The 52,847-nt window shown below is 45.2% G+C and overlaps 1 protein-coding gene across 1 annotated transcript; it reads left to right on the top strand.

Annotated features, from left to right (window-relative positions):
• Positions 1–28,621: 28,621 nt before the first annotated feature.
• On the top strand, positions 28,622–48,055 carry RGS20 (regulator of G protein signaling 20). Its single transcript, XM_066625113.1, has 5 exons — positions 28,622–28,720; positions 40,162–40,310; positions 45,927–46,001; positions 46,910–47,144; positions 47,867–48,055. Exons 1-5 carry the CDS (start codon positions 28,622–28,624, stop codon positions 48,053–48,055), a joined length of 747 nt encoding a protein of 248 aa, XP_066481210.1.
• The last annotated feature ends 4,792 nt before the right edge of the window (positions 48,056–52,847 follow it).

Below are 52,847 nucleotides of genomic sequence, written 5' to 3'. Positions count from 1 at the left end.
CACCCTTGTTGTTAAGAGATAGGGATCACTTCTTACCTTAGCAATTCCTTACTTCAGCTAGCCTTAGGGTGGGACTCTGCAGGAGGGGAAGGAGTCCAGTCTATTCTCAGGGTCTGCAAAATTCTCATTCCGTGACTCCTTGGGCTCTGGGGGAGCATGCTCTTCAGTGGTTGTGATCCCCCTCTTCTCTGCTGCATGGTACAGTAGGCAATGGCAAGGGGAAAATGGGCAGTACACTGGCAGCCACACTAGCAGATGGCAGCATGCAAAAAAGAGCATGGGGTGTGCATGGATGTGGCTTGCTAGGTGGGCTGCTGCAATAGGTATTGTGTGTCACATGCCAGCCTGGTGATTGGCCCATGCAGTGATCCCTCAGTTATGTCCATGTGCTACAGCCTCCCAGTCAGATGTGTCGGTTTGTAGTGTTACATGCAAGACTAGGTACTCTTTGCCTGTCTCCTGTTGTAGCTCAATGGCTAAAGAACAACATTGGGCAGTGACCAATGTGGGTATCAGACCCACTTGCCTCCTATATTTTGTTCCTGCTTTTTGTCCGTCATACAAAAGGCAAGTGCTGTTAGCTGGGCTCAAACCTATCTTACCAGACTCCCCGTGTGCACCTTTTTACAGTGAGCCATCAGGACCCTGTTTGCCTGTGTGCTGTTGAGGCTCCCTTTGTCACTTGCCCTAGTCCCTCTCCTAGCAAAATGGTTTATTCCAGCTAATGAATACCCCCACAAAGACTCAAACCCTTGCTGTGTTGAGACTTCTGGGTTTGTTGCACATGGTTGCCTTGTCTGAGGCAACCCTTCCTGCACATGGTCATAAAGATATTCCTTGGATATGTATGTTTGTTTGGGTGGGATAAGTGGACTTGAACCCTGATTGCAGGAGTTCCTGGCACTTCTTTGCTTTTCCCCCTGCAGCTCCTGTAGGGGCTGGGGGTGGTGTGACATCCTTGTGTCATTGTGTGTGTGTGTTTGTTAGTGGTACCCTTAGGACACTTCCCCATGAAGGAGTGAAGGAGCCTTCTGAGGTGCTGCTCATTGCCAGTAGATGGCATAGGGTTTGACCACTCATTGGCCCTGCACCTGCCCCTGCCCCCTAGTCAGCGCTTCTCTGGTGGCCAGCATTGGAGCTGGGTGGATGCAGTGTTTGGCTCTTTGAACGTCACACTATGGTGCAAATGCTCAACACCAAGGATGCACAGATATCAGACTGACAATACACAAATGTTTTGTTGTGCCAATCACAATGCCACTCTGTGAATGATGGCTATGCTGGGATTTCCAAGGACACAGTCAGCATTGCTGGGAAGGCCTGCACCAGTGACATTGGAAGGGCTGTGCTGGCCTGACATTGCCTGGATGGCTTAGGATATGATGGACATGGTGCTGGCATCAGTATGACACCAGTACAGCATCAAAATAGGATTAGGCCTTTAGTGTACTTCAAACATTTGACCTTTTCAAGTTCTTTAAGCCAACTTGGCTTTATTACATTTTTAATACGGTATTCACACCTGTAAAAGAAACAGAATAGAAGCCCTCTGAAAGTAAAGAGTATGCAAAAGGTCAGGATAAAATGGTATGTTCATATAATTCACAGAATAAACTTGACATTAAAAAAGAAACCAAAAATGACAAAGCTCAAATCCATTCTAGACATAATTTAAGGGCAGCACAAGTTAGCTTAATTCTTCCCTGGTTAAATCTTATCATAATTCCTTGAACAGAATCCGAGGTGAATCAGAAGCTGATGGAGAAAAAGAGGACATCTCATCAGAAAGAATCTGATTTTCCTTCATTTTTCATTAACACTCTGTGGCCCAAATCCTAACTAACTTTCCAGTACTAGGATAGCTGTTGCCAGTGGGGCATCTGCTGCCTCCTGCAATTGGGTGGCAGTCATAGAGACCTCAAAGTAAGGGAATGTTTGTTTCTTTCCCTCGGAGCTGCACTGCCCTTATGTTGGTGCTGGAAACTGGGTTAGGATTGTGGTCTGTGCCGGGGCAGCCTAGGATTTCCTGGCAGATTCAGGTGCTACACCAAGTACCACCCCCACCCACCCAATTGTGTACCAGCCACCACCACTTCCAATTTCCTCTCTCTAGATCAGTGATTTTCAACCTTTTCCATCTCATGGCACACTGACAAGGCATTAAAATGGTCAAGGCACACCACCAGGCTTTTGACAATTGACAAGGCACACCATGCTGCCAGTGGAGACTCACATCTCCCATGGGCCGTATTAATAAATGACCTTCCCCCAAATTCCTGTGGCACACCTGTGGACCACTTGCAGCACACCAGTGTGCCATGGCACAGTGGTTGAAAATGGCTGCTCTAGATTTTAAAAAGGAAGAGAGGAATGAAATGAGAGATGAGAGACCAGCTAGAATGCATCTGACACTGGAGCTCACTACTCTCACATTTCTTCTTAACATAAGAACAGCCCCACTGTATCAGGCCATAGGCCCATCTAGTCCAGCTTCCTGTATCTCACAGCGGCCCACCAAATGCCCCAAGGAGCACACCAGATAACAAGAGACCTCATCCTGGTGCCCTCCCTTGCATCTGGCATTCTGACATAACCCATTTCTAAAATCAGGAGGTTGCGCATACACATCATGGCTTGTACCCCGTAATGGATTTTTCCTCCAGAAACATGTCCAATCCTCTTTTAAAGGTGTCCAGGCCAGTCGCCATCACCACATCCTGTGGCAAAGAGTTCCACAGACCAACCACACGCTGAGTAAAGAAATATTTCCTTTTGTCTGTTCTAACTCTCCCAACACTCAATTTTAGTGGATGTCCCATGGTTCTGGTGTTATGTGAGAGTGTAAAGAGCATCTCCCTATCCACTCTGTCCATCCCCTGCATAATTTTGAATGTCTCAATCACATCCCCTCTCAGGCGTCTCTTTTCTAGGCTGAAGAGGCCCAAACGCCATAGCCTTTCCTCATAAGGAAGGTGCCCCAGCCCCGTAATCATTTTAGTCGCTCTCTTTTGCACCTTTTCCATTTCCACTATGTCTTCCACTCCTTTTCCCTCTTCCTTCTTGAATCTGGGTGGTGGAAGAAGAATTAGTGGAGGTGGGCACTAGTACACCACCTGAAGTGGCCGTCATGGATAGGATGGTCTTGCCTGTATATTTTATTTATATATATATAATACCGCCTTTCTCTGGTCGTCAGATTTTTCCTCACACTTTAATCCAAGGCGGTTTACATAGGCAGACTGTTCTAAACCCCCGTAGGGATTTTTACAATTGAATAGTTCTAATCTTTCATAGAACTCCTTGTTCCAGCTGGATTCCTTCCTGGACTGCACTTAATGTACTGAAACACATTAACCCAGGGGTGTCAAACGCAAGGCCTGCAGGCTGGATACGGCTTGTGGAAGCTCTTTATCCAACCCACATGATAACTGGGCTCTCTCAGCACCAACCTTTCAACAGCACTGCTTCCGCCAAGGCTCTGGGAGGAACCGATGGAAGGATGCCACAGAAGTCTAGGAATCCTACAGGGGAAAAGCTCAGACCAAGAGGGGTGAGAGAAGGATACACAGCTGAGGTGCTAGGAGAGACCATTTTGTGGAACACCCTTTCAGCAGCACTGCTCCTGCCAAGACGCACACCACCTCTCTGCTGCTGAGCTGTAAAGCAGGGCCTAGGAGAGGGGGGTAAAGGGGGTAATTTGTACCTGGGCTCAGGGTCAAAAAGGCGGCCCAGGAGCCAAAAGAGGGGGCCCAGAAATTTCCCAGGATCTGACATTTTCCAATCTACTCAGACCTGTTGCCCACATGGGATGCTGGGGACATTACCATGAGCTTGTAGCTACAGCTACTGGCAAGCATATGTGCCAGGTTGAGGAATGTGTTTGTGACAATCCTTATGACAGTGTTAAATCTGGGAGGAAACTGGCCTGCTGCAGTAACTCTTTGGCTTGTGGATCTGCTTACCATGAAGGAGTGTAGTAGGAGCTTGGACACAGCTGCAAGAATATAGCTGGTGCAGAAGCACATTTTGGCACTTTTCATTCAAGTCTCAGCCTCAATACTATGATGCTAATTTCCTGCATGATTTTCTATATTTAAAAGATTTTAGAGAGACTCAGGAGAGTATTTGGTTTTCTGTATTACTGTATCTAGCTGCCAATGCCACATGAGTGGGTAGACCTGGGCTCTAAAGACTTTTCTAGTTGTCTTCACCCTTCCCCATCCTGTTCCCCCCCGCCCACATAGTGCTTGCCCATCACCACCCTCCCCTGCTCTGTTTCACCCCTCCCCCTTTGCAAGGAGCCCAAAAGAAACTTTGTACCCCCTGATAAAATTCTTCTCAGGGGCCCTGCTGTAAAGTGATACCTTGACAAAAGTGGCACTGCTGAAAGGGCAGCCTGCTTTATAATTGTGCTCTCTCATATCTTGAAAATATGATCAAGATTTGCACGTTTTTCTCTTCTGTCATTTGCAGCTAATGAGCTCCTCGTGAGAATAAAGTACTTATTTCTGGCCACCATCTGCTTAGGGACATCACTTCCTGCTTAATTGTGTCACTTCCAGCCCTCAGCAGGTGCCTTGAAGTCCACAATATGAAATGAGTTTGACACCCCTGCATTAGCTGTTATCCTAAGTTTTGTTTCAGGATTCCACCTCACAAACTCATACTGGTAAAGTGACATGTGGAAACATCAAACAAAGTTTAAGCTCTGCTTTTATTCTGGAAACCAGTGACATCCTATAACATTAGTTCATTCACAATGCAGGAAATCCAGGATCTTGAGAGTGTGAAATAATGTAAATGCTTTGTTCTGAACCCAAACCCAAGCTACTGTTAGACCTAACCTCCCTATGGTTTCTACCAGGGCCTCTGAGAGAAATTGTATCAGTGGGTACAAAGTTTCTTTTGGGGCCCTTTGCAAAGGGAGAGGGGTGAAAAAGTGGGGGAGGGTTGTGACGGGTGAGCAGAATAGGGGCAGAGAGGGGCGAAGCAGGGTGAGGGGAAGGTAGAGACAGCTGGAAAAGTCTTTGGAGCTCAGGTCTACCCACCCATGTGGCATCAGTAGTGTCCCCAGCATCCCCAGTCATGGTTGTGTTCCCAGCATCCGGGCAACAAGTCTGAGTAGATAGGAAAATGTCAGATACCAGGAAAATTCTGGGCCCCCTCCTTTGGTTCCTGGGCCCCCCTTTTGAACCTGGGCCCGGGTACAAATTACCCCCTTTACCCCCCTCTCCTAGGCCCTGGTTTCTGCTACCCAGCCATGAAGTACAATACGCCTAAGTTCTAATGTGCGCAAATTCTTGAGGCATCGGCCAAGAGGACATTTGTCACACAACAGTTACAAACAAAGCAACTTGGGATATCATATAGGAATACCAGTTGGGGAGGAACCAACAGTTCTGGTCTCTCATAAGTTACTGTGGAAACAGAATACATGGATGCAGGATCTGAGAGGCAAGACTGTTGACTCTTGAAAATAAGGCATTGGAATGATGCATACAGCCAGTTCCCTTTCTTGGGAAAGCAGGAAACAGTGTCCAAGTATATATCATATAAGTATATTTCTCAGTCTCAATCAGATGTGACTCTGCAAAGCAGAAAATCCATGAAAGATTCTGAACTGTAATTGGATTACAGAAAACACAGAACAGAAGGGCACCAATTTTTCACAAATATAATTATGAAAGTATTGCTGACAGTTGAAAGTGGCCATATCATTAGCAGGATTAAATGAATGGGTTTTGAATCTGTAATAACAATTTAGCCTCTAGTTTTTATTCTGTCATCTTCGGCTTCCACATTTATCTTAGAAGTCTGAATAAATTATTAATACTCGCAGTCTAAATGACATTGTTTAGTTAATTCTGAGAGAGAGAGAGAGAGAGAGAGAGAGAGAGAGATCTTGTTTTCTATTCAAGTTAAAAGCAAAGACCTGTTAATAATCTACCTGGAGACTCTGTAAATGGTCATTGCTACGGCTAGTATGGAATGTTTATTAAAATGGAAGGATTAGCTAAATACCATCTGTTCATTCAGTAGGCTACTTCAGGTCTGACAAAAACTACTGGTCTAAATTGGTCTCAGTATTTCAGAAGCATGTGACCAACAGAACTGTGTCATCCGGTGTCTAATCTTTTCTGTGCAAGCCTACATGTAAAATCCAGTTAATAACTGTCCAGTGCTAATTGGAAGCCCTTATTAATGGCAATATCTACAAGGAGCTAAGACATCCTCCCAGGTGTTTCATCATAGATTCAGTTTCATAGTTTCTTTTTCAGAACCTGTATCAACGTACCCTGAAATATAATGGAGATCTAATTGCTAAGCTGGAGCAAACAAATTATACTGTGTGGACTTGAAGAGGAACTGCTGCCCAAAGAACGGATAATCCTGCCCTCCCAGCTGTAAGCAGCACAGCAAAGATCAAACAAACTTCAGGAGACCCAGACATTTGCCCTGCAAGGAGAAGTTAATCTTCTGCTGCTTTCGTTTACTTCAGTTTCTAGGTTTGAGGTGCGTTTCCGAAAAGCAGTGTCATTTTACTAAACACACACAAAAAAACAGTGTGGAACTGGATTCAGAAACATGCCCTTTTATGATCTTTCTGTGTGGAGGCAATATCTACTGTCCTTTAGGACACAAAGCACACAGGCACAAGAGGAAAATGAAGATGCCACTACAAAAGCTCAACTGTTTCTCAAGGTAAGAAAAAGTCCATGATACTGAAGAGAGAAGGAGGAGGGATTCAAATAGCATTATGGCATTCCTGAGAAATCTCTAAGGAGAAGGTGAAATTATCTGTGTGCTTTCTGTGTTGCGTGGTAAATGCCACACAAGCTAAAATGATGGACTGCTGCGGAATCATAATGCATACTTTTTGCCAGACTTATCTAGTCTCCAGTTCAAATCTTGTCTCTGTCACAGACTGATCAGGGGGCACTAGCTAATCTCTAGTCTGCCCTCCCACTGATCTACCTTATAGGCCATTGTAAGTACTGTAGATGACAGGGAATATGCGTCTGCTGTCAACCACATCACCCTGATGACATCGAATATAAGAAACATGACATGTGCCATCATATGACACATTATCCCCATCCCTGAAAGCAGTGGCAAGTTAATTGGAGTGAGGGTGGGAAAATGTGGATACCGAAGACATTGTGTCATGCTTTTTTTTTTTTTTACTTGATCAAGGTACATAGAGAAAATATAGGTCCATGGCAACCCCTTAAATGTCTGCCCCTTAAATGTCTGCTTAAAGCCTGTCAAGTGCTCAAATATTATGTGATTATAAATATAGGTAGTAGAATGAATAGTGATACACCATCATTTGCTACATGTGGTGAAAGGGTCCATTTTTGACCTGCAGACATAAACTAGGAAGCTGCTGCTGCAGGGTTTCAACCTGAGAAGTCATAAAACTATGAAAGCTGCAACCATCAAGATAAAAATGTAATGAGGCAAATTTAGACCACTATGTGATCTCCCTGAGTAGTGGAATGTTTTAAGAGTAGTACTGTCTGGCAGAATTTCCTTGGTTTGGGCTTTTGGGTAGTATGTGGTTTGTGTACAAATATACAAACAGGACACAAGAATAAACAGCAGGCACTTCTACAAGGCAACAAATTTAGTGCCTTGCTTCAGTTCCCCAGAGAAAGACCCTGCACTCTCTGTATTCCGCTTGGAGTTCCTGATGATGTGGAGAATCTATAGACATACAACTGTACTCACGTGAACCTCTTTTCAATGTCCTGCTTAATGCACGGGATGGTGGTGGTGGTGGCAGGGCCAAGAGGCATGGTCCTGCTTCCTCCTCAATGTGTAAAGTAAATGCATGGGTGTGTGTGTGTGTGAACATCCCTATAGTCACAGCATGGATGGCGCCTATGTATAAATGAATAAGGCTAGTTTGCTCCAACTGTTCCTTAACATGTTACCATTGAAAGCAAGTTTCTGATTGTGGTTTCAAAGCAAACTATGATACCTTTCCACCATATATTGTCTGATTTGCCCATCACAGCATACAACGGTGAATGCAGCTAGTCAGCTCTGGAGAGAATTTATGAGCACACAGCAAGGACAGAGGGGTGGAGGAAGCACACAAGCCAGACATACATTGTTGATGGCCTTGCAGCCCAATCCTAATCAACTTTCCAGTGCCCATGCAGCCATGCCAATAGGGTGCACGCTACATACATTCTGTGGTGGGGGTATAGTCATGGAGGCCTCCTCAAGGGAAGCTAACATTTGCATTGGTGCCGGAACATTGGTTAGGATTGAGCTATAAGTAGAGATTAGCCATGATATCTGAACTAGATCATAGTAACAGGTCAGTGAACAACCCAAGGGATTTTGAAAGTTGAACTTAGGTCTGGAGCATCTGTGTAGTGGGTAGTCTGAACTAGAGCTTCCAATAGATTCCAGCTACCATGCTGAGAAAACCAGACCAGCTTTTGAACGTGATAGTTGCAGTAGCGTAGCTAGCAGGGGCGGGGGGCGGTTTGCCCCGGATACCACTCTTGTGGAGGTGTAACACCACAAATGCCCCAACATCGCTAACATCACGAAGGTTAGGAGTAACCCCATCACACCATATACCAGTGGTTCTTGAACTTTTACGGCTTGCGCCTCCCCTGATCTTCGTGGCCATTGGCTACGGCTCCCCATTACAACATCTCACCTCAGTTACCCCCAAAATAGGGATGAAGGTGTTCTAATTATACACTAGAAACAAAAAAAAACAGCTGCCAGCACTCAGCACTCTGAGGCTGCAATCCTAACCACACTTACCTGAGAGTAAGCCCCATTGAACAAAATAGGACTTACTTCTGAGTAGACCTGGTTAGGATCATGCCCTGAGTTTGTTAGCAGCACACCTGGAGGGTTTAGGAAAAGGAGGGGGAGTGATGAATTTGCTGGGGGAGGGGAAGACTTTGTGTGTATCTGCTAATTGCAAACTGATGAAAATTGAAACCTAGAGACTGTTTGGCTGCAATCCTAACCTCACTTTCCTGGGAGTAAGTCCCATTGAACACTATAGGACTCACTTCTGAGTAGACCTAGCTAGGATTGTGCCTTTTGTATTATAATAGCAGCCAACAGAGTACCCCCCCCCCCCCAAGGAGGCAGGAGGAAAAAGGGGATGGCTGAAAAGGAATGGGGATTTTTATTTTTAATCAATTTTTGGAGACAAGGGCTTTTTTTCTTTTTTTAAGGGGGAGGAAAAAGAGAAAGGTGAGGATCCTTGGTTAAGCTGACACAGACCCCAAGCATATGTAGGTCTGCTCAGAAGTAAGTTCCATTTGAGTCAATGGGGCTTACTCCCAGGAAAGTGTGGAAAGGATTACAGCCACACAGAGTAAGATTGCAACTCACCCCAAAGTAGATGGGGGCTGCTCACACACATACACCCCAGCAGATGCAGATGCCACCCCATTCCCCCCAGGCAAGACAGAGGAATGCAGACTGGGGCATTTGGACACCCCCCACTAAGAGCAGACTGGCTCCCTCCTTTGCTGAGCTGCTCTTCCCTCCCAGTTTGAAGCCTGTCAGGAGCTTCATCCTTCTTTATCCTTCCCATCCTTCCCATCCACTTTATCCTTCCCCTGCATAATTTTGTATGTCTCAATCATGTCCCCCCTCAGGCGTCTCTTTTCTAGGCTGAAGAGGCCCAAACGCCATAGCCTTTCCTCATAAGGAAGGTGCCCCAGCCCAGCAATTTATTAATAGGCTATTTTAGACTTCAATCCTATACATGCTTACTTGGGAGTATGTCTCACTGGCCTCCCAGTAGACATGCTTAGGATTGTCCTGTGCGACATTATTCATCATTTTGTGGTCTGGAACAATCTAGTCATCTGCATACCTTCAGGCATGGCTTCTTTCATGGAGGGGGATCATGGAAGGGCTACAGCTCAGTGGCAGCACACCTGCTTCACATGCAGAAGGTCCTAGATTCAATCTGACATCTCTAGACAGGGTGGGGGAAAGACCCCTGTCGGAAAGCCTGGACACCCTCCACCATTCCTCACATATAGTACTGAGCTACATGGACTTGCCTCAATATAAGGCACCTCCATATGCTTACCTTTTTCAGCCTGGGACCCACTTCTGAGAATGACAATCCGTCTGGGACCCACCGGAAGTGATGTCATCAACCTGGAAGTGATGTCATGGCAGGAAGTGACGACATCAGACAGGAAGTGACATCACTGTGATATCAGAGCCGAAAGTGATTTTATCAAACAGGAAGTGACATCACTGTTCTTACCTAGGAACTCAATCTGTAAATGACAAGAGAAAATATTCCAGCGCAGAAGCTTCTTCCAATTCTTCCTCCCCCTCCCTGCTAGCATTGTACCATACCAGAAGTAAGCCCTTCTTACTGCCCATTGTGTTAAGTTGGCAACATCATTTAATGTAGCTTTGTGATGTTCTCCAAAAGGAAAGGTCCTTAAATCTTATTACTCACTCCCTGGAACTAGCCTGGGTCATGGTGCTAAAATAGATCCCCAAGGGTCTGTTTGCCCTTTTTCAAAATGGTGTCGCCTGAGCCTATTTGCCCTTTTTAAAAATGGCTCCACCCTGGGTCTACTTGCCCTTTCTCAAAATGGCACTGCCTAGGTCACTTTGCCCTTTTTCAAAATGGCACCGCCAACTTCATTTTGCCCTTTTTCAAGATGGTGGCCACCATCTTATCGTGACCCACCAGAAATTCAATTGCGACCCACCAAGTGGGTTGCAACCCACATTTTGAGAACCTCTGCTGCAACAGATTCATGAGATTTGTTTCTTGGGGAGAAAAAAAATCTTGTTTCTAGTAATTATTATGGAGAACCACTAATACAAAAGTGGTGTCTGCAGGAGTTCAGAGTCCTGAAGTGCTGTCAGTGGGGCCAATCACATGTAGGTCAAACCTGAGAAGTAAATGTCATGCAGAACATTACTAGCAGCCAGAAGGCAGTTTGTGTGCCTCCCTGCCTCTGTGAAGCAGCTCCAAGCCAGTGCGAGTTCTATCCATTGGATTCCTATCCTAAAATAAAAATACACCCAAATTAAAATAAGCTAAGAAGCAATGAATGGTCACCTGCCACCTTCCGCATAAATGTATTCCCTTGAAGAATTTGATATATAGTTGCAGATGAGAACAGGGAAGCAGCACAGAATATGAGGGTTGTGTTGAGGTTTTTCACGTGGACATGTATTGGTCCACGACAGCATTTGATGTCTTAGCTTCAGCCTAACTGCAATCCAGCTGCAGATCCTGAAGTCTGACCCTATTGCTTTCTTAGATCCTATAGGACTTCTTAATGTCTTTTTTACCCTGATTCATTGCCTTAGCCTGGAGCCTTCATTTCAAATCCTTCTTTTGGATCTTACTCTGTGGAGCTTCTAACCTTTAATTCTAGTTTTATTTTTCTTGCCTGGTTCTTTTATTTTCTGACACCAACTTTACTCTGGTCATGATTTTTGTTTCCAGATTTTGTTGGGCTAGAAAGTGGGTTGCAGTTTCTGCCTCTAGCAACCGCTTTCTTCCTTCTACTCACATTTTCTCTAAAAAGTGGGTTGGCTAGTTAAGGGGGAAAGGGGAATAAAATTTGTCCCTATTCAATTCCCTTATGTCATCTGCATATGTGAGAAAATGCCTTTCCTTGTTTGGTGTGTGTGTGTGTGTGTGTGTGTGTGTGTGTGTGTGTGTGTGTGTATCACATGCTAGCAGAGTCAAGAGGCATTTTACGAATTTTTGATAAACTGAGTCCAAAAGGTTTGCCTTTTGGGTATCATGCATTATTCAAACCTATGCCCAAGTTTTCAGAGAAAGGGAAGGAAAATAAGCTGCTGGAGTGAGTGGCTTAAACAAAAGAGAAGGACTTGATATTTTTTTCTTTAAATGACAACAGAAGCCCCTTCTTTCTTTCATTCTTAACTGTAAATAGCACACAATGGAGCTCATGATTGAGACAGGAACCATGGCAAGGCCTAAGCACTAAAGCCCCCCACTGCTTCCAACTATGGTTTGTTTGCTTGTTTTACTAGACAGGGTCATGGGGGGAGAAGACTTCAGTTGGTACTGGAACATGGGCAGGGGGATTCTTTCCTTGCATGCTGTTTTGAAGCCCAAAGTTGTCCCCTGAAGCAGCTTTATTCTTAAATCACCACTTACCATGTCAGGGGTGAGTTTTTCATTTTAAAATGGCATGCGGAGAAAGGTTGAACCTCCCCATCCCAGCATATAACAACCATGTCCCCTAGATGACATGCATACCCCAATTGTTAGTTTTGTGCAAAAAAAAGGGGAGGCATTTCCCAGGAAAGTGTGCATAGGATCGCAAGCTAAGAGCCCAGTCCTATCCAACTTTCCAGCACGAATGCAGCTGCTCTAATGGGATGTGCACTGCATCTAGCAGTGGGGGGACAGTCAAGGAGGCCTCCTCAAGGAAACATTTGTTCCCTTAAATCAGGGCTGCACTGCAGCTGCATCAACACTGGAAAGTTGGATAGGACCCAGTTCTAACAGAAAGCTGCCCACAAGGCTCAGCAACATTGGCACAGGCTCCACTGTAGCCTGTGGGTGACCATAGACCATGCAGGAGTAGAGCTTTACATAAACATTTCATTTATTTAAGTATGCCACTCCTCCATGGCCCCAGTGGGTCTAATTAGACATGCGTCAGCTCTTTAGCTGTTGCTTGTTCAAGAAGAGGTGAAGGGGTGTTTCAGGATCAAAGCAGAGAAGAAGATATCAGCAGAGGCATTGTCACCAATACCTACATTCCAACTACCCCAGCACAGCCCCTGAGGCCCTGATCTGCACGCTGATCCCCTCATTGTGCCCACCCCCTGCCGCTGCCTTACTGGCTTCGGAGATGGGGTCCCACTGCTGTTGACCTCTCTTCAGTTGCCACTGGAAGTACTGGCCCATTGGTGGAATGTCACTTCTGCTGGTGGGCTGGTACTTAGGCCAATGGAACTTGTGTTCCATTTGTTGGGAATGGGCTGTCTATCTCAGGGGTGTCAAACATAAGGCCCGGGGGCTGGATGCGGCCCACGGAAGCTTTTTATCCGGCCCTCAGGCTCTCAACTGCTGAGCAGTGCTGAGGTGTTACTGCTAAAAGAGCAGCCCCCATGAAAATTGGGCTCTCCCATATCTTGAAATATGATAAAGATTTGCATGTTTTCTCTTCTGTCATTTGTAGTTAATGAATTCCTAAGTGAGAAAAAGTGCTTATTTTTGGTTATGAGTTGTTTGATGACATCACTTCCTGCCCAGTGACATCACTTCCGGCCCTCAGCAGGCATCATGAATGCCATTCGGCCCTTGATACGAAACGAGTTTGACACCCCTGGTCTATCTCATCCAAACCCCTCTTCACATTGCATTGTACATTCTTAAAGCGCTTGTTTCTCCCGGTGCTGCTTTTGCCACCAGAGTCTAAACAGAAAAGTTTACTTAATACTTCCTTGAGAAATAATGACTATGTTCACTGCCTCTCAATGAACGTATGAGTAGAGATTAAACTTTACTCAGGAGAATAATTTCAATGAGGAAACATTTATTTTAGTTTCTTTTTTTTAAAGAAGTTACACTGTAAGTGCAAAACCATTCCAAATTAAACTGTGACTCTTAGAGCCAGTCTCTCCAGCATTGCCTGAAATGGCTTTGGAAAGCAAACTGTATTCAATCTACAGTCAGGCCACAGAAGCTAATTTTGCGTATGACCAGTGTCCTCGATCCCTCCCAATTAACAGTTGGAATGTTTGCATCTGAATGAAATGTGAGTTGCCCAGTCATTAGGTTGAGTTTTGTGCAAATTTGCAGTCACATCAATGGTAGGGCTTGGTATGTGTGTATCATGTCTTGGAAGAAGCCCTTGAGCCCTTGAACAGGAGCTCTTCTGTTCATGTAGTGTGAAAATGTCAGATTGTTAAACCTCAGGTTAATTGAGAACCATACCTTCAGAAGTGAACTTTTCTTTCCCAAAGGTATATCTGTGAAACCAATTTTCATATCTAGGAGAGGCTTCTTGATTTCATAAACAACAACAACAAAAAGGAAAATATGAGGCCTACTATTAGGGGCTTCTTCTGTGAATGCCTCCTGCAACAGGACTGTAGCTTAGTGGTCAAGCATGTGCTTGCATGCAGAAGGTTCTGGCATTTCTAGGTAGGGCTGGGAAAACAGATGGGAACTCGAGCTAGGTGACTCAAGTCCAAGTCACAAAAACGCATGGTTTTTTTTGCTGACTTGTGTACACTCAAGTCACCTGTGTCAGTGACTCTGGCAGTGACTCGAGTCTAAGGCCACTGTCTCTGAAATGAGTCCCCATGTGTGCAGATTCAAGTCTGTCTGTGTCTGGACATGTTTGCTTACATTTTTTGGCACGTGAAACACCTTGTGGGGCCATAATTAAGACTGGGTAAGCCGTAGCAGAATGTTCCAGCCAGGAGACAGGTAGGGGTTCATGTTTTGCATCAAGCAGGAGGTGGAGGGAGGGAGGCAGGAACAGGCTCTCTTGTCTATCTCTGAATGAACCAGTGATCATTGGATGAAGGATGGGTGGTCTTTTATTTTTTCCTCTGGACATGGGAGGAGCCCAAAGGGTTCTTGCCTTAGGATTGGCTGGAGAGGGAAAAAGGAGACAGGGAAGCTAGGAAGCAGTTCCTCATGGCTCTGGCTGTTGTTACCTGGGAGGAAGAAGCTGCTTCATTGAATGACAGACAATGGGACTACTTCTGAGTAAAGCTGCAAAGGATTGGGTCATACTCTTAACATAAGCCTCCCAGCTGCCTTTCTCCCACTTGCTGCATCTATCCCTTTCCGCTGTCCATCCTGCCCCCTCCCGCCTTGCCAAGCTTGGACGTCTCCTAGTCCCGTTTGGTCTGTGCCCTGGCATGCCTGACCCAAAAGAAACTGACTTGAGTCAAAATGACTCAGGAATTTGGGGGGGGGGGTGAGTCAACACAGGCCACCCATTAAGACTCATGTACAAGTCTAATTGCAGGAAGGGTGGAGACTTGAGACTCGACTCAAGTCTTGCCACAGTGCCAAGTTCCCATCTCTGGAAAGTACCCTGTCTGAATCCTTGGAGAGCCACTGCCAGTCAGTATCCACAGTGCTGAACGAAATGGACCGACTTCATATGCACTTTTGCATAGCTTTATTGAAATGAATGTTCAGTACAACCAAGGAGCCTGCCTAGAACGATCATCCACTTTCTTTCTTCCCGGCTGCAGCTCTGTTTCTTGTAGAGCTGCAAGGCAGATAGATATCTAACAGGTGCAGTATTTCCTAATATGGTGGTGCATCTATAAGGAAAGCTGCTCTTGTGGAATTGTTGCCTGCCATGCAGCTGTGAGAGGCTTAGAGCCTCTGCTGGGGAAAAGTTGGCAATGCTCACAGTTTCCAGTACAGACTATTGTTTCACTTCCCTGTTCTAAATGGAACATGGACATGTGGAAAAGTTAAATCTCCCTCCCTCCTCCCATTGACAAGTTGGAAGCCAGGAAAACAAGTCTTGGAAAAGCAGGCAGGAAATTATACAGTTTCCTTGCTTGCCTTAGCTTTAATCCCTGGTACTCTCTGCAAAGATGTCCTTTTGGCAACTTCCATAGGACAGAATGGGGGACAACAAGACACATCTGTCCATCTGGTCAGAAACAAATACAATGTCAGAAATTTGTTATTGGAATGTCTCAGTTATAAAGCCACAAGTGAAATTGCCTCTGTACATTATACTTAAAGCATGCCCCAAAAATCATCTTACAAATTTGTAGGAGTAATTTAATATCCATTGGACTGCTGTGTTTCAGATCAGCTCCCATGCCCCATATAACCATCAAGCAAGTTGAGATAGAAAGCCACATGTTCCATTTCACACCTTTCTGATTTGTAAAGTGCTATGAGACAGGCACTCTGCACATACAGTGTTTGCAGATGCAGTGTTTCCTTAGGGTTGTATGAGGTCTTCTTCCATGAGCGGAAGAAACTCCATTTGTGCAAGTGGCAAGGGCAATGTCCACCAACTTCCCCTCTTACCCCCTGAAGATTTATTCCTGAGGGTTGTGAGAGCTTCAAGAGCAGATATTCACTGGGCACAGGGAGCTGCAGAGAAAAAGGGAAATCTGCTACAATCTCCCCCCTCCTCTTGTACAAAGCAGGCATCATTTGCTCATATTAGAAGACCACCTTGGGATACAGCCCTTTGTCTGGTCTGGAAAACAGAAGCTGCATTTCTTCTCAGATACTTTCCACATGCAGCCATTTTAAAGAATAAAACCTCATCTGGGTGCTGGGAGTGGAGAAAGCCAATTTTTTCCTCCATATTTAACAGATTTTTTGGGGGAGAGTCTTCATTTTCATAAACTCCCCCCCTTCCCAGGCATGTTCCCAATGCAATGATGCACGCTTATGACCCCTAATCTGTGCTGATGCAGTAGACTTTGTTGTCTCATCGCCAAGCTGTTGTGAAAATGCAAAATATTAGTGTGTATCCAGACCTGAGTTCCACTGGCTTCCCCCCCCCTCCTTTGTCATCATGACCTTAAAAAAATGAGCCTTTGGGAAGTTTTACCACTGGCCAGCTCTGTCACTAGCAAAGAGTCTGCAAAATTTTGGTTCTTGCCAACTATCAATTCCATGTAGAAGTCTGTGACCCCATAGGGCGGGCTTCATGCTTATTTTAAAGGAAGCAATTGACGGATGCATGTAGAGCCTTTCCCTTTCCTTTTCATTTTGCTTCTTTCCTGTCAACTTGCTACGTTAAGCAGTACAGCTAATGATTTTCAAAGGTCCAATTAGCAAGCTGTGCTTTCCTAGCATATTGGTTTGATCCTAACTGAGAGGCAAAACAACCCAGCTCATCTGTCTTACTTGATATCAAGCTCCTTGAGGGATTTCATATGGATTAACTTGGCTGGCTCCCCAGTACAGAGATCAATATGTGAGCTAGTCATGTGCCTGAATGCCCCCCCAAGTGTTCCTTGAAACTCAATTTCTAATCTGGATTTACTGGGTTATTCGATTCCACCTAAGTATCTGCTTCCGCTGTAACAGGCTGTCCTACAGCCACTGTGCAGAGTTCTTCACTGCATAAAACCTTTAAAAGTGAGTGCCAGTTTGTAAATTACCAGCAGTGAGTGTTTAGCCGTGTATTCCAGTATTTCATGCTTCTGTACTGTGGACTCACTATTTCAATCCTATACAAAAAAATATCCAGTGTTGGCGTCAGGCTGCTGAAGGGGCCTGGGGAAAAACATTCTTTCCCCGTGGCCCCACAAGCTTACTGGCAGCAGGTGATGGCACTGAGTGGTAGTTCTCCTCATTGACCAATGAGAGCATTCCTTGGATGTTCCATAATGATGCAGGGGTCTCTGGGGAACACTGCCATTAAAGACAGGGTGATATGTGCTGCTGCAGCATGAGTCTTAAGGGTGTAGACTTCTGATACCAATACTGGGGAGTTCAGGGGTCAGTCTGGTTGGGTGGAACCTCTGTTGGATGTGCCTGACCTGGTCAGCCCCTAGTACTGCATCTACAAATGCTCTCAGTCGATCATCAAACCTCCTGAATTCTTTCAACAGGTGGTTAAATGTATTATCCTTGAAGGTTCAATACATCCCACCTGTCCCAAGAAAGATCCACATTTCCCCACTACAGACCTTCAGGCTCTCTCCAAAGCTATGACTGAAACCAATGCAACTGAAAAGAGTGAACAAGCCTTGATTGATACCCATTTTGTATTTGTGAATAGCTCTCTCTCCCCCCCCCCCAAAGTGTGCAAGGGCATGGCCCCAAAGGTGCCCTCAATCCGATCCAACCCTTTACATGGGGAAGGCCATCAGGTAGGAGATGGCTTGCCCTTCCCAGGGCTGATCCCCTAATGAGAGTGTCTACTTGACCATCATCCAGCAGTGGAGAGACTTTGTGCTTTTTGTAGTTCTGTGTTGTGACTAATAAATTCATCATGGACTCAAGTAATTTCTTGGGTGCACCCTTTGCCCACACAGCCTTCCAGAAACAGAAAGAGGAGAACGGTGAGATGACAGATGCTTTCCCCTATGAGGCTAAGGCTGAAATCCAAGGAGGATTTGCTTCTGCGTGTACATCCCTAGGATTGCAGATCCTGTAAAATATGTTTTTGCTGAAAGCAATTTAAATGCAAAGTTTAACCCTTCATTAGCCAGTGTTTGTTTGCATTACAAATTATTCTCTCCTGCTTCCTCTTGTGCACGAAATTGATAAGAAATTCATAATAAATAGCCTGAGCATGACTGAAAGGCCTTTTAAATCTCACATGAAAATTCTCTAGGACTCAAAACTCAAAATGTGTAGACTTTAAGTCTACAGTGACACCTGCTGGAAGATTTTAATTTAGGAATACAAAATGTCACAGTATTCTTAACTGTCAAACTCAGATATATTTAGACCATAACTAAATTCTTAATATTACTTAATATCTTTGCTGGATGCATTAAATGCTTGCTGGTGACAAGCAACTAAAAGCTGTAGAAATGAACTACAGGAGTTTTTACTGGAAGATGGGTAGATGCAATAAACACATTTTAAACACAGTAAAGGCTACCTTTTACTTTTCAGTAAAAAGATACCCAGGGTGCTGGCATGAGCAATGCTGCCTGTTCTCTTGGGATATAGCCTTGCAAATGTGTACACTCATTTACAGGCATTCTCATCCCCATTATGCACTACCAGATTGGTGTGCACCACATATGGGTGGCATGTTGCTATTTGTGAGTAGTCTAAGATATGGCATAAGTGCAAGCACTTGTCCAAATGTACTCATTCCATTGTACTCTAATGTTCACTCAAGGGGATTGTTGGTTTCACTTGATGCTGGCTTCACCTCAAGTTGGCATCACCTCATGGGAGGGCTGATCTTTTATGCAAAGCACTAGGCAACATGCAAGGAGTATTGATTTAGTTGTTGGGGTCAATACGTGAGCTGTGCCCTTAGATCAGTGTTGGCCAACATGTTTGACTAGTGTGCCAAGTATCAACCTGAGACTGTTAAATAGTGCCAGGGCTGGGGCACGTTTGGTGAGCCCATCTCTTGGGATTCTCCTTAAGCAGAGCATTCAGATGATTAGGGAATTCCCCTCCCACAATCTCAGCAACATCGGGATTCACCAGATCGTATTCCCTCTTTCTTAAGCCATAGCACCCCTTTACTCTCCTCAGACCTAAACCAGCAAAATGGCTGGTACAGATACAAGGAGAGCCATAGGCAATCAGGCAGCCTAGCAGGGATTACATTTTTACTTACCTCCTGGTAGCTGCCCAATTGTCTCCCCACCACTAGATGCAGTGTACATTCCACCAGTACACCTGCATCAGTGTCAATGTGGCTGATAGGATTGGGCAGTTAAATTCATTGTGGTCAGAATTCCCCCTTTTCACACCACTGTGCAGAACTCTTCCATAGCTACTGCAGCTGCATGGTGCAATCTCTGGATGCTCAGTAATGTTGTCACACATCATCACTGACTTACAGACAGAGTGATATGTGCTGCTGCAGCATGAGTCTAAGGGTGTAGATTTCTGCTACCAATACTGGGGAGCTCAGGGGTCAGTCTGGTTGGGTGGAACCTCTGTTGGATGTGCCCGAACTGGCACATCCAAGCTGCCTGGAACTCAGCTTCAAGTTGCACAGCCACATGGCTGTGCACCTTTTCCCCAAAGTGGCAGTGAGCCTGATTAATCACTGGATTAATTTCATCTCCTTGTTTTGATAGAGTGAAGAATCTAGTAGATCATAAGAACATTGTGGGCATAGTATACCAAGATTTCAGCTTTTGACAAAGTCTCCCAAAATATCCTCAAGGATAAAATGGTAAAATATGGACCGGTTGGTACTACAGTCATATGTGTTCAAAGGTGGTTGAACAACCATTCCCAAGGAGTCATAATAAAAGGCTGCATGTCTATTCTATGAGAGTGAGAGACAGGTCCTAATCTCTATAAACAGCAAACCAAGCAATTCATGGCTATAGTCAATCAACCCAGAAACATCTACCTCAACTAAATTCAATGCCCCTTGACCCCGTAGTACACTGGGCAGCAGCCCTATGCAGTATTTGAAGCCTGAATTTCAGAGTAAACACACATGGAACTGGATAGCCAGCTGAATTTTCCCCTCACTCTTTCTTTCCCATTCTGGGTGAACCAGAAAATGCAAGTGTGGTAGGGATTGCATTGAGACTCTAATGCATACCTTTTTTCCACTGCCCGCTACATGATGCATCACGCAAGAAATATCTAGGCCCATTGTTAGCTAGGATGCAGGGCTGGGAGGATTCAGTCATGCTTCAGTCTCTCCTTTCCACACCTGATTCTGAGACCCTGGATAATGTCGCTTCCTTTTTAGCTGGGGTAGTAGCCAGGCAGAGCCCTGGGACTCTGGGCAGTGTGTGAGGAGAAGACTGATGTTTATGTTGTGTTGTCTTTGTATATTTTTGTTTTGTTTTGTTCTTTCTCTGTATTTTATGCCAATAAAGGTCTTACTGAGCTGGACTGAACATAAAAGAAAAATTCAGGAGTGGGATAAAATGCACTCCTGAATTAGTATGGATAGCATGGTGCCAATTGGCACTAAGCACCAAAATATGGCCAAATTTTATGACAATTCTACATTGTTACTTGAATTCAGAATTTTCTGTTAATTCATCAGGCAGCAGATGAAAATTCACTGAATAAAGTGATTCTTATTCTGAAAGATCTCACTGCCCACCAAAGGTTCTTACAGAGTTTTATCATTCGCTGTCATCCATGTCTCATCATGTCAATCCCTGGGAGCAAGGCATTTGGCATTCAAAAGAGGGAAGACAGACAGACAGACAGACAGACAGACGCATCTACTAAACCAAAGTGGCATTGACATCCAGTTAGAACTTTGGAGAGGCAACTTTGCAGTGATATACATTCAGTTCTTGTTATCTGCTAGGATAGCAAATTCGCAGATATTGATCCAATTCCTATTGGATGCCAGAGCATCCAATCCCTATTGGATCAATTGGGTTAGGTACAAGGTTTACTCTAGGGAAGAAGAGGTACCTTCCCTGCCATCAGAAGAAACAAGCAGAGACCCTCAGGAAGACAGCAGAGTGCAGCAGTAAATGCCAAAATATTTCTGGATGCTGCAAAGACCTTGCAGAGGCTGCAGGGACCTTCAGAATGGCACCTGCAACCAGCACAGACCCCTTTAAAATGACCAGTATAAGTTTCCGCCAGCCATTTTAAAGAGGACCATGCTGATCACAGGCACCATTCTGAAGATCCCTGCAGCCTCCAGAAGGTCTTTGCATAGCAGATAACAAGGTGTAGATAATGAGAGAAGGTATCGGTTCTGCCCCTCAAAGATAAAGAGAAGTGACTGCATACGTTTTTCCCTCTTCTCCTCATGTGTACACAGTATACATTTGCACTGTAGTTGGAGGTGGTCATCTGCATAGTCACAGAGTTTCTTTGATAGGGTTTTTTTCAGCAAGCATTGTCCCTCCAGTGCACATGTCCTTATGCCGTCAGATGATCCACCCATATGGAGAGATTGAAACAATGGTCAGACCTGTACAGGAAGTGCTTTCTCTATTATTCCTTTGCGTGGAACATCAGCTTAAAACTGGTCACACTGTACTTTCTCAGTCTACATACTCCTCTTGAACTTCTGATTTGTTGCTAGAATAATTGTCTGGAAGCATGTCAAACTGCCTCGCAGACTTGCTGTGGCAGTAATCAGGAAAAGTGTCAGCATTAGATATGCCCGACAAAATTCCTGTTTCAAAGACCATTTGTTTCGCTACCGTGGCATCTTGCTTTAACTGAAACAGGAGCCTGGTAGACCTACAGGACTTGCATAGCCTCTGTATACAAAGATCCTAATTTGGCTGTGCACTGACTATATTAATAGATTATTCTGCTTATGAAGAATACTGTATTTATATACTGCCTTTCAACAAAACAGCTAAATAAATATGAATTCTGCCCTGCTTCTGACTTGAAGGCATAACTGCCTAGATCTGGCTAGCTGGGCTTCTTTGTAATCTTTCTTTTGTGTTTTTCTCTCTTGCCTCCCCTGTTCCTCCATGCTTTTGCCCAACTCTCCAGATCCTCTCAGTCCTTCTTCCCAGCTGGCCTCTCTTCTCTAGGCCATGCTTTCAGCCTATCCCCTACCATCGACTCCTTCTGCCACCTCTGCCAGCTGCCCCTCTCTTTAACATCTCCGCTGTTCAAACAGGGACTCTGCTCTGGAGGGAAGCGGCAGCTCTGAGTCCACTCGATGCCTTACTAGGAGGCCTCTTGGCAGAGCTGGCCATGCGCAGCTGCATCTCCTCGAAGCCCCTAAGATGCCCTAAATGTAAAGAAGCAGCATTCAGGAAACCTGGAATTTCCCCCAAACAACCCACTGATGTGAGTACAACGTCCTCAGACAGGTTCTTTCCGGGGAAAACAAGAGCAGCTCATCCACTGATCTGCAGCAAACAGGTTGTGTTCAACAGCCCCTTTTCCAAAACAAAAGCACCAGGGCATAATGCTGCCTGGAAGTCATACTCTTATAAACATGTGCACTCTATCCAGTGGCATAGCTAGAGGAGGTGCAAAGCATTAAGTTCTGCAGGGAGCCTTACCACAGAATACGTGGCCCCTCCCTGGAGCCATTCCAGTGGGGGGGGGAGAAAAATGGTGAATACATTCACCTGTGTTTTGCTCCTCCCCACCTGAAATGGTTCCAAGGGAGATGGGGGAGGGGTCCCTTGCACACTATGCTGAGGCTCCCTGCAGAACTTAGTGCTTTGCAACCCCTCTAGCTATGCCACTGCCTCTATTGATTAGAACACTGGTCAGCATGAAGCAGTTTGGAAGTTAGCAGGACAAGAAACCAACAGTTCTCACTTGTTGTTTGTCACCAGCATCCAGGGCCAGCCCATCCATGAAGCCAACTGAAGCAGGTAGCAAATTGGCTGAAGTTGCCTACCTACTTGCATCCGCTGCTTTCTCCTACCACTTCCTGGGCTGGAAAAAAGGAAGACGGAGACTTAGAGGGAAAGGAAATATGAATGGAAAGAGAGAGCTGCGCTAGAACATTGGAGAGTGGGAGAAGCAGAGGCTGGCACATCATCTAGTGGGGAGGGGCAGCATTTGGTGTGTCACTTCAGGCATCAGGCAGTCTTCAGGCATCAGGCAGTCTATAGTCTTCAGTCTATTCAGAAATGTTCATGAAAGTGTTAACAGTTTTCTGAGAGAGGGAGGGGGAGAGAGAGAGAGATTATGCTCACATCTGCCTGTAATCCATGTCCTCTCTGACTCATTCAACTAACTATGTGGAGCTTGGCTGGAATAAATGTTTGCACATGGAGATCCCAACATATACTGTATGTTGTTTGCTCAAGGAGATGTAGTAATCCTCAGGTTTGCACCTTGAATGTGAGTTGGGTCTTATGCATGCCCATGAATCGGTCCTGCTCACACAATCCATCCACTAAACAAGAAACTAAACCAGGGGTGTCCAAACTTTTTGGCAGGATGGCCACAATATCTCTCTGACATTGCGTCGGGGGCTGGGGAAAAAAGAATTAATTTACATTTCAAATTTGAATAAATTTACATAAATGAATATATTAGAGATGGAACTAATAAGATGGAACTTCCTTTGCTGCCACTGCTGCATCACAGATGTGAAACAGCAAGCAGTGGAGGGAGCCCTCGTCCCACAGCTCACGCAAGAGGTCGAAGAGTTGACCGTCACACTGAGAGCAGTTGCATCGGGCCAGTACTGGCTCTAGCAAGTTTCCGGAGGGCCTGAAGCACATTGGAGACTGGGTGCTCCCCACGGGCCTGATTGGGAGTCCTTGAGGGCCACAAGTGGCCCCAGGGCTGGGGTTTGGGCACCCCTGAACTAAACAACCAAAAGCCTTAACTGTATGAGTGGGGTGGATAGATATTTATCTATATAAATCAAGGGTCTCCGAATCCCGGCCCAGGGACCAGATGCGGCCCGCGGTGAGCCTCTGTCCAGCCCATAGCCAGCCTCTTGTCCTCTGAAAGCCCCTGGCCCACTTTGCCAAACGTGACTGGAACTATGGTCTGGTTGCATCTGGAGGATGTTCTAAGGGCCAGAGAGGTTGAATGAATGAGCCCATTCATTCATTTATTCATACATCTAAGTTTCATCTCTAATTTATTTATATAAATTTTATATTTAAATTGTTTTTCTGGAGCTCAAAATCATGCCAGACATTTGATGCGGCCCTCTGGCCAAAATGTTTGGAGATCCCTGACATAAATGAATAAACTATTCCAAGTTATATTGACAAATATCAGGAGCACAAGAATTTCTCCTGTACATCTTGTTCTTGCCCCACCTGTATATAAATATGAGCCATCTGTCGGGAAATGAGAAGTGTACTCTGTGTATTGTCAGAGGCACATCACAAGTTTCAGGTTGGTTCATCTGTCATACTGAGAACAGGTGTTGGGACTGAGCCCTAAGAAGCCCAGGCTAAAATTCAGCCCTGTCTACTCAAAAGGTACCTCCAATTGTCCCTGGTGGGTTATTCAGTAGTGAGACAAAGACCTCTGCTCAAAAGTGCTCTCGTCATTGGCACTGACTCCAGGGCTGTCCTGTCCAAGAGGCCAACTGAAGTGGCTGCCTGAGGTGGCGGATTCAGGAGGGTCTTGCTGCCTTCCTCCACCTCCATCATGCCTCCTTCTCCCTCTTCCTAATTCAAAAAGAATGAGGGCAAAGGAACTAAAGAGAAAGTGTGATCCAAGGCAACTTGCTATCTATCCAATTCCCCCTCAAATTCTGCTGCCCACATCACTACCTCTGTCTTTGGCCTCCTTAGGTGGAGCTCACAGGTCCACTGCTGCAGCTTGTAAAGTTGAGGGTGAATGGAGGACAGTGTTGAGCTTCTATTCCGACCTTTCTGTCTGCTGGCCACTTTACAAGTAGCAATGGTAAAGTTGCAGGTTCTGCATAAGGAGATGAGCCCTCCCACCCCCATTCTCAGAGAGTGCAAGACAATGATGGTGCAGCTAATTGAAGCTGACAGGTGAGGTGGCAAGGTGGGAGAGGTGCAAGTAGGTGTTGGTACCCCTCCCTCCTAGCCACTCCCCCAGCCTGTTGCCAGAGGCAGCAGGTTCAACTGGCTTATGATAGAACCAGCAATATTGTGGAGTAGTGGTGGGCTTCTTCACCTGAGAAAGAACACAGTTTCTGAGAAAGGTCTTCAGCTGGTCCAGGCTGATTCACATAGCAAGTCCTGGTTTTGGAACTATGTCATAGGGACTTAAGCCTTGGCTGAGCTTGGCAGAATCAAGGCTGCTATTGAGTGACAGTTCAAAGGAAATCAGAGGATAGTGGTCAAAGGTGACAGTAGCGACAGCCTGGCACTTGGGTCCTTGATCTGCTTGCAAAGAAGTTCCTTTGACATCAACAGGATTTAACTTGCAAGCAAGATGGCTTCCACTAAAATTGAGTTTTGGGAGAGTTAGAACAGACCAAAGAAAACATTTCTTTACCCAGTGTGTAATTAGTAGTTGGAACTTCCTGCCACAGGTGGTGGTGTCTGACCTAGATGCCTTTAAAAGGGGAAATTTCTGGAGGAGGGGGGGGGGAGTCTATCACAGGTTACAAGCCATGATGTGTACGTGCAGCCTCCTGATTTTAGGGTACCTTAGAATGCCAGATGCAAAGGAGGGCACCAGGATGCAGTGTCTTGTGTGCTCCCTGGGGCATCTGGTGGGCCGCTGTGAGATGCAAGAAGCTGGACCAGATGGGCCCTGGGCGTGATCCAGCAGGGCTCTTCTGAAGTTCTCAAGTGACTTGTAAGAGCAGAGCCGCGAAGGGCAGGCTGAGCCCCTTGGGACTGGGTGTGCGAGCGGGGGGCACCGTTCCGTCCCTGGACTGGACCGGCGCGGAGGTGGGGTCGGGAGTGACGCCGCTCTGTTTTTCTCCTGCGCCTCTCGGGTTTCACAACAGGAAGCGCCCTGTCCCGATCGCTGCTTGCGAGCGCGCTCGCCTCTCCCGGTCACCAGGGAGCCCGGGCTGACTCAGGCTCCTGAAAAGCAGGGGAAGTGACGCGGCCAGGGCTATTTCTGTGGCTGATCAATTGCACTGGCGGGGGAACTCGTGCGTCTGCCGGCTCTCCCTCCCTGAGCGTGGGCCGAGGAGTGGCCCTTCCAAAGGCAAGTCTTCCAGCGGCGGGCTCCAGGCGGAGCTGGCGAGCGAGAGCGCTTCCAACGCGCAACGCTGGCGACAGGGACTGCTTTTGAACCGCTGGGGATGTATTGGCCTACCTTTGCTAGATTAGACAGCGTGGCCGGCTCCCGTTTGCCATAGACGGTACATCTAGGCTGTATAGGTGATCTACAGATGATCTTTACCACCGACACTACAGTTAGGCTGTATAAGTGATCTATAGATGATCTTTGCCATAGACAGTACATCTAGGCTGTATAGGTGATCTATAGATGATCTTTACCACAGACACTATATCTAGGCTGTATAAGTGATCTATAGATGACTTTTGCCATAGACAGAACATCTAGACCAGGGGTGTCCAAAGTTTTCAGCAGGAGGGCCACATCATCTCTCTGACACTGTGTGTGAGGGGGGCCGGTTAAAAGAATTAATTTACATTTCGAATTTGAATAAATTTACATAAGTTAACATAAATTAATATACTAGAGGTGGAACTTATGTAAATGAATGAAGGTCTTGTAATAGCTCAAGGCCTATAAAAGGCCTTCCACAAAGCAAGGCTGGCATTTTCTTAGCTGCTGCTACTGCATCACAGATGTGAAACAGCAAGCAGTGGCGGGAGCCTTCATCCCACAGCGAACATGAGGGGTCAAACGCCCTCACGGTGAGAGTAGTTGAGTCAGGCCAGTGCGGGCTCTAGCAAGTTTCCGGAGGGCCAGAGGCTCATTGGAGACTGGAGTGTCCCTGAGGGCCACATTGGGAGTCCTTGAGGGCCACAAGTGGCCCCAGGGCTGGGGTTTGGGCACCCCTGATCTAGACCAATAGTTCCTAACCTATAATCTGGGGACCACAGGTGGTCTGTGAGACCCTAAGAAGTGGTCCACAAGGTCTCAGGAAAAAAGGATGATCACCTTTGATCACTTTCAGTGTCTTGCCAAGTGAGCACTCCTCCAGGGACCAGTGAAGTGTCAGTTGTGGCTATAGGTATTCCGTTCTCCACCCTCTCTGATGGGCCAGTGCTTGCTGAAGTGCCAGCTGAAGGAGGGTTCATTCTCCACCCTTTCTAGTAGTCTGTGGAGGAGCGTTCACTTAGTGAGATGCTTCCCCATGGACCACTGGAGAGAATGGACCCCCCACAACTGACATTTTCAGTGTCTTGCTGAGCACTCCCCCATGGGCTACCAAATTGAATTGTATTTTGTGTGTGTGTGTGTGATGGGGATGGAGGGGGTTGCATGTGGTCCACGACAATTCCAATGTTTGCCTCAATGGTCCACAGGCTCCTAAAGGTTGGGAACCACTGACCTAGACTGCATATATGATCCATAGATGATCTATCTTTGCCATAGACATACATTTAGGCTGTATAGATGATCTATAGATGATCTTTGCCATAGACCAGTGATTTTCAACCTTTTTAATCTCATGGCACACTGACGTGGCACCAAAATTGTCAAGGCATATCATCAGTTTTTTGACAATTGACAAGGCATATCATCAGTTTTTTGACAATTTGACACACCGCATTGACAGCAGGGGCTCACATCCCCCAGTGCCCCTACTAACAAATGATCCTCCTCCAAACTCCTGAGGCACACCTGCAGACCATCTGTGGCACACCACTGTGCCACAGCACAGTGGTTGAAAATGGCTGCCATAGTCAGTACATCTAGGCTGTATAGGTGATCTATAGATGATCGGTTCGGTAGAGATGCAGTGACTCCTGTGCGCCCTGCCACTGTGTGTATCCAGCGTGGGGGGGGGGGTGAGACAGGCAAGGGAAGGCACTGCAGTCATTGATGCCTTCCAGTCCATCCACGTATAGGGACGATCCCGAGGCAAGGAGACGGAGGCGGGCAGGGAGAGCCAGGAAAGGGATCCTCCTCGCCAGGCTCCCGCACAGCAGCAGGGAGCGCGCGAGCCCCGTCCCCGCCCCGCCCCGCCCGCCTCCTACACAAACACGCTTGTTTGTGCCTCCTGGTCTCCTCCCTGCGGGGGACTCGGCGGCGCGGAGCCGCCCCTTCCCCTCCCTGCCTCCCATCTGTTTTCGCGATGTGTTTGCTGCAGATGTTCCCTCCAGATGTCCGGCGCCTGGGCCGGCCTCCGCGCGCGCGCACGTGCCCGTGCCTGCTCCCAGCCGCGGAGAGGGCTCGAGCCGGGCAGGGGAAGCGCGGAGCTGTCCGAGGTGCTGGAGCGCGGGCAGGAGGCGCGCTGCCTGCCGGGCTCCCGCGCTTCGCTTCTCCTGCTGCCTCGCCTGCGCCCGGCAAGAGTGGAGCAGCGGCCCGGCAGCGGCCGGAGGGAAGGGAAAGAAGGAAGGGAAGCCCAGTCCAGCCCAGCCCAGCACAGCCCGCGTGCGGCGGCTTGGCCGAACCCTCGCTGCCCAGCCCAGCCCAGCCCAGCGCATGCGCATGGCTGCCGAGCCGCCGTCCCCAGCCGAGGAGCTGGCTGCCAACGGATGCGAGCAATGCAAAGATTCCCACCCGGCGCCCGACCTCGAGGGGGAGAGCGTAAGTAGCGCCTGCCCGGCGTCCCTTCCCGCGGGGCGCCTCCGTGCCCAGACTCAGCCCGCCGGGCGCACGGAAGGGACTCCATTGTTCTCTGTGTGCCAGCACAGCAGTCAAGGCAAAGTGTGTGCGCCTAGTGTTGGCTGGGTGTGTGACCGCGACTGTGTTGGTGTGTGTGCCTGGTTGGTTGGAATGTGCCTGTGTGTGTGTGCGTGTGGTTGTTTAGTTGCTTGGGGTACTATCCGGGGTACTGAAGGGGTTACTACCCCTACCCTTTCCTGGGATGTTCAGCCAGGAAGATCAGAGAGTCGCTCCGCCCCAGATCTACATGTCTCTGGGGTTCTTCAAGGCCAAACAGATTGGGGGGGATGAGAGACTTGAAGGAGCTATTGTAGCGCAGGGCACTTTGCACGTGGATTCCGATGAGATCCATCGCAGGGCATGTCAGGTTTGCCAGATGCCTTGGCGAAGGATGGTCTATCTGTGTGTGGTCTATCTTAGGATCCCAGGCTGGTGGTACAGTTGAGCCAAGACGGGTCTCCTAGATGGGGTCTCCGTTAAGTATCTCCTGCTTGGGGGGGGGGGGTCTGAGCTAAAAAAAAGGGCCCTGGGGCCTCATTGTGCACGAGCTCCTTGCCCCCTCCAGCTCTTCCATCTCTGGTAGCAGGGGCAGAAATGAGAAGCTCAGAAGGTAACCCAGTTTGCTCCGGCAAAGTACAGGTGTGCCAGCCAGCTCCGACTCACCAGGAAGGCAAGGGATGCCCTTGGAGGAAGCCTCCGAGCGTGGCGGCATCCCGGCAATCCCATTGGCAGGTGCTCATTCTCCAAGCCAAGGAAGCCAGCCCAGCAAGCTCGCAAGGCTCGAGGTAGAAGGGGAGATGCTTGCCCACCATCGCGAGCTGAGGTGCGCTAGAAATAGCAATGGGATGTCCCAGTGAGGATGACCCAGTGGGGAAAAAGTTCTGATAATAGCCATAGACTGTATTAGCATATAATTACTCCAGATGTGGAAGGGGTTTTGTTAGAGGAGGAGACAAGGAATATTTCCCCCTCTTCGCCCATGTTCCCTTTGCCCATTTTCCCTCTTCTACAAGTTCTGTCCTCCTGTCACACTTGGTCTCCCCCCCCCCCACTTTTGCCTCACCTGCCAGCCTCATTCTCCTAATGCTATACTTTGTGCCCAAACTGGGGGTGTGTGGGTTTCATCTTGTCATGCTCTGCTTTTCATTGAGCAGGGATGGCATGCTTATAATCTGTTATCTTTTTTCCAAGAAGCTAGGAAAGATCTTAACTACACACACTTTTTGATAACCAAAATCAATTTCTTGGCTTCTCGGTGGACTTGACGTGAGACCACTTAGAAGTGGCCTTTAGGAGAGCACGCACTGAAATCCCTTTATCTGTGCAATGAGTTTAGCTGCCCACAAAGCATTTTGCCAGCTTGCCGAGCAAAAAATGCTGGGCAAGTTCAGCTGTGTGTAATTTGCAGTATTTACAACATTCGTATGCCTTTTTCCCATCAGAATTTTTCTCAATGTGGTTCATAATAATACAACCATTGTTTTAATACTAAAATCAGCAATTATTATTCTTTTAAAATGGCAACAATAGACAGAACAATCATCTAATATGGTTCAGTAAAATCAAACCATCCCGACCTATTATGATTTGTAAAAAATATTAATATAGCATTTTGCAAGGACAACAATAGAAGATCTTAAAGTATACAGTAGCAACAGATACTGGGAGTGATACTATGTTAAGGACACTTACGTTACCCCTGTTGAGAGGGTAAAGAATAACCTTTTAACCCATTTTTGTCCAGCCCTAAGATGTACATATTTGATCCCTGTTGCAGGTATGCATTGTTGAACAGAAATGGCTTATAGTAGTGCCCTCTTATATTTAGTAGGGTAAAAAGAAGTATCCCTCTTTAGCATATTTTTTCGCATCTTTAGATTATGGGTCCTTTTGAGGTGAGAACATTTATTTATTTATTTATTGTGCCACTTGATGAACTTTTTTGTTTAAAAGTCAGATGTAAAAACTCTTAATAAATAATGAATATGGACAGGTGCTTTCTCCATGCTAAATATAAGGGATCCACAACTTTAAACCACACCTCTTATTCAGTTAGTGAGGAGGGAATTCAACAGAGTCACCACCCAAAAAGCCATGCTACTCATCAGGACAATCTAGCCTCCTTAACTGATGGAAAATGGAGCAAGAACTGATGGGAGGATCTTAATTTTGGAGGGAGGGATTTCACATGGAATGAGGTGCTCCCTAAGATATTCAGGACCCATCTCTCTCTCTCTCTCTCTCTCTCTCTCTCTCTCTCTCTCACACACACACACACACACACACACAAACACACACACACACACAATTAGATAATCCAGTTTCTAAAATACCATCACACCCTTGGCATAACCGAAGATACAGAACTCGGGATGTGGTGCAGAAAGACACAGAGCTGATCTTCAATTGCAGGAGTCAAGGCAGGGAGAGGTTTAGTCCCCTCTACACACGCGCACACACACACACACACACACACACATATACCCTGCCAGCAGTCCTTTATTCAGAAAAAGGAAACATTTCCCGTTCACTATTGGGACAAGTCAAGCACTGCCATTCGTGGTCATGTCAGAGTGTGAGAAAATCTCAGGCTGCAACCCTATGCACACATTCCTGGGAGTATGCTCCATTGAACACAATGGGACTTACTTCTGAGTAGAAACCCATAGGATCATTCTGGCAGTCACCCATCTAGCTGACAGGACGTGACCCAGCTCTTCTTACACAGCACCCCACAAGGAAGTGCAAAAATCACGCAATATTCTCCACCCATTATAACAGTAGTGCATTCATTGTAACAATAGGGCTTTATCAAGTTTTGTTAAAGAAAATGTCTCTGCTATACAAAAATATGCAAACGCAACAAGAATTGACTTAATTAAAACCTCTTTAAGAGTTTTTTTTTTTCTAGTTTCAACTAGTGTCTCCTTAAGTCTGGATAGCAGCCCTGAGATGTATCCATAGATAAGAGTAACTATAATGATTATATTGCCCACTCTATAAAGATCTTCGTCTAGTACAGATATACTGAAAGGAACTCCTCAAAAAGAAGGAGGGTTGGGCTGATCAAGAAAAAATTTGGTTTCTCCTTGCTGGTGTAAATATTGAATTAACTGTGAAAGTGGCAACTTTTTTGAAATTAGTTATTAAGAGAAGGATGGTACGTTCCACTGCATCTGCTAATTCAAGGTAGTTGAGGACTTTAATCTTTTTTTTAAGTCATATTTTTGTATTTCTGTGCCAATAAAGGTATTCTGAATTTGAAATCTATGATGATCATTTGCAGCAGCAGTTTTTGTAAAAGCAAAATATGAAGGTTTGTACAGTCTACCAGAGGAATTTTCTTGCTGATTCTGCAGCTTTGGTTTGCTCACATATTATATTCCCCCAAAAAACTACAGGCAGGACCTTGGTATCCAAGGGGAAATCCATTCCCGGAATCCCTGCAGATTCCAAAACTCAAGGATAATGAAATTTGCAGACTCAGCCCACCTTTTCCTCCTGTATGTGACCAGAAGACCCTTCAGGTCATCTGGGAGGCTGTGCAAAGTCTCCCCATACGTTAGAAGGTCTCTGAAAGACCTCTGAAAAGCACTTCTGGTTTTCCAGCCCTCCTCATCCATGTTGGATCAAATCCATGGGTCCAAAACCCACGGATATGGAGGGCCGACCTGTATTTTATTTTGGCAACATTTTCTTGCCAGCTCAGGGCCCAATCCTATCCAATTTTCCAGTGCTGGTGCAGTTGTGCCAGTGGGGTGTGCACTGCATCCTGTGGTGAAGAGGCAGTCACTGGGGCCTCCTTAAGGTATGGGAACATTTGTTCCCTTACCTTGGGGCTGCATTGTGGCTACACTGCAGCTGGAAAGTTGGATAGGATTGGGCCCTCAACTAGGAATATTAGAGTTCAGCATGGACCTAGAACTGTTGACTGTTCTAGAACTGTTGCAAACCAGATGTGACATGGAGTATGTACGGTATTTTTCAAAGTTTTAATAGCCACAAAATGGAAGGGGAGTAAGATGAATTGGGACAGTAGAACTATGATTTGACTTCTTCCCCCATTTCATTTTTCAAAACAAAATTTGAAGATATAAATCTAGAGGTAGTCTGTAGGAGGGGAGTTTGCTCTCTGGGAGAAAAACTACAGATACAGAGTCTCTCCTCCATTTTAAATTTACATGATCTTAAATGGTAACACGCATATAGTCTCAATACTGCTATTGACATTGTAATACTCCATGACATCATGGTATACTACTTAAACAGGAAAATTTATTTACTTAGAGCCCAATCCTATTTAACTCCCCCTGCACCAATTGAGCCATGCCATCAGGGTGCTCACTGCATCCTGTGGTGGGGTGACAGTAACAGAGGCTTCAATTTGCTCCCTTACCTTGGGGTAAGCCTCCACTTCCCCATTGGGTGTTCCCTGATCAGCACAAATTATTTTGCTAGCATAAGTCTGAGAGTAAGGTAGAGAGAAAGGGACAGAATGGGGATAGGATTCCAGCAAAATCACTGCCACTGGAATCCACTCTCTCCCTTCCCCATTCCACCATTTGCCCTCCCCCTTCCCACCCAGAAACTCCCCCATTCCTCCCCTCCTTGCCCCATTCCTCCCACTTCCTGCCCTCTCCATCAGTTTACCTGTTCTTCCATGGGTAGCCAGTAGTGGCAGTGGGCCACTGCCACTGCCACCATTTTCAGTGGTGGCTTCAAAATGGTCACCAGCAGTGCGCACAGCATGCTGCCATATGGGCATTTATGAGAGTGGAACCTCTCTTCTATGGTTGTAACTTAGTTAGGATTAGGTTGTTCATCCTATTTAGCCACCCCATTTTTGCCCCAGCAATAACTAGCATTTTCAAATGTCTCCGCTTTGGGCAGCAAGACTTTTCAAAGGTATTTTATTTGCAACATGACCAACTTGGGGACTCTGATAAATAATTCCTTCTATTAAACAGTACATCTAAAAATGAAGTATAAAATAAAATCTAAACATCTAAAGATGAAGTATAAAATAAAAAAAAACCACCAGGGTTCCCCACAAAAAATCAGTGGACGCAATAGAATGGGTCTTTGCACTTTTTTTGCAGAATTGCCAGTAACTCCAGGTCTGGCTTGATGACATCATAGCAAATCTGCAGATTGACAGAGCTTAAAGCAATCTATTTACTATTATTATTATTATTAATTATTATTATTATTAAGTACTGCATTTTTTCAATTCTACAATAAATTTAAACTTGCATACCTGATTATCTAATCCCCATTTTATCTTCACAACAAGCCCATGAGGTTGGTAAGGCTGAGTGGAAATGTCTTGTTTTGACTTGTGCAGGTTAGATTGGAGACAGGCTACCCATTGGCCAGTGCAGCCAAATATGCACCTGCAAATGTTTGGAGCATAGCAGTATGAAGATCCTAACAGTGGCACCCAAAAGGGAAAGGGCTATGAATCAGTGCTTAATGCACACACCATGGTGAGTCACCCTGATGGCGACTCCAGGGTGAAGACCAGCACTATGTCAGTTGATTTCTAACACTTCCAGCTCTATGATCTGAGTCAGATTTCAGCGTTTCATAGAACACCATGTGAGTCATATAGTACCACATGGTTCAAGTACTCACTCTAAGCTGTCAAGGCCTTTTCAGGGATGTGAATCACTTCACGCTTCAGTCAGTTTGACTTTGTGGAGACTGTTCACAATGAAGCCGGTGGCAAGAGGACACTCACTACCCTACACTCCGATGGGGCTCAGCAGACATCAGCTGCTGTCTCTTCAGCTCCCCTGTTCACACTGTCAGTTGTGAAACTGACAGAAGTATTCATCTATTACTATGCTGCATTTTTTCCTATGATAAATACACACAGCCTGTTGAACTAAAACATTTCAGTCAAATACAATTATTGACAGAGACCAAGATTCTACAACCATTTTTAATGACATTATTTTGAGAGCTTCATTTTCCTTTTCCAGTGCAACCCAGAAAACATTAACATATAGTTAGTCCCAGGGAAACTCCCAGGACTTGCAGGAGCACAGTGTCGCAAAAAAGCAGCCTTAATTTGAGCTGTTTAAATTTGAGCTGTAATAATTGTCCCTGTTTAAACTCTTCATGCTGTTAGAGTCACGCAAAATCTGACAGCAATCAAATACAGGCTTTAGAGTATTTGTGAAAAGGGATCTATACCGCTCTTTGTCACTGTGTGGGTGTGTTCCAGTTCCAAGCAATGTCATGAGACGCTTTGATGTGTGAAGAAGAACAAAGCTCTGCACAGTTACTGTCCTAATGAGGTGGTGAAAGAGAAGACAGACGGAGGAGTAGGCAGCCTTGTTTCGAGTTCTATACATAGTTCTTAAATATTAGGCTTCCATGTTTGTACTGATTAGAAGAGGGCTTTCTCATTGTATTTTTCAATTAGTTGGATGCCCCATTACCTGGACTGGCATCAAAGGGTTGGTATCCTTGAGACCATGTTGCAACCCCAGTGCCCCAGAAGTGCCTGGAGCCCCCAGCAGCTGCTCATCACGGTCACCACTGGCTGGCTGGCTTGCCTGCTCACCTGTGGCAAGGAGCAGCAACCAATGTTATTCTCTTGCTCTTTCCTTCTGAAGTGAGTGCCCTTCCTTTTGCCTGTCCCCAGCCATTTTGTTCACCTGCTGTCTGATTCTCTGTTCAACAGCAGCAATGATGATTGTGAGGAGAAGTTGCTGGTGTGCAAGGGAAGGAAGGCCTACTGCTGGAAGTGCCTTCACGGACATCTTGCCAGAGGGTCCTATCTCAAAGGTGGAACTAGCAGCATCTACTACTTTGCCTGAGGTGCCTAGCTTTCAGAAGGCAGCATTGTAAGCTTTGAGGTACCCCAAACACTGGTGGGAGCAGCTGTGTGAGGGTACCTCAGAGCTGAAGGCTCATTGCCAAATAACTTCATCCCTCTCCAGCCAGTGTCCTAGGACAAGCAGGACACAGTTAAGGAAAGTATCTTGGAAACACACAGGGCCTATTGTTACCGTGTTTCAAACACAGCTTTTTGAAGGATAATTGTTGAACATGTTTCACTGCAGCCAAAAAACAGTGAGATGTTTTAAAGAGAAGAATAAGGGTCTTAAAGAGGGGCCTTCACATAAGATAGCTTCAGTCTGCCACACCCAAGAGCCATACTGAATGGCTCTCAAAGTCCACCCCCTGCCTCAGGAAATAAATGAGCACCGTACATGTAGATTCCAATCCAGCAAAAATATTAAGCACATCCTTCATTTTAATTAACAAGGAGTCTCAAATGTCGGCAATTAAGCTATTCACATTTTTCCGATGTAGCATGTGCCCCTGTGATTTGCTGATTTGGGCTTTAGGGAATAGAAGGATAGTGTGAACTTTGCAAGCGGAATAAACAAGTGCTGCTGAAACGATGTAGCATTCCTAAGTTCTCTGTTTACAGTTTATGAATGTATGAGTTACCAGAGACTCGTCTCCCTTTTTAAAAATTTCTTGATCCAGGAAGAATAGTGTATCTGCACAGAGAATGACATTTTCATGCAAATCCCCTTGTTGGATTTTTATGTACAACAAGTTGCTATGTGTGTGGATCTGCTATCTGAATGCCCAAACACTATGTGCAATTCTTCATGACAGCCTGGAAACCCCATATCTTCACGTGTGCATCAGGACATGGGCTTTACTGGCATGTGTGCATTGTGCAGAGGGATGTACACTTGGCTTCAGGTGGCGAGACACTGCTTGCAGCCCCCATTAGCAGTATATATTGCGCTTAGAGATATGTGTTCCATCTCTTTTGGTATACGTATGGGAATGCATCTGGGACCATTGTGCACCGTTATCCATGGTGCACATCTCCTATTGGCTATGACCATCTCCGAATTGCAGACTAAGCCAAAGTGCACATCTGCCCTTTTTCAGGCTATGCTCAAAGTAAATTATTCAATGAGAAATATGTTATCGACTTACTTCAGCTTGCAGCCTTCCTAATCCCGAATGTTCCATCTGGGTGAAATAAAAAGAAGGCAGAAAATATAAAAGAAAAATAACAGAAGAATAATTCGTTCAAAAGAACTGCTTAGTGGCTTAAACCTCAACCACCACTGGCAGTGAGCCCACGTGCCAACATCTGTCTCTAACAAAAGCTTAAGGTTCCATTGAGCATTTGCAATGTTTACTCTCCACAACAAATGCAACAGACCAGATGGCCTTAACCATCAAGAGGAAAATGCCAGCACTCCCATTGGACTGAGGGGAAGGGCCGTGGTTCAGTGGGACAATACATGCTTGGTATGCAGAAGATTCCAGCCTCTATCCCTGAATGCTTCTGATGGTGTAGGGAAACATTCCTGCCTGAAACCCTGGAGAGCCACTCCCAGTTTGTGCTGAGAATTCTGACTTAGGTACTCAGTATAACTTAGATTTCTGTGATTCAGTATGCTACACTCACAACAGGGGTATCTATATGCCAAAACACTTGCATTTAAACCAGCTCAATTTCTTAGACTTCAGCTCCAGAGTTACTGATGTTGTTCACAGGCATGCTATCATGTCCACTGCCTTGTCCCAGGGGAGCGCTTTACCTCCAGAGGACTCATGAAGCTGATTGACACAGCAGCTGGGACACAGGCTGTGCTGTTCTAGATTGTTTATTGGGCTCAACAGTAGGCAAACAGAAAAGGACTAGGGGTTGGCCCTTAGGTTAACTTCACTCCTTTCTTCAGCCCTGGCCAAAGCCCAAAGCCAAAGCTTTGCTTGCCTGATGTCCTATGCAGAGGCCCTCTGTCTGTCGTACAGCATGTCCTCCTGGGATACCTCAGAGTAGGGTTGCCAAATATAAATGGGGACACAGTGCCTGTACCTTTAACCATTGTATAGAAGCAATTTTGGCAGGTGCACCTCAATATGGAAGGGTTTAGAAAGCTGCCCCTGCCAAAATTCCCTCAGCTATACAATGGTTAAAGGTATAGGCACTCGGTTCCACTTTGTATCCGGTATCCCTACCTCAGACCCCAAGCCATCTGCTGCAAAACCAACTCCACCAGATCCCTCTTAGGGTCATACTCTGGGTCCCTTGGAGACCTTCTTCAGCCTCTCCAGTGGGTTGATGCCTACTCCTAGGGCTTCTGACTGGAGGCCCCCAAAAGGACTGTCTCTGCTTCACTGGCTTCCTACCCACTTCTCATTTTCCCAGACTTCTGAGGCCCCGGTGGCCATGTCCCCCCACCCCCAACCTGGTCCAGTCTTCTTCAGGGGATTTTAGATCTTAGCCAGCCCTTAGCTTCTTTCCAGGCCCAGAAGACATTCTCCCATTCTGTGCCCTTTGCCCTGCCTTCCTTTCCTGTTCAGCGCTCCTCCTCTTCACCTTTGACTCTTTCCTCCTTGTTACCTGCTCTCCCTTCACTGTCTGCCCTCTCTTTGCATCTCTCCTCATTCTTTTGCTGCTGGGAAAGCCCTTTATAGTGCCACTGTTCTGTGCTGTTCTGTCCTGTCCATCTGTTAGCCTGTGAAATTAACTGATTGATGTGTGTTCTAGTTTGCCATATTAAAGTTCAAACTTAAGCAGAGAATGAATCTCATGGACCACATGTCCAAGCTGGGAAAGTTGGACATTTGAATTTCTTCTTTGCATGCAGTTGTTATAAGCTCAGAGCCTGTGTCTTAAAACATTAAATAATAACATTCATTACAAGGAAGTTATGTGGATATGGTGTATCTAAGACAAAAAGATCTCTGTAACAAGAACAAACCACGTCTTTCCTCCCCCGTCCTTAAACCTCTGCTCCCTGCATATTCATTCAAGATCAATTCTGCCTAATTTTAGGAACCAAAAGTAAGATGAAATGAAGTACCATACAACAATACGTCATCTGCTTTATTATAGCTCTCGCTCACTGTGTGAACCAAAGTACTATTGAAAATAAAGCCCAGGCCCAATCATCTTGTCAGGCCTATACATACACAGTCCTTTTCAGCTCCAGCAGGTGCTTCATGTGCACCAGGCCCAGAGTTCTCCCTAAACAAAGGGGCTGCCAGGCAGCACCAACACAAAGGAGAAAGCCAGGAGGGAAATTTTGGCTTTCACTCGTTCCCACATTGATTTCTTTTCTTTCATATTATTTCAGGTTATTTTAGAAACCGGCATTCTCTGTTAATTGCATTTTTTAAAAAGTGGAAGGGGTTAGGGATCTCTACAGTTCCCAACACCCTCTCCCAATTACAGGGAATAATCGTTATAGCTCTCGCTACCATATGTCAGGCTGATGTCGGCAACCCTCTTTCCAATGGTTTAACAGATACTATCAAGCGTAGCAGGCTACACTGAGAGCATATTGCATCTTTGCTTCATCAGCTGCACTAGCGGCAGATCTATTTCAAGGTGCCATTCAAAGCACTTGTTTTGACCTTTCTAGCCCTCAATAGATTGGGGCAAGAGCATTTGGACTGAAGGACTGTGTCCTCTTGCATGACACTGTCCATCCCAGTCAACTGGGTGGACCTTGTTCCATTTCCTGCTATTGGCAGAGATGCCTGAGAGGGCCTTCTCCACAGGGGCATTCAGTCTGGGGAACTCCTTGCCCCTAGATGCATAGCTGCTGTTGGGTTAATCGTTCAGGCATTTTGTTTGTGTGTGTGTGTTTTTACTTCCAAGTGGCTGCTTATTTGCTGCTCTTTTCTGTCCCCTTGAGTATATTTTTATCATATTGTTCTACAGTGCTGCTAATCATCTTGACCATAGCTCTAGTAAAGGGGGAAAAGTGGGCTATAAATAAATAATAAGGGAAATGATTTCTTCAGTAGCAGACCGATGCCTCTAGAAAAGACTCCAGAGAAATCCGTGTTCATGATAGTTTATAGGAAAAGGAATAAACCCATAGTGGCATCTGTCTGTAGCAAAATATCTTCTGGCAAGCAGCAAGTGGTCTTTCTCTGGCCTTGTCTCCCTTGCCCAGCTCAATTTCTGGGGTCAAGGAAAAGTTCACATATCCTTCTGATACTAATGTTACTATCCTTCTGATGGAGAATACCTGGCAAGTCTTGCCCAACTTCCTGCCTTTTCAAAATCTTTGCAACAAACTTGTACGTGTATGAACAGGATTGTAAAATAGGGTGCAAACTAGTATAATAAAATAGTCAAAGAGGTATTAAAGGCATTGCCATCTCAGACGCCTCATCCAGTTAGGAACCTGCATTAAATGAGAAGCTTTGACTGCTCAAGAGGCCGCGCCTCCCTTTAACAACCAGAAGAAAAGCCACTCTGTGCAGATCTTGTGGATGAAGCACAGTTTCTTACTGAAACCCAGGGTCGAATTTATCCCAACCAAGTTTAATATGCTTCCAAATTTTCCCTCTTGCAGCCCATGGGATCGGAGCGGATGGAGACGCGCAAGCGGCAGACATCTGCAGCCCCAGAGACCTCAGGCGCCATACAGACACAGCCTGGGGTAGGGAATCGAGGCTCCAATGCCTGCTGCTTCTGTTGGTGCTGTTGTTGCAGCTGCTCTTGGTAGGCCTTTTTCAACAGTATTCAAATGTCAGGGGAAAGGGGTGGGGAGAGGACAGCTAGTCATCATGGGAATAGAAACACTTGCCCCTTGGGTAATCAGATGACAGTTGCAATGAGGAGAGGAACCTATGAAGCAAGTTTCTTAGCTTTCTTGTGTCCTGACTCCCAAGGTGACAAAGGACAACACAGTATTGCTGAAAAAACAATTAAATTCACTGAAATATAGAACAATTCAGATCCCAGTCCCAGCTGCAGCTTGTGGCACCTCCAGTTAAAGAGATCAGGGTTGGCACCACCTCAAGTTGCTCTCAAGGCCTTGGAGCAAGGCCAGCCCAGGTTCTCCATGGCACCTGAAGCCAGCTACTTGTTGGTATGCACACCTTCCCTTTCCTTCCTGCCACTACTGCTGCCTCCTCTACAGCAGCTTATTGGTTTTTGCTAAAGCTTTTCTTGAATTTATTTTTTAAAAAAGCTCAATGAGGAAAGCAGAAAAGGGGCTGGGCGACCTCTTGCGTTTTGTCTTGTGAGGTACGGGGGGGGGGGAACAGGCGCTGCTTGGCATGCTTTAATGATGTCCTGTATGCTCAATTCTAAAGCCCCATCCACCATATCTCTGACCAATTTTGCAAGCTTGCTTTTAGGAGCCTTGCCCTTACTGCTCCTGGCTCCCTGCCCAGGTTGGGGGGGGGGGTTAGACCCTGCCTTGTTCCCTCTGCCAATGACCCGCTGGCCCCAGTACCTTCGTCCATTGTGGCTGGAAGAAATGCAGGAGGAACTGTGCTGGGTAGGAACTCTTCCACAGTGCTGTACCTGTTGCCACAAGAGGCATGGTCATGACAAGGTCCAGGGCTCACCGCCACTCCAGACCCTTAGGAGGCTCTAAGCAGCAGCAGCTTAGGAAATGGGGAAACACTTGTCCGCACTCTCTTGGTAAGGCCTTGCTCTGCGGAGAACTGCGGCTGCTAGTTTGCGCAACTGTGCTGAAGCATCTGCTGGGTCCTACAGGTCTCCCGCTTTGGTTGGGAAGCTATTGAGTCCCGTAGGTCTGAACCGAGGCCTGTAGGCCCTAAACCCTCCGTGCCAGGCCTGTTCCTGGCTAAGGAGGGAGAGGAGCAGTTGAGGCAAGAGGGAAGGTGAAAATGGTGAAGAATTTTGGAGACCACTGAGCTGGACAGAGCTCAGCTTCCACACGACCTGCTCTGCACAAGGCAGAGCCAAAACCAGGGACTGGGAAGCCCTCCCCCTGGGAAGAGACCAAATCCAGTTTGGCCCTGCCTCTTGCAGTGGGAGGGACTACCCATCAATGATGAATGCCTCCCTCCCTCTTACAGAGAAGAGCTGATGCCCTAAAACATCTTCTAGGACAGGGTGTCAAACCTGTTTCATACAGTGGGCTGAACAGAATGGTACCTGCTGTCATTAAGCAGGTGATTGCCACAAATAAGCACTTTTTCCTCACTGAGGAGCTCATTAGTTGCAAATGACAAAAGGAAATATGTGGCTGAACCTTGATCATATTTTCAAGATACGGAAGAGCCCAATTATTGTGTGGGCTGCCGTTTTAGCAGCACCACTTCTGCTCAGCAGTGCTCTGCAAACTAACACCTTGGCAAAAGCAGTGAGTCTGAAAGGGCAGCTTGCATGATTATTGGGCTCTCCAAGTACATCTACAACTGCTCCATTTCTCACTCCTCTTAGCCTGCCTCCTCCCCCATACCATTCCTCACCTTCTGAGGCCTCTTTCCATCCGAGGAAGCGCTTGGGGGAGAATGGCAGCCTGGATTATCTTCTAGAATAGGGGTGTCAAGGCCCATGGGCTAGATGTGCCCATATAAGCTCTTCATCAGGCCCATGTGATAGTTGGGCACTCCCAGCACCACTGTCAACTGATCTCAGTTGCTGAGCTGCAAAATGATGTCTTGGCAGAAGCTGTGTTTTTGCAAGGGCAGCACTGGGAGAACCCACTTATCATGCAGGTCATCCTTTCAGCAGTGGCACATTAGCATTGCTGAAAAGGTGGCCAAATGTGGTAATTGGGCTCTCTCAGCACCATCCTTTCAGCAGTGCCACTTCTGCCACTGCATCACTTCGCAACTTAGCAGCTGAGAGTGGTGCTTGGAGAGTCCAACTATCAAATGGGCCTGATAAAGAGCTTCCATGGGCTGCATCTGGCCCAGGGACCTTGACACCCTTGTTCTAGGACAGGGATGTCCAAATGTTTTGGCAGGAGGGCCACATCATCTCTCTGACACTGTGTAGGGGGCCAGGGGAAAAAAAGAATCAATTTATATTTCAAATTTGACTATATTTACATAAATGAATATATCAAAGATGGAACTAATATGAAAGAATGAATTCTACTGAGCTTATTTATAATACAAATATTTCTAGGCAGAGACACATCTTAGCAAGGCAGGGACACATGAGGAAAAATATTTCTAGGCAGAAACTCAGCCCAGGAAGGTAGAAACACATGAGAAAAGGTTTTCCACCAACCCCAACCCCCCAGCACTTTACAATAATGCACAGAACCAAGTATCTCAGAACCAACAGAGTTCCACCATTTGTGGATTGCAGGAGGCACACACTTACCCAAATACAGCAGGACGCAGAAGTTAACCCAGAATAAGAATCTCACAAGCCACAGAGAAAAAGTGGGGGGACGGGATGTTTCTAACTTGCAGGAGCCCCCCACCCACCCACCCACTCACAAGGAGTAAGTTAGCAAGGAATAAGGATCTCACAAGCTTCTCCCTCCCACTCACCCACCAAAGCAAGCCAAGCCAGCATGTCATAAACAGACCCCTGCTGCTCCCTCCCGCTCAGCAGCCCCCACAGCACCAAAGCTAACAAACCCTCAACTTCTCCCCTCAGGTCCCGCCCACTCCCCTCCCCACACAGAGCAAACCAAGCAGCACATTCAAGCAGCGGTGATTACTCACCCCCACCCGACCTGCTGCCTCAGCTGTGGCCTCCCCAACCAGGTGAGTGTGCAGGATGGGTGGGGCTTCTGCAGAACTCCCCCGCAAGAGCAGGAGAGTCTGCAGGCCAGCAATCCCCTCACTGCCACCAGCAGTCATGTCGGGCCAGCGAGGTCTCCAGCAGGTCTCCAGTGGGCCCACTGGAGATGGGGGGCTCCCTGGGGGCCCGGATTGCCCCCCCCAAGTGCTGCAGTGGCCCATGGGCCAGGAGATGAACCGGTCTGCCTTTTTCCCACATGCACTTCCTCACCCTGCACTCCCAATATCTGGGAATGAGGTGGGTGACACAAAAACATTGCCTTCTTCCACATCAATCTGCCCATCTTTTACGGCAATCAAGTACCTGGTCCCAAGCCAAGCACCAGCACTTTGTTCAGAATAACTAGAAAGCTTCTGGGGAAGGGGATAGCCATGTGAACAACCATAATAAACAGCCATAAATAATGATTAGGCTGTGTGCATCAAATTAATGCCCCAGAAATGTCTCAGAGTACAGGCTTAACAGGGAGCATATTTACTGCCTCCCAAACTCACAAGAATGCAGGGCACATTAGCAATACTCTTTATGCAATAATTATCTACTTTGCTTTGAAACCATCTTCAAAAGAGAAGATTCTGAACAACAGAAACTTCTTTGGCAGGGAAAATTTTAGACATACACAGTGACATATTTGGGACTTTCACAGAGAGGATTCAGCAGAGATCATAAAGCATGCCTGCCACATCACTGCAACCCACACAGTATTGTTATCTTCCCAACACCATTGCAATGAGTTGGAGCAGTAAAGTGGTCCCCGATACTTGGGAGTAGTCAGATTTGTAAATTATTGTTATGGTCATAGACTAGAGCCTCATGTCATACCTACACTAAGCAGTTTCTGAAAGCCAGGTGTACATCTAATACCTATGAAGTCTGGACAGTGCACAAAGCCCACCTACTCCTATCTGTTCAGCATAAGGCATTGCTCACGCTCAAAAAAATACTTGGATTTTCCAGCCGAATAGGAAATTATTGCCATCCCTTGGCTGCAAAGATGCACATGCAGAAGTTTACAGTGGTACCGGGCAATCTTTAAGTACTCAGGCCAGATGAGATTGCTTGTGGAATACTCTGGGATGAAATCCGCTGGCTCTTGCTGCAAGGGAAGAGTAGTTCCCTTCAAGAACTCACTGCTAGACAGACTTTACTAGTGCGAGAATTTTTGTGAATTGATACAAGTAATCTTTCTGATGTATTGAAGTATTGTTAACAAGCCATTTAAAATCCCGGCTGGTTGCTCGTGCACTTGTGAGACAAAAGAGAATGGAAAACATACAATGAATTCTTTCATAAGAGATACATCATTTTCCCTGAGATCAAATATGAAAGTTGCAGCAAATTATCCAATTTTCTCTAATGTTTCGTTTTTGGATTCATAAGTATCATGGGAGAAAACAAACAATTGCTCAGCTGATGATTAAAATTACTCAATATTCACACAGCTTAAGAACTACCACTTGCATTTAAAAATAGCTCGAGAACTAGGTTTCAAAGAACAGCCTCTTCCTACTTTTAAATCATTATTTCCTTGGAAATAGCTGTTTTCTAGCAGTGAGAAATGTGAAGCAAACTGCATTCAGGTTGATCTATTTATAAGCCTGATCTATAGAAAACATTTCCTCAAATGATTTACAAAGGAAAAAAAAATTGTGAATAGAAGCTACAATAACGTTCCAAGCTATAAACTCTTTAGCATTCAAACACTTTGAAAAATTTATTCTTTCATTAAACGAAGGAGAAAAAAAACAGTCACCAGCTGGCCTTTTGTTGATGGAAGCTATGAGTTATATCCCCCCATTCGTTCATTCAGCATTTTAGAATTAATGATACTTTTAGTTGCACGATTATGTTAAAATGGTCTCCCCTTCATAACTTTCCCTATCAAGGGCAGAACTATCATTTTGTGAGGCATATACAACACTGCCTCTTGTGCTATTTTGCATGGAATCATCCAGTCTGGATCAGTCAAAATGGCGGTACACATAGTCTTTCTGACCCATTTCATGAGATTGCTGTTCATACTAATTTCAAGATTCCACCCACTTCCTATACCAAGCTTACAGATTCACTCTTCTGGGTGATGGGCTATATGTGGGGTTGTTGATCAGGATCCCAGGGGACTGTAGTCAAAACTTTCACAGAGGTCTGGACTATGGCATCAGAGTACAAGTTTGTTCTGAGGTGCAGTAAATTCTTTGTAGACTTATCTACTATGTTTCAGTGGTAGTGGTTCTTGGTTCTGTTTAATTGTACAGATTTTCAGAGAAGTAACAGCTTGTGCCAAAACCCCTCCCCTCATTTGCCTCCCCTTTTCAGATAAGGTGGACAAAACTGCTTAGTTCTACAAAGAACAAGAGCCAGATATGTTTGCTGGAGACTGAAAAAGTTAGATTAATTTTCTGTTGTTCTGATCTCTTCTTCTGACCAGAAGAAATGCCATGGAGAAGTTACAGTGCTGGTCTTCTACAGGAAAAAGCTGAGCTGAAATCTGCATTCAGACATGAATTCTCCAGAATCTGGAGGAGCAAAATTAAAAATACAAATCAATTCCCCCCTTCTTTCAGTTTGATTAAATTATGTTTTGTTACCTTGCAGTCTTACTGTTAGGAATCAAGACAGAGCAAGAGCACATGAACTCAGATCAGAAATTATTCCTTACTGTGAAGAAAGGTAAGATCAATACCGAACCAATATAGAATATTGACCAATATTAATTTCATTTTTTAGTTGCTTCACATTTAGTATCTGCACATCTAGGCTCCCACCACTGAATACACATGTAACACACATACCTGCTTGCACAGAACCCATACACAAGCTTCCATATATTTGTGGAAATATGAAAGTTAATACTTGCTTTCCCCCCCCCCTCTCCTCAAAGACATTTCTCCAGAAAAGTTTGAGACATCAGTCTCCATTGTCATGTTTTGTTACTGAGCAGAACTCATAAGGTAATGTGGTTATTTGCCATGATAGCTATGTGGATCTCTCAATATTTAGAGACTGTATGCTACTGAATACCAGTTGATGGGGAGTAACAAGTTGTCTTCAAGCCCTGCTTGTGGGTTTACTGGAGGCATTTGCTTAGACACTATGGGAAAGCAGGATGCTGGGCTACATCAGTCTGGGCGAGACTCAGCAGGGCTTCCCAGTATGGAAAATAGGCCTAATAACATCAGCTGAATGTATGCAGCAGATGCATATATCTGAGGCAGCTTCTGTTCTAGAGAAACACAGTAGGATGTGGTACTGATTGGTGCAATAATTAAAATAACACTGTTGCAGGCATTACAGATTAATGCAGGTGGACATTTAACCAATGGGAACTGTCCATAGGACACATTTAGCCATGTAGCAAGCCAACTGCAACTTGTGCCAAGTGCTTAAACTTTACCACTCCTCCCACGAATTTCTGATCAGGCACACATGGCAAAGTTCTCTAGTGACAAAGTGGCACAATAGGTTACGTGAGATCCTTGCCACCAGATGCATATAAGTACCTTATGACAAATTACTTGTAGGGAGGGGTTCACCCAAACCTTCTCTCCAAATGCAACTATTTTTCTTTTCTATCCAAGCTCAACCCCTACTCTTGAAGAAGTCAATGCCTGGGGCCAATCATTTGATAAATTGATGAGAACACCAGCAGGCAGGAATGCTTTCCGGGAGTTTCTTCGAACAGAATTCAGTGAAGAAAACATGCTTTTCTGGATGGCATGTGAAGACCTAAAGCGAGAAACCAACAAAAATCTCATTCAAGAGAAAGCAAGGCGAATATATGAAGATTACGTTTCCATTCTCTCCCCAAGAGAGGTTTGTGTAGACTACTGTCTAGTATCCTAAATTCTGAAGTTACTGAACCAAGGAACCTGAAAAAGAAGACAAAGCTAATACCTAGCATGACTGGTGACATATATCTCAATTATGATATTATGACTGTTATATCTAAGTTACACATTCAGTGTGAAGAGCACACTAAAATAAAGTTCATTTTTTAAAAAATCCATCTGGGGAAAGTAGATGAAGAGCTCCTTGAAAAACCCTTCCCCCAAAGTAGCAACACTCTGAAACAGATCCCTAAAAGGTGCAAGATGCTGCTTCTGCTCAATGGGAAAATTGGGAACTGCATATATCGAAGCACTTTCCTCATGAGTGGGCTTCTCTAGAACCCAGTCAGGAGGCTCTTTCTTCTTCCCAATAGACACTGTCCTGTCATAGTAGGTCATAAGTTTTGTAGGTTCGCTTTTAAAACAATCATGCCTGCAAACAACATAATTAAATGTAAGTGGAACCCATCATTAGATCAAAAGGACTGTTGTGATAGAGAAATGCATCACGGGGGTGTTGACATGTCAGTGGTAAATACTCTGTAAATGAATAAGAACATCCTTAATTGATCCAGCAATGTAAGACACACAACCTATATAGGTTCACCATTTCCATGACAATCACATTAACCTCTTCCAACATTTGCTGTAGCTAGATAAGATAGTTCTTGTGCACTGTTAACAAAAGTCTTCTTTTTTCCCCCCCAGGTCAGTCTGGACTCCAGAGTAAGGGACCTTATCAACAGGAATATGCTGGAACCATCAAAACATAGTTTTGATGATGCACAACTTCAGATCTACACTTTAATGCACAGAGACTCTTACCCTCGGTTTATGAACTCTGATATTTATAGGGACTTAGTGGAGTCTTTTTCTCAGAAATCAGCTGAAGCATAAAAGTGAATATATTCTATTTTACACACACACAAATATGAAACCCTTGGCTACTATCCACCAACATGGAATTTAGAGTTGATGAGTTTATTACCTGAAAGTAACTCAAAACATATTGCAAATTTCAATACAGTTAAATAGAAGCGTTTCTAAAAGCATCTAAAATGGAAGCACTTCTAAAACCACAAGCTATTTGCAGCTTACGATTGCTTTATCATGAGACTTGGTGAAAAGGAATATGGACAAATGAGGTCAACCAAAAAAGGCGGAGCTTATTTTAAAATACAAAGAAATTCATACTTGGAAAAGCTTTAAAACTTTAAATTAAGACCAGAAAAACTGGGGTATTTACTGCCCCATACCCCAAGCTTCAATATTGTCTGCCTACTGTGGTGTTATACTAGTCAAACCTTCTAGGATCAGGTTTATATGGGTATGTAGCTTCATCTTCAATATGCAGTCTGAATCAGGAATAACTACTCCAAAACGCAAGTTGTCAAAGTACTTGGGCTAGCACCAAAACCACCATGTGACAAGTACTGAATGTTCAATTCAATATTGAAGTTGTGTTTCTTAAAACAGGAACATGTCCTTTCTCCCTTCCCTGTACTAAGGAGCTCCTGGAACTCAGGCTTTTCATTAAAATCAGCAGGAGTTGTGCCATTGACCAACAGGGGCTGAGTCACACCTTCCTTGTATACAAGCAGCATGTCAGAAGTCAAGGCAAAGACAAGTCAAGAAGCTTTATACATCAATAATAGACAAAGGGCACTGGTTGGAATCCTATTGCCTATAAAGTGTTATTTTATTATTACCTGATCTGTGGAATGAATTTTAAAAGTTACATTGTTAATGTTTTTAGAAAAATTAAAGAACTTATTTAGAAGAGCGAAAGATCTGAACATTTATTGCCTTCAATGAAGTACATCACACACACTCCCTGGATGTTTTCCACAACCAAGCTTATATGTATGGCTCTTGATTTGGTGCTTCAAGCAAGCAACGTTCTGGGCATTAAGAAGGAATGCTCAGCAGTTGAAAGATTCATTTGAACAGTTTCATTTTAATCAGTTAACAGATTAACCTATTTACAAGTCATACTCTCTCAACAAAAGCTGTTTTGAGGATATTAAAAGGTTTAATCTCCTGCCTGAACATGAAAATGGTTTGGAATTCAGTCTTCTAAACATAGCGTGATTAGAACAAAGCACCTGCTCAGAGACATCCTCCCTCCCCAAGAAAGATGTGTACTGCTGGATATACCCCAAGATTTTCAATTCCAGGTCTGCTACCTGGAATTGCAAATATTTCACATGTTTTCCTTTGTTATTCCTTACTCTCAATTTGGTGGTTGTTCACTGAATTTCTGAGAGACGGAGCAACAGAAATCCATTAACTTAGAGAACAACCATTTGGAGATTAAGTACCCGTATTTTTCGCTCCATAAGACGCACTTTTTCCCCCCAAAAAAGTGGGGGGAGGGGAAAGTGTGTACGTCTTATGGAGCGAATATTGCAAAAAAGAGTGCACGTTGTGTTATGCTTCATGCCAGTTTATGCTCACATTCACCCTAAGAAGGGGGAGGATCTTCATGCCAGTTTATGATCACATTCACCCTAAGGAGGGGGGGATCTTCATGCCAGTTTACGCTCACATTCACCCTAAGGAGGGGGAGGATCTTCATGCCAGTTTATGCTCACATTCACCCTAAGAAGGGGGGGGGATCTTCATGCCAGGATGGATGGATGAAAATGGAATGAGAATATGGGTTGAAAAGGTGTGGTCCAAACGTCCTGGAGGACTTCTGAAAAAATGGGTGAAAACATCATGGGACTCAGTAAAGGAGGAGATCCTTGTACAGTCATTCAAAAAATGTGGCATTAGCAATGTCTTAGATGGAAGTGAAGACGGTATCTTATATGAAGACAGCGAAGAAAGTGATGTCAGTGATTGTGAGCAAATGAGCTTCATAAATTCTGACTCTAGCAATGATGAGTTCTTGGGGTTTCCAGAAAAATAGAGTACTCAAACCTTTAAGTCTCTCCATTTGTTAATGGCAGTGATAATGGTTCTTAATGCCACTGTTGACTGCTGTTCACTTTACATGGTTCAAATGTTATTCTGTTATAGTTTATTAAATATTTTATTACACTATTTGGTTCAGAATATTTTTTTCCTGTTTTCCTCCTCTAAAAAATAGGTGTGTCTTATGGTCAGGTGTGTCTTATGGAGCGAAAAATACGGTACTTCTAAGTGACACTGGAACAACAAAAATATATTCAGCATAGTTTTATTCTTACAGTAACACCTTTACAGGACATTTATATGAAGTCAACTTAGTTATAAGCAGATTAAGGTCCCAATTCTATCAAGATGTCGGAACTAGCTATTCCAGCACTGCAAAGCACATTATGGTAGCATGAAAGCCAGGTTGCTGTAGCACTACCAGGCTGCTACTGCAAATGAAGGGGCCTGCAATAACACCTGCAATAACACCTTATTGCACCTGCAGTAACAGCTTTGCTGGCACCAGTGAATTGTTGTGGGGTGGGACAGGGCAAGGAGGGGGGAACCAGGGGTGTGTGGGAAGGAGGGGATGGATCTGATGGGAGTGACTTGTGCTGCCGCCACCATCTCCACAATATGCAGTACAGCCTTTGTTAGCATAGTTGCATGCTGTAATGTAGCTTGAGATAGGATTGGATAGTAAGAAAATGAAGTAGTAAACAAGATCACTCTATCCAATTCTAATAATGTTGCATTTTTTTCCTCTATTCTATGGGACACAGATCTTACATTCACTAGACATTTAATTTGAGCACAGAAAATGAGAGTGGCGCCCTGCATATCTCCAAATGACTTCCCAACTGATTTTTCTAACTGCAAAATTGGACCTAGAAACTCCAATCACACCATTTGTCTCTAAAATGAATGCATCTATCATAATAGTATCCAATCTGTTTCTTTTCCTAAATTTTATCCAAATAAAAATCCAAATAAAGCCACAACAAAGACTCACCTGAAAGTAATGGGAGTTAAGACAGTCACAATGAACTAGTTCCATTTATTTCAACGGTGTTTGGTCACTACTTCCCTGAATACAACCAATAAAAATTATATCCTATCTTTTTTCATCTATTGGTATTTATTAATCTCTCACGCTCTGAAAATCATCATCAGTGAACACATCATCAGTGAACACCCTTAGGGATAGTTTTTCATTCATTTTTTAACTTCTGGTTTAAAACCAACACACCCAACTGAACAGCAGTTAAATTCTAAGAGGAGAGATCCCAGGGTTCAAGATGCACCTAGAATCCCTGCTGCCGCTAATTTCAGGTTCATGGAGACAGCGCGAGGTTACTAGGCTATGAGGAAATCTCATTTTTAAACACCATATGTGGTGTATAAGCCCACATATTCCAGATGCAAGTCCTAACTTGGACTGAGACCTTCTTCCAAAGAATTTACATTGGTTCAATTTGTTCAAGCAAAAGCAAAGAAATAATGTTTGACAGAACTTAGCAATCTTGACAGAGTGCGCTTGGGAACATTTTTTTGCATGATCTTTCCACTATGGACATTATCTTACAAGGCATTGGTTCCTGAACTTTTTCTACTGGTGGCTCCCTTGACCAACTGGGCCACTGACCATGGCTCTCCATTAGGGCTAAAATCCTATACACTGTATAGGGTGATGGGTTTTTTGTGAGGATTCTGTGGCTCCCTGGTGGGTTTCTGTGGCTCCCCAGATAGCCAGGGCTCACAGTTTGGGAACCACTGCCTTAAGGTAAAAAGGAAAAGAATACCAAAACTCTTCTCTAAAATAAAGTCAAAGTTTGTAGGTACATATTGCTTTGGTTTCTTATTCTGAACAATATTGTCACTAGGGTACAAAAAAAAAAAAGAGAACATTAACAAAGACTTCTCCCCATGGGAGAGAAAATACACACTAATTTACTTAATTATTCAATGTGGCATGTTGGAGGCACGCTTTCCTTTTCCCCCCATGTTAATTGCATTTAAAAAAATAATGAGTTCCGTCATCACAGAGTATCAAGGGAGACAACGTGGAACAAAGTTTACATTGTCATCTGTGATCGCAAGTTCCATCATCATCTTATTCCACAAATTATGACAAATATATCCACTTGAATCAAACAATGAACTATTGCAGACTGGTAGATTGCTCTATGTTTCCAGCTTGAGACAAGTCAACTTTCCTTCCCCCAGAATCTTACTATTGTATTACGCAGTGTTGGTGCCAAGTTCCTAGTGACCCCAAGACAAAGCTCTCCATTGAATCTCCAGTGCTTGCCAGAAGCAGGCAATGGTTCTTTTCACTCTACTCACTGGCAAACAGAGGGAATTTGTGGCAGCTGATAGGTACTGGAAATTGATCCAGTTGGGAGGGCCCGTGACCAGCACCTAACCTCAATTACTCTTGGTCAGGCAAAAAAGATGGAATAAAGGAGATTCCAAAGTTACTCCAAGATGGAAGGTGTAAAGGTAGGTGGGGAAACTCTGGTAAATTTAGTGATTTTTGGATATTGAGGCAGTGGGTAGCATTACAAATGGGTTAGAAAAAGCTGAGAAATCATGTATTAGAGCAGTGTTTCCCTAACTGTGGGTCGCAACCTGATTATTGGTGGGTCTTGAAAAAGAAACGACAAGCTGATCACTGATGAGGAAAATATATTGAGCCCCACAGGAAGTGAAACTGAACCGCATGTACACATTTATGCATGGTAGGTGAAAGTGAAACAGCCCACAGTGCAGGGCACGCAGAGAGGAG

Source organism: Tiliqua scincoides, chromosome 4 (assembly GCF_035046505.1).
Source record: "Tiliqua scincoides isolate rTilSci1 chromosome 4, rTilSci1.hap2, whole genome shotgun sequence".
NCBI classification, from domain to species: Eukaryota; Metazoa; Chordata; class Lepidosauria; order Squamata; family Scincidae; genus Tiliqua; species Tiliqua scincoides.
The sequence above is the reverse complement of the archived record's forward strand: the minus strand, read 5'-3'. Positions and strand labels throughout refer to the sequence as shown.

Bases quoted from the DNA above. Each gene is read 5' to 3' on its own strand.
- RGS20 (XM_066625113.1), top strand. From the start codon at position 28,622: ATGGCTGCCGAGCCGCCGTCCCCAGCCGAGGAGCTGGCTGCCAACGGA. The intron at 40,311-45,926 runs GTAGGCCTTTTT...GTTACCTTGCAG, and splicing joins TGTTGTTGCAGCTGCTCTTG to TCTTACTGTTAGGAATCAAG. The intron at 47,145-47,866 runs GTTTGTGTAGAC...TTTCCCCCCCAG, and splicing joins CCATTCTCTCCCCAAGAGAG to GTCAGTCTGGACTCCAGAGT.